The sequence below is a fragment of the Antechinus flavipes genome, chromosome 2 (assembly GCF_016432865.1).
Source record: "Antechinus flavipes isolate AdamAnt ecotype Samford, QLD, Australia chromosome 2, AdamAnt_v2, whole genome shotgun sequence".
Lineage (NCBI taxonomy): Eukaryota > Metazoa > Chordata > Mammalia > Dasyuromorphia > Dasyuridae > Antechinus > Antechinus flavipes.
In genome coordinates this window covers 438,967,738-439,039,826 of record NC_067399.1, presented here as the reverse complement: position 1 = coordinate 439,039,826, position 72,089 = coordinate 438,967,738, and the positions used below count along the sequence as shown (strand labels likewise).

Here is a 72,089-nt window from a genome sequence, read left to right as displayed (position 1 = left end):
ACAGGGGATGCTTGTCATGATCTGCCACCTACTTTCCCCCATGAGCTTCCTTTATAAAACACACAAAGTGCTTGGCAAACCCTAAAGCTCTGCATGAATGTTAGCTATTATTACGATTATTCTCTGGTTCTTCTCTACTTTTATCTTTCCCCTATTCTACCCTTGCACCCCCAACACATTTAAATTGTTTTTAATTTAAATATGGTTAAATTTGGTTAAATTGTTTTCAGGAGCCGAGGAACTCTACTTTAGGGATAACCAGGGCAGCCCTTGGTTCTTGGGATTGGGTGGAGGACATCCATATCTTGCAAGATCTTCTCTCATAAGTTTCTAATAATGCTACAAAAGGCAAGGAAAGAAGTATTGGGGATACTAAGTTTCCTTAGGGAGATACTCTTAAGATCTTGGCTTAGAAACTGGAGGGAGTTAAAAAAAAAAAAAAAAAAAAAAGAAAGAAACTGGAGGGAGGACACACCCCCATCCCTTAGACTGGCAGGTGAGGGGCGGAGAGATCAGAGTTCGGTGCTAGCCACTAGTTGGGTGGATTATGTACGAGGTCTGGCCTTGATTCTTCCTTCAATTGCTCCTTTAACCTATAGAGTAAAAAAAAAAATGTCTAATACTAGTTTATCCAAGGCTTTTCATGATCTTTGTGTCCAGACAGTGTATCCCATGTCCTTCCTGTCTTCTGTGCCCTAGACAGATGAGACTGTTGTCTGATCCCAGGTCATGCCCTGCCTGCCCTCATGTCTATTTGCTGAACTCCTCCTCTTCCTTCAAGACCTTGCTCAAGTGTCACCTCCATGGCCATGTCTTCCCTGATGCTGCTAGCTGAAAATTCTGTCTCCTCAAGTTTTCCTAGAGCATTTTATCTCTCTCCCTCCTCTGCCTCCATCACATACTTCCTTACAGCATTCTTATTTGTGTACATGTTGTATCTTGAACTTGTCACTTGTAAGCTTCTTGGGAGTATGATCTTCATGCTGAGTACCAAGCACAGGGCCTGTGCACTCCAATGTTGGATCAGCTGCATTCACCCCTGTCCTCCCACTCTTGCCTCAGTGTATGCTTGGAAGGGGGAGACGGATGAGGAATATCTCTGGTGCATTGAGCAGACCCTCTATTTCAAGGATGGGCAGCCCCTCAACATGATCCTGGATGATGGAGGGGACCTCACCAACCTCGTTCACAACAAATACCCTGAGCTCCTGAAGGGTAAGAAGAAACATGGGGGAATGGGGATGCACAAGGGTAGAATTTTGGGGTGTGCAGGAGTGGTATGTGGGGTTCTTGTAGGAAGTTGTGGGGGGAAAGGCTGCAAAATTCCTGACTTCTCCAAGGAGGGATGGCTAGATAATGTCAGTTTCTTTGTGAAGCTGATGAGGGGGAAGTTGATAAGAAGGTCTCAGTGGCTGTTTTTGGCACATGGAGGGATTTGGGTGACTTTTTCAGAACTCATAAGGGTAGTATGGTATATATGTATAGTATATTATAAATACAGTGGAAAGAGGCCTGAAAATAGAATTTAGAGCAACGAAATTCGAAATTCAAATCCCACCTCTGTTACTAGTTCTTTAGCTAGGTTTATTCATCTGTAGATTGGGAGATTAGACCATATTATTTTGAAGATCTCTTTCTTCTCCAGTGAAAGGAAACTCTAGGAAACTTTTTCTTTCCTGGAAGATTAGGGATAGCCCCAGGGGTAGTCTTTGCATCTGGTTTTCAGTAGAGTTTAGTATGGCCTGGTTTTGCCGTCCTGGGGAGCAGGTTGGGCCAAGGTGAACTGACTGTTCATAGCTGTGCATTTAGGGGTGTGGGGGAAGTTTGGCTCTCTGCCGGTCTCCCTCCTCCTGCACTGAACCTTTTTCTTGCTAAGCCTCCCCTGAGGCTAGAGTGGGAAGGAAAAAGGGAGGAATCTTCCTAATGACCTTGGAAATTTTCTAGACTTTATTATGTTGTCACTTCAAGTTCTGAGTCTCCAGAGAAGAGAGGGAAGAAGGCCATCCCTTGGGTTCTAGCTTGATTTGAGTTTGGAGTCTGGGTCTCCATTCTGGGATAGGGGCCTCCCTTTTTGCTGGAGTTTGTTCAGGAAAATTTGAAAGGGGAAATAATATAAATCAGTTGGGGATGGGGTGGGATTGTAGGACATTCTATGTGTAGGAAAGCTGGGATCCTAAATTCCTTTTCCCAATTAGCCTTGACCAGGCCCTTTTCCTCAGCCTCAAGCCTGAGCCTATAGAAAATTAAAAAAAAAAATTGTTGCATTGGGAAACAAGGAAGAAAATTCTGGTGACTTGGAGCTGAAGTAGATGTTTTTCCTGTTTGTGTCACCTGGATCATAGATCCAGTTCCAAGTCCAAGAATCTTTCCTCTCTGTAATTCATTCACCACCAACACCTGGAAGTCTACTCTTTGAGCTGCATGGCTTTAGGCTAAGACATTATTATTCTTTGTTAATATGGAGATCAGCTGTGAAAAGGGAAAAAAAAAAACATTAAGCCTTTGATATACCACTGCTGATCCTTGACTAGTGTTGAGATGCAAGTTTTGGGGGCAAGGAGAATGATGCAATGCAAAGAGAAATTGATTTGTAATCAGGATAGTAGGGGTCCAAGTTTTAACTCTGCCAATAATCTGTTTTGTGTGTCTGGGTTTGGGTTTCCTCTTTTTTTAAAACAAGCTTGCTGGACCATATCATTTCAAAGCTTTCTTCTAGCCTCATTTTCAAAATCTAAAAAAAATGGGAGGATATGACTCCAAGCAGTAGGGTCCTGGCAACATAGTGAAAGGGGGTAGTTCAAGGAGAGATAGAAAGGTATAAGGCTTTCTCCACTCATTCTAATACAACACAAAATGACTTCAATTGGGGGAAGAGTTGGGAGAGTGGGAAGCATTGTTGATTTACTTCACTGCTGGTGTTTTCCTTCTCCTTTTCTCAAAGGTGCTATAATGGTGGGAGGATTGAAGGGAATTCATTTCCTACCACCACTCTTCCAAGCTGAACAAGGTGGCACATGTTAAATATTTGTTGAAAAGGAATTAATTAAACATGGCTCCAGAGGGCTGGAATTATAGGGGACTGGTACTAATGGAGTATCTCCTTGGCTCAGGCATCAAAGGTATCTCAGAAGAAACAACCACAGGGGTCCACAATCTATACAAGATGAAGGCCAATGGAGTTTTGAAAGTGCCAGCCATCAATGTGAACGATTCTGTTACCAAGGTATCTCTCTACTGAATTCCAAATCTGTAGGCAGGTCAGATGAGTCCATAGTCCCTAAGGACCAGCATGATGTAGTTGGAGGTTATGAGACTTGAATTTATATTTGGGTTTCCATTCTGTCATATGCTAACTGTGTTACTTTTGATAAGTCATTTAAGTACTCTGGACTGGAGTTCCTTCATTTGTAAAATGAGAGTGTTAGATTAGATGAGGGCTTCTTTAATTTTTTCCACTTGCAATCCTTTTTCCCCAAGAAATTTTTATGTTTCTCCGGGTATATTGGTATGCATATTAAACATTTACTGATAATAAGTCATAATTTCATGATGCCCACATTCAGCTTATAAAACCCCAAATGAGATTGTAAACCACAATTATGAAGAAGCTGGGCACTAGATGACTTCTAAGGTTCTTTTCAGCTTTAAATTTATGATCTTATGAGCGTAGGATTTATTAGCCCTGTGAGCAGAGATGAGACACATGAAAGCTGTGTCTGTTTCCACATTGGTAAGATAAGGATCAAAATGTTTTCACTGTCTGCCTTACAAGATTGTTGAGCTAACAGTGTTCTGAAAATCTTGGAGTGCTTTAGCACATATCTTGTTAGTTGCTGATGTTCCCAATTTACAGATTAGGAAATTAATCCCTTCAAGATTCATAATCATAGAATATTTGAATTGGAAGAGAGGAAGTAAGGAAACTGAGGATTAGAGAGGGAAAGTAACTTACAAAGGCCATTTCTTTTTTTTTTTTTTTTAAATTTAATTTTATTTAATAATAACTTTGTATTGACAGAATCCATGCCAAGATAATTTTTACACAGCATTATCCCTTGCGATCACTTATGTTTCGCTTTTTCCCCTCCCTCCCTCCTCCCCCCCCCCCCAAGATGGCAAGCAGTCCTATATATGTTAAATATGTTGCAGTATATCCTAGATACAATATATGTTTGCAGAACCTAACATTTTTCTTGTTGCACAGGGAGAATTGGATTCAGAAGGTAAAAATAACTCGGGAAGAAAATCAAAAATCAAATAGTTCACATTCATTTCCCAGTATTCCTTCTTTGGGTGTAGCTGTTTCTGTCCATCATTTATCCAATGAAACTCAGTTAAGTCTCTTTGTCAGAGAAATCCACTTCCATCAGAATACATCCTCATACAATATCGTTGTCGAAGTGTATAATGATCTCCTGGTTCTGCTCATCTCACTTAGCATCAGTCCATGTAGGTCTCTCCAAGCCTCTCTATATTCATCCTGCTGGTCATTTCTTACAGAACAATAATATTCCATAACATTCATATACCACAATTTACCCAGCCATTCTCCAATTGATGGGCATCCATTCATTTTCCAGTTTCTAGCCACTACAAACAGGGCTGCTAACATTTTGGCACATACAGGTCCCTTTCCCTTTTTTAGTATCTCTTTGGGGTATAAGCCCAGTAGTAGCACTGCTGGATCAAAGGGTATGCACAGTTTGATAACTTTTTGGGCATAATTCCAGATTGCTCTCCAGAATGGCTGAATTCGTTCACAACTCCACCAACAATGCATCAGTGTCCCACAAAGGCCATTTCTTGTTAGTAGAACTGGAATGAGAGTCTAGGGCTCCTGGATCCAGAGGGCAATAGGGAGTCATTCTGAGTTCTTGAGCGGAGAGGGGACACAATGAAATCTTCCTGGAGTCCAGGGGGGGATTGCATCCTCCTTTCCTTCTTTTCCAAACTCCTCCCTTCCCCTTCCAGAGCAAGTTTGACAACCTCTATGGCTGCCGTGAGTCCCTCATCGACGGCATCAAACGAGCCACAGATGTGATGATCGCTGGCAAAGTGGCTGTGGTGGCAGGCTATGGTGATGTGGGCAAGGGCTGTGCCCAGGCCCTTCGGGGCTTTGGGGCCCGAGTCATCATCACAGAGATAGATCCCATCAATGCACTGCAAGCATCTATGGAGGGTGAGTGTGGACCAGGGCAGGCTGGGCAGGCCACGACTTGGGGTGCTCAGGGGTAGGCCAGGGCTGATGTCTGTGTATGTCTGTGCTCAGGCTATGAGGTGACCACCATGGATGAGGCCTGCAAGGAGGGAAACATCTTTGTCACCACCACAGGATGCATAGACATCATCTTGGGCAGGTGGGCTCGGCTTTGAGGGGACCACCATCTGCCCTCCCATCTCCCTCTACGTGCCCCTGCCTCTTCCTGTCCAACTCTATTTTCCCATGGCTTGTGTCCTTCCCTTATTGCTCCTTCCCTTCCATTTGTCCTTCCCTTAGCCTTGTCGCTCCTCTTCCCTTACAGCCAAAGCTCCTGCCTTTGTTCCCTAGCTCCTGCTCCCCTTCCCCCTCACCCCCGGGGCCACTGTTTCCTACCCCCACCACAGGCACTTTGAGCAGATGAAGGACGACGCCATCGTATGTAACATTGGCCACTTTGACGTGGAGATAGATGTGAAGTGGCTGAATCAGAATTCTGTGGAGAAGGTGACTGTGAAGCCTCAGGTGAGGGCCTGGGGTGTGTGAGGGTGCTCTGGAGCATCTGCAGGGTCCAAGTCTGAGGCAGAAGGGCCATAGGCTCCCGAGTCAGAGCATTGAGTCCCACTTCTGATGCTGCTCCCTGGCGTCTTGGGCAAATCTGTCGCCTCCCACGGGCCTCGGGTTCTTCCTTTGTGAAAGATGGCACTAGATCCACAGTCCTCTGACTGTAGGCTCTGGAGAAAAGAGCTGGAAGGACTTGGCCTTGGGTGGTAAGAGGGTGGGAGTGGGATTGTCCTTAGCTAGCATTAAGGAGATTGGGGGGAGGATGGTCTGCAGCCTCGCCAGGAGATTGTTTGGAGGCTGCAGACCATCCTCTGGTCTCAGGGTGTGCACGTGTATGTGTGGGTGTGGGTGTGCACAGGGAGCTGTTGCTGACACTGATTGGAGAACATTTCTTTAGCTTCCATGAATTGCCACAGCCCCAAGACTCCTTGGATTATTCTTGGGTTGGAGGAAATGGACTAGTGTCTTCTTCCATTCCCCAATTTTGCATATAGTAATATTCATGGGCATGTATGAACAATAGCAAAGGCAAGCTGGTGATTGATTATTGGTGGATGGCAGAAACCCAGGGACCCATAGTGCTTGGATCTGCCCTCAGCCCACCCAACTTCCCTCTGGCCTGGCTCCATCCATTCTGCTACCTCCTTATGTGTTAATTTTAGCCCTGGAGTGACTTGGCCCTGGCCCTTACCACCTCTGCCCATTTCTGGAAGGCTGAGCCAGAGTGAGGGAAGAAGGGAGACTATGGCATTTATGGGAGTAGAGACAGGCCAGAGTAGGAGGTTACTTGGCTAGTCTAGACAAGTGGCTAGATGACCACTTGTTGATTGCTCTGTAAAGGGATTCCTATTTAAGTTTGGTTAGGTTTAGATGTTCTTTGGGCCCTCTTCTAGCTTTTGAGTTTCTGTGATTTTGAAGGGTAGAGGATATAGGGGCCTTATTGAGGAGGGGAAAAAAGAGGGAGGCCCTTTCCTGTTCTCTAGCCCTCACCTTTCTCGCCCACCTGACCAGGTGGACCGATACAAGCTGAAGAATGGGCGGCGGATCATCCTGCTGGCAGAGGGCCGTTTAGTCAACTTGGGTTGTGCTATGGGCCATCCCAGCTTTGTCATGAGCAATTCCTTCAGCAACCAGGTGTTGGCTCAGATTGAGCTGTGGACCTACCCAGACAAGTACCCTGTGGGAGTGCACTTCCTCCCCAAAAAGGTCAGTGATGTTGCTTCTACCTCCCTATTAGCTTACTGCTTAGTGACTGTCAAGGGAGCTAGCTTTGGTGAGTGGATCCAGGAGACACATCAAACTCTCCACTTTGAGCCAATCCCTTCTCTTTCTCAGCTCTTATTCAGTGAGAAGACTTTTCTGAGAGAAACAGATGAGATATCAAATAGGGGAGACTATTGATGAAGGTCATGTTATGTAGATGCTGCTCCTCAAAAGAAATGGACAAGATTATGGCCCAGGCCAGACCCATACTCGGGCTTTCCTGGATGACTATTATGGATCGTTCCTCTGCCCCCAGTCAGACAATTCTACAGTGATGGAGCTGAAAGGGGCCTTTGACCACCTATAGTCACCATCCACTGTCCTCCCCAGCAGGCACTCATGTCCGGTTTTATAGAAGAGGAAACCGGGCACAGACAAAGTGAGGGATTTTCTTTAGGTCATACCAAAAGGATAGGGGTAGATTTAGGAGAAGAATGCAAAGCTTTTATCTATGTCAGGCTTTGGGTTCTTTGCCCCTCAAGTCCTGACTTCAGCATGAATACTGCTAGTAGATTAGGCCTGGGACATTTAATTTGAGTAATTTGGCTTTGGTTCCTGCCCAGCTTTACTCTATATGAGACTGGGATGCCTTCTTGTCTGCAGTTAGCCATCTCTGTCCCTGGTCTGTCTAACTCTCCAGTAGCCTTTTATTTTAAGAGTTGGGAAGACTTATCTTTTCCCTTTAGTTTCCCCTCAGTTCTCTGGGAAACTCCTGTGCTTTAGAAGTAGTTAATTGATTGAGGCCAGCCTTTCTCCATCAGCAAACATTTATCTACTTTGTGCCAGGCAGTCTGCTAGGTGCTGTAGATACATTAAAAAAAAGAAACATTAGTCCGTGGTCTCAAGGAGCTTCCACTGTCCCATGCACATGTAAGAGTATATGAAAAGTACATAAAATGATTTATTTTTTTGGTAGAGAAAAGCAGTTAGGTGGAATAGTGGAGAAAGTGCTGGGCTTGGAGTCAGGAATACCTGAGTCCAAATCCAGCCTCAAATATGATCCTGGGCAAGTCACTTTATCCTCTCTGCCTCATTTCCTCATAAAATAAGCTGGAGAACAAAATAGCAAACCATACTAGTATCTTTGCCAAGAAAGCCCCAAATGGGATGACAAAGAGTCAGATACAACTGACTGACAGCAACAAATATAATAGGATATAATATTATGTTATAATGTAGAAAGGATGGAAATAATACAATAAGGATAATGGGGATGGAAAGGCAGGCAGAGCAGGTTGTGTATGGGATCCTGTGAGCCACTGGAGTTTTTTTGAATGGGCACCGAGGCTTCATCAGAGTTGCATTGGAGGAGAATCCCCTTTGTAGCAGAGGTTGGAAAAGAGAATAGAGAGACTTGAGGCATAGAGTCCCGTTAGAGTGACCTGAATTAGAGTGGTAGCTAGTGGAGAGAAGGGCTCTTCCAGCCTCCTCAAGAAGTCCAAGCTGGAGGCTCGGGGACCCAAGGCTCACCTTCTCTCATTCTTCCTTACAGCTGGATGAGGCGGTGGCTGAGGCCCATCTGGGCAAACTGAATGTGAAGCTCACAAAGCTGACGGAAAAACAGTCCCAGTACCTGGGCCTCCCCAGAGAGGGCCCCTTCAAACCTGACCACTACCGGTACTAGTCCTGCCCATCACAAAGACTCCGAGTGGTCTATCACGTTTTCTTGCCTCTCCAGCCCCTGCACAGAGTAATAAATGGTATCTAGGTTTGGTTGGGCATTCTCTTCTGTGTCATCTCTGTAACTGCCAGCCACTCATGTATTTTTTAGATCATGTTTGTGTCTAGAGTGGTACCAGATGTTGGGGTCGAGGGGAGGAGGAAGCAACCAAAGAAACAAGCTACCTCGAGCCCAACCTGGCATCCTTGTCCTGATCTGTGAAGATATTGTGTCCTACGTTATGCACTATAGCATGGACCCCTTAATCTCCGGCTTTAGACCTCTAGACATAGTTTGCATCATGGAACTATAAAGGATGTTAGCTATGAAAAGAAGGAGAAGATATGTTCTAACTTTGTCCTAACTTTGTGAATGGGGAAACAGACTTGGAGAAGGGATGACATGTTCAGCTCATGCCCCATTGATGGCAAAACTCGGGTCTCTCTACTTTTAGGTCAGTGTTTTCCATTGCCCATACCGAATCACTGTACTTGGTTATCCCAGCTCCTGAAGTCAGCCTGTTAATCATTTAATCAATTCACAAACATGCATTAAATGCCTGGGTCTGCCAGGCTGTTTGCTAAGTACTGTAGATCCAAAAAGAGACAAAAGAAAAACTCTGATCTCAAGGATTTCAATTTAACGGGAGAGACAACCTGCAAACAAATATACATAAAACAAGTTACATACAGGATAAATAAGAAATAATTGCGCTGCCTTCCCTGTTACTTATTTTCCTCTGCTTCCATCTTGTATTCCATAAGGTTTGTGCTGTGGCAGTTTAGGCTTGGGCCATTGAGAAAAGAGGCTGAGAGGTCAGTGCTGGACTCAGCCAGAGGCCCTCATATTGCAATTGAGCGATTAGGATAGCTTTTGTTTACAAGGGAAGGTAAAGTTAGGCTCATTGTCCATTGTGATAGGTGGGGAGTGATGTGAGGGAAACAGATTTCCTCTGCCTCTGGTAAAAGCAAACAGGGCTTAGTTTCTAGTTATCTGAGAAGTTCACTTTATTCTGACAATAGTTAACACTTCTGTTTCAAGATTTGGAAGGATTCTTTCTCTGAGTCCTGGTGCCTCCCTTATTTAATGTTCTGTGTTTAAGAGCCCTCCTGTCTCTGACCTCCTGTGATCAGGATGTCCGATTCAGATTAGATTCCTTTCTAATCCCACCTCTGAAATCACACTTAAGCAGGTCACAAATGACAGCAATATTTGTGTACGTGAAAGGGAAGAAAGGGCAAGTACTTGTGTTTTGGGGGGCAGACCCTTTCCCTCCTCTTTAGTTTTCCCATCGGTTCCATAAGTGGGTAGAGGTAAAGGTCTATTACTGCCTTGCTCTTGGACCCTTAGTTGCATCATCAGTAAGATGAAGGTCAGTCTGGAAGCCCTGCCAGCTCTCCCATTCGGCAGGCTGTCACTGAAGCCATCTCCAAGGCTGTTCTGGCCTGTGGAGGGGAGTTAGCCAGGGGTTCTCATGTACCTTCAGGTTAGGAGGAAAGTATTTTTTCAGCACTCAGTTCCTGAAGGTCTGGGGAAAGGCAGCTCAATGTAAAGGGGAGAGCATTAATTTGGAGTCTTAGGATTTGAATCCTGGCTTTGATACTTAAGGGCAGCTAGTTGGCCAGAGGAAGAGTGCTGAGCCTGGAGTCAGGAAGACCTGGCTTCAAACACTAGCTGTGTGAATCTGGCAAGTCATTTAATCCTGGTTACCTCAGTTTCCTCATCTGTAAAATGAGAGGACTTGGCAAACTACTGCTGTATCTCTGCCAAAGAAAACTCCAAAAAGGGGTCTTGAAGAGCCAGACATTACTGAGAATGAAACCAATTTGATGTTTAATGCCTCATAACCTTCAGCAAGACTTTTATATTTTCATCCTCAGATTACTCATCTGCAGAATGGGTGCAGGGGGTCCTGCCAGCTCTAAGTCCTGTAATCCTATATAGTTTTATGTTGCCTAAAAATTGAGATCTCAGACCCATCTCTGCTACTTTTAATTAGTTAAATGGCTAAACTAGTTAAATGAGGAATTCTGCCTCAGCTCTAGAGCCTATGATGTTTCCCCACTCTGGACTTCACAGAATCTCAAAGCTAGAAAGGCCTTTGTTGATCATCTGTCCAACCTGTCCATGACCAGGAACATTCTGCAGACGATTATCCAGCTCCATTTGAAGAATTTTTTCTAACAGCAGAAAACATTCCACCTTGCAAAAAAATAACTGATACTTTCCACTTTTGGCCAGCTCCTATCATTAGCAGATTTTTCTTTTGTTGCAAGCTGAGTTGTTTCTTGTACTTTCCGCCCACCAGTGGCTCCTCGTTCTGCCCTGGAGGCCTAGTCAAGCCCTGTTTCACCAAGACAGCTCTTCACATTGCTCAGAGCCAGCAGACATCCTCTTGGCCTGTGTACCTTCACTGCAGGCAGCTCATTGTCCATTTAAGTGATGTCCATGGACTCGACCTCTGATCATCCCCAGGTGCCATCTTCTTGGGCTTCAATTTGCCATATTATTACTTGTTATTAGATACTCTTTAAAGTTCATTTCAATGATAAATCTTTGATCCTGAGATATTCCTAAAATTAACCATCATATCTCCCTCCCAGGTCTGTTTTGTGAGAGCTATCCAAGAGGAGAGAATTGTACCATATGCCTGTTGTTAATTGTTGGTGGGGAGGGATGTTGCCAAATCAAGTAAGGTGGTGAAAGAATTTTGCCTTCACCATCCCATGGGGTCCCAGTCTCTTTACACTAAGAAGGTCTAAGTAGTTGCCCACCCTTTGCCAGCCTGAATGATGGGAATCCTGTGGGTAGTATCAGTGTTGTGGCAATTCCAGTGAAAACATTGTCCATGTGTGGCCCCACAGCTAGGCCCAAAGCCCAGAATACCTCAAGGTTCTTGGGAATTTTTTTATTGGCTTTAGGTATAAAGTGAGCAAGCTTAGTCTTTAGGTAGACAGTGCCAACCTGGCACTGCAGTGCCAGCCTGCTGGGTGGCCCAGCCCCTCCCACTCATCTTCCTTTAGCATTTAGGCTAAGGTTTTGGGGATTCTAGATGTACAGGAAGGTTCATGGTTCACATAGGCTTGCTCTTATCCCAGGGAGAGGATTTTGAAAAACAATTGTCATTTCTCCAATGTTGTAATATCACTGGATTTAAAACAAAAACAAATTTTAGAGGTCATCTAATATAGCTACCCTTAGAACAGATCTTGAGGTGGGAGGGAAACTAGAGGGTGTTATGGGCCAGAACTCTGAACTTGAAACAAGAATGCTTACAAGGTACTAAGTGGAATTGATCAGACAATGGTTATCTAGTTTAGCATGGTTCAGTATGATTGATTTACAACAAATAATGCTTTCCTAGAGATACAATGATTGGTGTGGAGCATATAAGCAGGGACTGAGAGCCACAGAGAACAAGCACATTAGAAGTTCTGGGAGCCAAGGAGACAAATTCATTTCACTTTCAGTCAGGCTCCTGGTGGCTAACCTGGTCTCCTGCACTTTCCCCACTAAGACCAAGGCCAGATTGAAAGGCTCTCCAGAAAGCTGCCCAGCATCAGGCAAGGAGACAGTAAAGACTTTTGGACTTTAACACCTGGCTGTCCTTGTGATTACTGAACTGAAAGAAGGGCTGCTTCCAGAGACCCCAAGAAAACCGAACCAGAGAACATTACAAGAGACGTCATTTAATTCAATCTTTTTCCTTCTATTGCCCTTTCTCTTTTTTTTAAATAGAAGAAACAGGTAACAGGCCAGCTCCATGTTACCCTTACATTGGCCTAAAGCAGTGGTTCATAAACTTTCAGTAATGTCTTATTTTTTGCCATGAAGAATGGGAGATTCAGATAATTCTCATACGTGCATGGGCTTTGCAAATTTAATTTTCATACAATTCTTAAAGGCCGCCTTTGAGAACCACTGACCCAAAAGCAACAAGAAATTTAGTGCTCTGTCCATTTTGCTTACCCCCTGTGCTTTTACCTGCTCTGGCTAGAACCTGGAGGTCTTGGCCCTGGCTAATACAAGTCAAGATCATGGATAAATCCCTGACTTGGGAATCAATAACGTGGCATAGGCTCCCGATCCTTCTGTAGCCTTGCATGGTTGAATTAGGCAGATAATCATATCTGTTGTCATGTTTCCCAGCTCTCCCTACAGGTCTTATTCGAATAATTACATGGTAATATAGGAAGAGCCTTTCCACAACAACCCTGTGTGGCTGTTATCTCCATTTTCTGTGAGGCTGTGATGGCTATGATATCCCTAGCCTCAGCCAAGTGGCTGGCACTTGCCATTCTCATTCCATGTTCCCCAGTGCCCTCTGCAGTCAGGCTATTGCTATTTACTATGTGCTGAAACGGAACGTGGGCTCAAGAGTTCCTAATCCCTAAGTCAGGACTCTATCAATTTAGTTCTCTTCAGAAATTGTGCTTATTATGTGCCAGGCACTGACCTTGAGAATTACATGGGGAGGGGGGGGATTGGTTTTTTTCCCTTCAGAAAATTCTTTTGAGTTTCACATCAACCCTGAGAAGGAGATGCTCCAGGTGTTAGCCCATTTTACAGACGAGGGAACTGAGATAGGTTACCAACTCATTTGGTCTGAAGCAGACTGAAACAAATAGCTTACTTTGCTAAAGTAAAGGAAACATTTGAAGGAGGCGCCTCTTATCTAGGTTTCACATCAGTAGGCATTATGTTCTTCACTAGTGGACAACACTTAGGAACAGGGACTTGGGTTTGAATTTGTGGCTTCCAAAGTCTCAGTACTCTTCCTTCCCTTTAGGGAGCAGAGTTAGATATAGCATTAATATTCTCAATCCTAATGACATTTCCTCAGTAATGGTCCCCAGAACACAGTTCCAACCCTGCAGGCTAAGCAGTCTAAATGAGAACACTACAGGAAGTTCTGTCCTTTGTCTTGTTTTTGTACTGTGTGGGCATAGTATATCTTGCATCTGGAAAATGTAAAGCAGATACTTTTTATTGTTTATAAAAGAAGATAGTGATCTGGGGTGGGAGAGGAGGAGAAAGGGACTTGACCAGATTTGCAGTGTGTGAAGATTACTGTCAGAGTGGGCATTCTAATTCAGGGTTCCTCATCCCCACCCAGATCAGGCTCTCCAATCTTTTTTTTTTTTTTCTCCTCTGAATTACTGGATTTTAGATTTGGAAGGAGCTTCATCAGCCATCTAATCCAGGTTCTTTAAATTCTAGGTGCTTGTTTTTTGTGTCCTTTATCTGTTTGCTGAGATTTATAGCCTCTTCTCAGAGCAGTCTAGGCTTCATATAAACTAAACTAAACATATAAACTATGAAACACTGCAAAGAAATTTAAAAGCTACTGAAATGCAATCCAACCAATATTTGAAAGAATTGCTATTATCACAGGTCACATGGTCATCCATATTGTTTGAAGATCTCCCATGAGGGTGGAACTCATTGCCTCTTGAGTTAGTTTCTTCCACTTTTTAATAACTAATGAAGAAATTTTCTTATTACAATAGTCTAACATTGCTTCCCTATAACTTTTATACATTGATCCTAATTCTGCCTATTGGAACCAAACAAAACAGATTAATCCGTTTTCTATGTAACAGTCCTCCTGATACTTGAAGATGAACCTGACCCTTTTCTTCAGGTCAAACATTAGTTCCTTCCATAGATCCTCAGATGACATGGACTTGAACTGCCTGCCATCTTGCCTACCCACTTCTAGATACTCATTTATCAATGGTTTAAAAAAAAACTTTTAAAAACAATTATAAATTGTACTCCAAATGTTTGCTGAGTAATGCAGAGAAAGCAGTGTGATTATTACTTTATTTCGGCTGCGGTCTCCATCTCCCCTTCCCCCCCCCCCCCCCTCCCAGTTTATTCATTGTAAGTGGGAGCTATGTTGTCATTGATAAGCTATGAGTCTGCAGGGATTTGAAGAAGGAAAGGCAACAGTAGAAAGGTGGACAGGAAAACTGATGACGTTATGACTCGAATACAGACAATTCATAAAACTGCCAGAAATGAAAGGGAACTCACATGTTCAGTTCATAGTTCAAAGATTTTGAGCTGAAAAAGGGATTTAAAAATATCTAATCCAACTTCCTACAGAGAGGGAAAGTGAAGACAAAAAAGAAAAAATGGTCTATAGTTATATAGGTTGTAGGTGGCAGAACTGGGGTTTAAACTCAGTTATCCTAATCTATAGCTAGAATTTTTTTCCTACTTCATGTGATGGTTGTAGGTTTTAAATGGCAGAGTCAGAATTTGAATCCAGATCTAAACCTAGATCCAGTGCCTTGCCCTGATCAGAAATCCCATGTAAGCAATCCTAACATGATCATCCAGTCTTCATCTATGAACTCACCACCTTATGAGTCAGTCTGTTTCACCTGTGAGCTGCTTGAATAGCTGAGAAATTTCTCCCAGGGCAGTGCTGTGGGAATTTTACCATAACTGGCTGCCCTGGCTCTTAGATTAACCAACATTGTCTCCTTTCCTGACCTGACAGATTTCATGGAACCATAGATTATCAGAGCTGGGAAGAACCTTAAGAAATTATCTCTTCCCACTATGCTTTTTTTTTTTTTTTTTTTTAATTTATTTGTTTGTTTATTTGCTGTTAGGGTTAAAGTGACTTGCCCAGGGTCACATAGTTAGGAAGTGTTAAGTGTTTGAGGTCAGATTTGAACTCGGGTCCTCCTGACTTCAGGTCTGGTGCTGTAGCCACTGCGCCACCTATAGCTGCCCCTCCTCCGTGCTTTTAAAGACAGGCAATATCAGTCTGCCGTTGATTTTGAATTCCAGTGGATGTCTCTAAACTCTACAATTAGAGAGTCATTACATTGTTGATTCAATATAACATTTATTGAAGGGATGCTATGTGTTGGGAATTATGGAAAATGTAGTTGAATAAAATGTAATTCTTGCCCATAAGGAGCTCACAGTCTACTGAGGAGATAAACTATATTATACAAATAGAACAAGACAGGACAAGATGTGATCCAGGTTAAAGGAAAAATACATTTCTGGGGACAATAGACCACTTCCAGCTTGGGAGGGTATTACTGAGGGAAATCAAGAAAGGTTTCCTGGAAGGGATGGCACCTCAGATGGGACCGGAAGGAGGAAGAGGCTTTCTAGAGGAGGAGAGATGGGGTTTAAGAAAACATAGGGTGAGTAGGAAATTAGGTTGTATAGTTTGACTAGAGGACTGGGAAAATATTGGGGAGCTAGAGCCTGGAGGACAGGTGGGATAAGAACTGCTCAGACAGCCTGAGGAGTTTGGACCTCGGCCTGTGGGCAGTAGGGAGTGTTCAGGATTTCTCAGTAAGGGAGTGAAATAAGAGTAAAGTAGGAATGTCTCGCTGCCAGTAGCTCTTGAAGTACCAGCCACATCTACCTTAGTGTGAGTGATAAAATGCCCAATCCTAAATAACAAGAATTTGCGGGGAGGGAAATGGGGTGAAGGGAATGAAGGGCACAGACATCTGGCCTGAAATCAGACATCTCTCCTGTCACAATCTGGGGCAGGATTACCTCTAATTTCCCTGCCATCTTGGGGACTTCTCGGTTTGAATTCCAGGGCCCCAGAGGGAACATAGCCAGCAGCTATGTCGGGGAAAGCCACTTAGAAAAGAGCAGAGGGAGGCATATTTGGGTTTCTGGCACTAAGTAATCCTACTTGAGCAGGTCGGGTGGAACCCCGGGCAAAGCCTTGGAGGTGACGGGAGGAGGGCTCCCCAGGCTCCCCCCTCCTGGAGCACTCAGAGGCTGGCGTTCAGCATTTCCGCATGAACGGGCGGCAGAAGCAGACGCTCCCGAAGAAGCGGCAGTGGCACGTGTCACACTTGTCGCAGCAGGAAATGGTCTGAGGTTGGCAGAAGGCCCCTGTGGCTGCACAGGTGGATGCAGATGAGGACTTCTTCACCACAGCTTTTTTCTGAGAAAAAGGAGGTAACCAATCACTTCAGAGTCCCCCCTTCTCTACCACAGTAAGCCTTGGGCTTACCTGCTCTTGGTTCCCTCAGTAGATATCCTCCCCACCACTTACTCCCACCATCCACCCCCTGTACCCCAACATCTCTGACTCAGCCTGGCCCCCACGGTGGTTTTTCCCAGGTAGCAGCCTCGGTCTTTGTTTTTATCTATCTATCTATTTATTTGTTTGTTTGTTTATTATATATTATTATCATTACTCATATCTCCATAATGGGACTTTAAGATTTAGAGTGCTTCCCTTACAATGTCCAAATGAAGGAGTTATTTTGAAAAATGATTACACCCATTCTTGAACAGAGAGGCTAGGTAATTTGCTCAAGGTCAAACAGCTAAAAACAGTAGTCAGGAACATCTGTATGATTGTAATAGAATGTTATTGTGCTGTAAGAAATGACAAGTAGGATGATTTCAGAAAAACCTGATGCATAGTGAAGAGAACAGAACCAGGAGAACCTGATACTTAGTAATAGCAAAATCATTCAAGGAAATTGTGAATGATTTAGCTATTTTCAGAAATACAGTTATCCAAAACAATCCCCAAAACAATGATGAGGCATGTTTTCTGACTCCAGAGAAAGAACAGATACAGTTCTTTGTTTGAATACAGACTGAAGCATGCTATTTTTCTTTCATTTTTTTCCAAGTCTTCTTTTACAAAATAATTAATATGTAAAAGCTTTATATAATTGCATTTGCATAATCTATATCTGATTGCTTACTCTCTCAGGGAGGGAAGAGGGTAGATGTAGAATTTATAACTCAGAACTTTAAAATATTTTTTAAAATTGGGGGGGAGTTGGGAAGAATCATAGGCCATCAATTCTGAAAGTACCCTCTTATATTATAGATTTGGAAAGTGAGGCCCCCTTAAATGGAACTCACACAAGGAAGGGAGCAGAACCCAGGTTTTTTAATCCCAGCCTGAGGCAATTTACACTGTGCTAAACTACCCTTGGATTTTAATAGGAATCTCAAAGTCTTCCAAGGGAATGACTCATGGTGGACTAAGAGATTTATTAAGAGATAGAGATATTTTGGGGAGAAGAAGATATTTTGGTGTGCCTTGGTGTGCCTGGATCTCTGAGGGTCTTGGAGCTGTTCTCCTCAGGACCTGTGGTCTAAAGAAGTCATTAATAATAGGAGGATTCTGGACTTGATGACAAAGGACCAAGGTTTTCATCCTGCTTATATTATTCATTAGCTGTTTGACCTTGGACAAGCTTTATAAATTCTCTAGGCCTTAATTTCCACATATATAAAGTGAAGGGTTCAAATAAGGTGACCCCTGTCATAAGAGGTTTTAACTTCCTTTTCCTCCATTACTATTTTGGGCCCAACATGGCTACTTTAATTGTGAGGAAAGTCATAGTTGTGAAGTCAGAATCAGTAGCCAACTGAAATTTTCCCTAAGACTCCTATTTAGTTCAATCATGATAAGAAACTCAAAGAGGATAAAAGAATTTATGATACCCATTCTGTGTTGTAAATCCCAGAAGACTTGTTAATGATTTTTTTGGGTAAATTAGATATGACTGATTTTCATCTTTAGTTATCCTTGGAATATAAGTCCCACAAGCATATCTTTGTGCTGTAAATCTTTACTTTCTTCTGTCAGGATCTACTTTATGTCTCTGATATAATTAGAACTATATAGATTCAGAAATCTTTGGGTCAGATTTTTATTTCTGGTCCTATGTTAAAACATATAATAAACCTTGGTTTTGCTGTTTAGGTCTGTATATATTGATAAGTATGATTGGCAGCAATATTTTTTCAGTGAATCAAGATATTTTTATAATACTCTGTGACATATAAAAAGTTCAAGAGAAATAATTTCTGGGTAACTAATCATTTTATTAATCATATTAGCAGTAATTAATAAGAGGTCAATGGCACTCTCAAATGCCAAAGACATCTTGTTGAATCCGTTTAATGCCCTTGGGACAGTAGGGGGTATCCTGAGGATAACCAATCTGATTGGTTAACAGGTAATGAGAGAATGAATATTATGAGAGGTGGACTTATTCAAAGGAAGGTGTAGGGGGGCATGATTCTGATTCCTCAGTCTTTGTCAAAGAGATTTATCTATTTCCATGTTACCCTGGCTAGAGTAATATAGACAAAAAGGAGTATTCATTTTTTCCTAGATGGAAAGTTTGAGTAAAATACAATGGGCAAATTGCTTAAACTATAATGACTTTTATAATGACTTTTGAATAGATCTGAGTTTTCTATCATATTATCAGCCCTTTGCTTCAAAGGCTGCCTGAAAAACCCAAAGAAGGCTGATTTCTGAATGGGGAAGTAGAAAACGGGAAAAACCTTAGTCCTAATTCAGTAGTTAGTTATTAATATAAGATAATCATTTCTCTCAATTCCTACTATCCTTTCCACCAATAAAGCAATGATATGTTTCCTGAGGGAGTGGAGAGCTGTTACCACAGAAAGAATTCTGGACAGAGCAAATCATAAAAATTGGATAGGAGTCTTGCCTAATGGCATCATAATTGTAAGCAAGTTAATCTTTCCAAGTCTCAGTTATTTTCACCTGAAAAAATGTTGGTATTAATATTCCTACTCAATCTTCCCCGTCCCATACTTCACCAGACACTATGAGAGGGAGTACAAACTACATACACACACACACACACACACACACACACACATACATATATATATACATGTCAGTCCATCATGTTATACACATACATAAACACACACATCAGTCCATCATGCTATTTTGAAGCAGGGGTGGACTCTTACCTCTCCCGCTCCCATCCCTCTTTCTTCTCTACTGAAGTCCCACCTACCTCGGAGGATTTCTTGGTTTCTATCTCTTTCCTGATGCTCTTCTTGGATTTTTTGTTCAGTGCTTCAAAGAAAACAAAATGAAGAGAAGATATGTCTGACTGGCAGGGCCAGGGATAGGCTGAATTGGGAAGAGGGAGGCCTCTGGGAAGGGAGTCTCCCGGAGGGAGGGGTGGAGAGACTTTTTTTCAAAGGGAGTTTCTTTAATTGCCCCCTTTTTTTCCTTGGGTTCTTGGAACAGTTGAGACCAAGAGGTTTGTGGAAACCTCAAAACTAGTCTTGGAGACCACCTTTCCTAATCCCTTAGTCTCCAGCACTATCTAGATAGGCTCTTAACTTTTTTTGCCATGGGGCCCTTTGGGACTCTGGGGGGAAACCTATAAACCCTTTCCAGCATAATGTTTTTCAACTCATGAAAAAAAAAGATTTGCAAAGGAAGCCAATTGTATCTAAATAAAATTGCTTTCCACCTTGCTTCTCCCTCATCTTTGTTGCTTGCTTGCTTTTTTCTTTCTTATTTCTCCCCCCCTTTTTGATCTGATTTTTCTTGTGTAAAATGATAAATGTGGAAATACGTTTAGAAGAATTTCACATTTAATCTATATTAGATGCACTGAAATCTCATTGATCTAGACCCTGTTTTTCAGGTAGAATCAAAAGTCTCATTAAAGCCCACCTCTCATATACTGAACATTGGCTATTGAAAGGAGTTACATTCATCTGACTTTTCTCCAGATTTGATTAATAAGGCTGTGACTCCATAGGGACTTCAGGCTGATAAGCGGTTGAAGAAAAGGCAGGGGAGGTAGCCATTTAGTAGAAGGAACCATAACATTTTTAGATCTGGAAGGGACTTTAGAGAGCATTTAAATCCCCCCTCCCCATTTTAATAAAGAAGGAACCTGAAATGCTGAGAGTGGGTTTCAGAAGTGATTTTCTCAGGTATTGGAACCCAGTTCTTGTAGTTCCTAATCTACAGACTAAATGGGAAGTGAGTGCCACTATCAAGAACAGCTAGAACTTGAGAGAGGTAGCTGCATTTGAGGGAGGCCACCGAGAATCTCCCAGAAGGGGGAAATGAAGCCCAAGCCCTCTAGGCTAAGGGAGCAGGAGGAAGATCATAGGCCCCCCCTGCACTCTAGTCCTGTGTTAGAGATGGTGGCTGGTCAGGCTACTCACCCACGATGGACACAGAAGGAAAGTCAGGCAGGTTCATGGAGCTTCTTCCCAGACTCCTATCCTTACTCCATTTCTCTTCCTCAGCCAGGTGGCAGTAGGCAGCCAGGAACCACAGGCAGGCCAGAAGGAAGGGAAGGAACAGATGCTTAGCTGTCATCCTGGAACTTCTAAGCAGAAGAGAAAACCAGAAGTCAAGATGGGATTGGGATGTGTGAGGGCTGGGGAGAAGGGGAAGTGGGGGAGATCTGCCTTGGATGGTGACCCCATGAGCCACAGAGTGGTCTAGCCCTAAAGCAGGAGAGGGGAGACAAGTGCAGTGGGAGGAAAGGAAAAAGACAAAAATTGTGGGGAGAAGAGAAGATGTTGGGAGGACTGGAGGAAAACAGAAGGATGGCCTCTGCTTAGCAGCATTTACTGCTATGGCCTGGCAATGTCAAAGCAACAAATACAATGAACATTTATTAAATACCTCCTGAATCCCATCTGTAGGGAGCACATATTCTAGAAGGTAGATGTGGTACCCACAACTATCACACAATATGAGCATTAAGAAGAACGAAAATAAATAAACCCCTGTGGAAGGTGTGAGGAGGGGCAGTCAGTCATGGGCATTAAGCATTGATGAATTGCTTGCTCTAATAGACACAATAAATGTTTATTGATTGATTGATACTATGTGCCAGCCACTGCCCTTATCCCTGGGAATTTAAGGAAACGAAAAAGCCTAATTTCCTACTCTCAAGGAATTCATGTTCTAATAGAGGAGGCAACTTGCAGATAATTATGAAAATACAAGATATGAACAGTGTAAAGGGAGACTGTTTCAAAGAAGGCTTTCTAGAGGATTCAGTATTTAATATTCATTAAAAGATGGGTAAGAATGCAACAGTCCCAGAGAAAGAGATAGGCTAGTCTAGGCACAGGAAAAAGTGAGCAAAGGAACAGAGTTTGGAGAATGCAGAATGTTTTCAGGACCTCAGATTAGTCTATAATTTGCTTGAAGTATAGAATTATAGTTAAAGAAACATGATGAAGATGGGATTTAAATATGTGTGTAAAACAATGGATTCCATCACCTTAAGCACTCAGCTAAGGTGTTGCATGTCAGGGAGTATGGGGTGTTCAGGAAGGACTAGCACATCTGGTGTGAGGGCTTGTCAAGCCCTTTTCTGGGCTCCTCATCCACCTTTGGGGTCCACCTTTTATCCAGTTCTCACCTGTGACTCTAAGAAGCTCTGGCATAATGGCCACACTCCTGGGAAACTGTCTTGGCAGATAGACTAAACAAGGTTGAGAGTAATCAACAGGCCTCAAACCCATCAGTGAGTTAGGGGATGTCTATCTCAAACATGTAAAGACTTCCTTTTCCAAACAATTTGCTCCAGTGGTCAAAAGGTGACTGAAGCAGGAGATGTGCGTTGCTTAGAGCTTAGTCAGCTATCAAAGGTATCAAAGCAGCCAAGGTCATCCACTGCATTCCAAGCCATTGCCAGTGTCCTGACTTCTATCTTGCCATTGACTCAGGAAGAAAGAGAGGCTGATTAGTTTGTACAACTCTACCTTCCTTAAATCCCATTTACAAGCAAATCAGGACATCACCTGTGATGTGATTGATCCTCAAAAAATGAAGAATAAACACTAGAATGCTGTGGGATGGTGGTGGAGGAAGACATTGGTAACATATGGAAGAAGAATGAAAGGGTAACGTGGTGGCAGATTGTGGAGGGCCTTGAATGCCAGTCAGAGAACTTGGAGGGTGTTTTTTAAAATAACAATAGCTTTTTATTTTTCAAAATACAAAGATAGTTTTCAACATTCATCCTTGCAAAACCTTGTGTTCCAAATTTTTCTCTCTTCCTTCTTTTCTCCCCGATCCCCTAGACAGCAAGTAATCCAAAAGAGGTTAAACACGTGCAATTCTTCCAAACATGTTTCCACATTTATTATTCTGAACAAGAAAAATCAGATCAAAAAGAAAAAAAAATGAGAAAGAAAAAAGCCAGCCAGCAAACAACAGCAACAAAGGTGAAAATACTATGTTGTGATCCACATTGAGTCCCCATAATTCTCTCTCTGGATGAAGATGGCTCTCTCCATTACAAGTCTATTGGAATTAGCCAGAATCACCTCATTGTTGGAAAGAGCCAAGGACTTTGAGTTTTATTTACTACCTGATAAGTAATAGGGAGCCATGGAAGATTTTTGTGGGAAGGTAAGGGAGGAAAGGTGAATCTGTGATCTATTTGGCACAAAGAATTCTGTCTTGGGAAATTCCCTCTACCAAAGCAGACCCAGCAATTTCTCTACAATATAGTGAGTTGCCTGGGGTGAAAGAGAAAAATTAAGCCACTTGCCTAGAGATCACTGCTAGGATGTATCTATCAGTCACAGCATTTTAAGCCAGGTTTTCTTGACTATAACAATTGTTATTTTCTACTTCTGCCACTAACAAATTTTGAGTCAGAAGAAGGGATAGAACTGTTTCTGTGATTAGGAATGTTGCAGAGCTCAGGACAACCAGGAGGTAAAAGGAAGAAGTGGAGTGGTTGTTAAAATGTCATAGTTCTCTTAGCGTGAAGAAAAGAAGGAGCCTGAGAAGAGAGAGAACGAAGAAGAGAAGAAGAGAGACTTGGAAAGGAATCTGAGCAGAGCTGGGTACCTTCACCCAGGCAAAGAATGGATCTACAGAACGGGCAAAAGTCTTCATCAAGGGATTAGGGAGAAATGGACTCAGCATTCATTCTCTGTACTTGTGATTGCCTGATTTTTAAATAATCTAACCCTACAGCCTCCTTATTGTGGATACTAAAGACTGTATTCCTTGTGAGTCCCGTTAGTAAATTATGATAAGTTTGCTGCCAGAAAATTATCTCCAGAGGAGAGGAATGGGAAACATAAGGGGAGAAGCTGAGTTTCCAAGGCAGGAGCTAACAGGAAGAAGCCTTCCTCCATGTTTGAACTGATTTTGGTAAGGGGATGATAGAATGAGAGTCCCTGATAACAAAGGTAAATCCCATTCATTTCTCTCTTCCAGAATCCCTATCTTCTTTCAAATTATAGTTCAAAGCAAATCATTTTCCAGTTACTAGCATATTCTCTTTCTTTAGATTATTTTGTATATACCTTGTATTTACTAACTTATGTACATGTCTAGCCTCCCTAGGAGAATGAAAGTTTCTTTCTCCACAACATACAGAATAATATTTTGTTTTCCTAGTACATATAAAGATAGTTGTCAAGATTCATTTTCATAAGATTTTGATTTCTAAATTTTTTTCTACTTGCTTCCCTTCTCTCCTCCCCAAGACAGCAATCTGATATAAGCTATATATGTACAATTATAGTAAACATATTTCTACATTAGTCATGTTGAGAAAGAAGAATCAGAACAAAAGGGAAAAAAATCACAAGAAAGAAAAAAAAAAAGCAAAAGTAAAAATAGTATGCTTTGATTTGCATTCAGATTCCAAAGTTCTTTCTCTGAATGTGAATGGTATTTTCTTTTGTCATTTGAAATTGTCTTGGATCATCGTATTGTTGAGAAGAGTTAAATCTATCATAATTGATTATTACACAATGTTGTTGATGTGTTATGTTGTTCCAGTTCTGCTTACTTCATTTAGCTTCAGTTCATCTAAGTCCAGGTTTTTCTGAAATCTGCCTGCTCAACATTTCTTACTGTACAATAATATTCCATTACATTCATATACCACAACTTGTTCAGCCATTTCCCAATTGATGGAATCCTTTTAATTTTTACTTCTTCGCCACTACAAAAAGAGCTCTTATAAATATTTTCTTACATGTGCAAATCTTTCCCTTTTTTATGATTTTTTTGGGATACAGATCTAATAGTGGTATTGCTGGATAAAAGTTTGATTGCCCTTTGGGCATAGCTCCATATTGTTTTCCAGAATGACTGGATCAGTTCACAACTCCATCAACCATGGTCTAGGGTTCCAATTTCCCCATATCTTCTTCAACATTTATCATTTTCCTTTTCTGTCATATTAGTCAATCTAATAAGTATGAGGTGATACCTTAAAGTTGTTTTATTTTCAAGCAACTATCAATAACTAATTTCTTCATCTGAAAACTGCCTGTTCATATCCTTTGACCATCTGGGGAATGACTTGGGAGAATGAGAGTTTCTTTGAAGCAGAAGCTGATTTCATTTTTGTGACTGTATCTTTAGCACTTGTTGCAATATCTGGGTTTTTAATAATTACTTGTTGAATTGAGTACTAGGAACCCATGTTGCAAACATGGGCCCATTTAAGCTCCAAGGTTGTAGACACAATACACATTTTGTTTACCAGGCTATGTAGATGGGAGTACATGAAGAAGACTTGAATATTGTCTCTAGTCCTGAATTCACGGATGAAACCAAATTGGATTTCTAAGTAAGGTTGAGAGACCCAGGTTGCCTTTATCCTTGAATCTAGTTTCTAGACTTCAGTCCCTTGGCTGTAAAGAGATAGATACAATTTTTGTTGACTCCACCACATCTCTCTCCCGACTCTTGCTCCTAATAATCAGGGATTCCCCTGGCTCCTGGGTGAGACCCCCAGCTGTGAAGCATCAGTGATCAGGTTGGGGAAGAGGAGCACTGGAGTGGGCCCAGCTATTTCCTCACCAGGCTCCCTGGCCTAAGGCTGGCATCTCACCACCCAGGCCCAGGTCTTCCATCTCTCTTGGCTTTGATGGAGAGACTCACTTCATGGGTCAGCAGCTCTCCTACGGTTGGGGACATACAGCCCTCGCAGGAACTAGTACTTTTCTGAGCCACAGACAAACAGCTGTTACTCCTCTGTGAAGTCTTTGGGCTTTCCCCACCTCCCCTCCTCTTGTTTCCACCATGCTCTTCTACTATTTCACCATTTCCTTTCATCATTGGGAATGTTCCACTAGCCTGTCATTAACTCTTCTCTACCAACTCTCATGGAAGAGATGGGGAGAGAGGAAGAAAGAAGGAAAATACCCTGGATAGTAGTCCCAACTTTGCTGCTGATAGCTGTGTCACTCGGGGCTAGTCTTTTCTGCTTTTGTTTTCTGCTTCGAGTTCTTAATATCCCTCACTTACCCCTTCTTAGGGCAATGAATCCTTGCCTGAGAAGTCAGAACCAGTGACCTGTCTAGGGCACTAGGATCTGTCCAGGGGTAGCTAGGGCAGCAAGAGGCAAATAAATAGCTCAATACCTAGAGTATTGGGCCTGGAGTTAGGAAAACCTGAGTTCAAATCTAGCTTTATACATTTACTAGCTGTTTGAACTTGGGCAAGTCTCTTTACCTTCACCTTAATCCACCAGAAAAGAAAATAGGAGACCACTCCAGTATCTTTGCCAAGAAAACCCCATGTTCAGTATTGGTGTGCTTTGGTCTTCATGGTCATGAAGAGTTGGGCACACTGACCACCAACAGGGCAGTGGCTCAGTAAATGTAGTGACTGACTTGGAATTATGGAGACTTAACTTGAATTCTGTCCTATCATTTACTAGCTATACAATCTGGGCCAAAGTGTTTTCCCTTTCTTAGCCTTTCCTTACCTGTAAAATGGGAATAATAATAGTAATCATCTTATAGACAATTAGGTGGTGTAGTAAATAGAGTATGGGGCTCCCAGTCAGAAAGTTGTCCCATTGTTTCAGTTCTATCTGATTTTTCATGATCCCATTCAGGGTTTTTGGAGATACTAGAGTGGTTTGTCATTTCCTTCTCCAGCTCATTTTACAGATGAGGAAACTGAGGCAAATAGGATTAAGTGACTTGTCCAGGATCACATAGCTACTACGTGTCTGAGACCAGATTTTGAACTCAGAAAGATGAGACTTCCTGATTCCAGTCACTTAGCAGCCCCAGCAAGAATTTTCAAATCCAGCCTCAGACACTTACTAGCTGTGTGACTCTGGGCAAGTCACTTATCCTTGTTTGCTTCAGTTTCTTCAACTGTAAAATGGAGATAATAATAGCATCTCCTTCCCAGGGTTGTTGTGAAAAAAAATAATATATGTAAAATGTTTTGTAAGCCTTAAGGCTTCTAATAATTGTTAACTATTATTATTCTATACCTTGAAAGACAAAGCTTGGGTCAAGCAGCTGTCTTAAAGAATCTCTTAAAATCTATTTCCCTTGAATGTCTACATTTTGAAGGATGAATTGGCTATCAACTTCCATAAGCATGTAGGCTCTGGTCAGAGTATCATAGATTTATAACTAAGAGGGAACCTTATATGTCATCATCATCCCACCTTCTTATTTTACAAATGAAGAAGCTGAGGTTTAGGGAGTAAAATTATTTGCCCATAGTCACAAAGATGTTGAACTGGGAAAGTTATGTGTGAGAAGGAGAAGACTGTTTCATTGGCTTATTTCCCTAATATATAGCAGTAGTGACCTCAGAATAATTCAATATAATAGCTTCTGGACTTGTACTTAACAAATAGTAAGCACCTTTTGTGTACAAAGTACTATTCTAAGTGTTGAGGAAGATACTAAATTTATTTTTTTCCAAGAAAACAAAAAAAAATTCTCACTCTTTTTCTTTTGATAACAGCTTTCTATTTTCAAAATACATGCAAAGATAGTTTTCTTTTTTTTAAATAACTTTTTATTAACAAAGATATTTCCAACATTCACTCTTGCAAAACCTTGTGCTTCAAAATTTTCTCCCTCCCTTCTCCCCACTCTCTCCCCTAGACAGCAAGTAATCCAAAAGAGGTTAAACATGTGCAGTTCTTCTAAATATGTTTTCACATTTATCATTTTGCACAAGAAAAATCAGATGAAAAAGGAAAAGAAAATGAGAAAGAAAACAAAAAGGAAGCAAACAACGACAGAGGTGAAAATACTGTTGTGATCCACATTCAGTCTCCCCAGTCCTCTTTCTGGTTGCTGATGGCTCTCTAAGATACTAAGTTTAGATAAGATAATACTTTCCCAAACTGGAAAGCATTATGAGAAAAGTTAGGCATGGACCAACATTTCATACCTTATATAAAGATGAGATACAGATGGTATATGATAAAGTATAAAAAGTTACACAATAAACAAATTAGAGGAACAAGGAACCTTTTACAACTCTGGTGAGGGAAAGTCTTCATAATCAAATAAGGAATAGAAAGGATCACAGGGGACAATTTTAGTTACATAAAATTAGAAAGTTTTTTCACAAATAAAACCAATACAATTTAAGATAGAAGGAAAAAATCTTTGCAGAGTTTCTTTGATTAAAATTCTCATACAAACACATATGTGTATGTATATATAGGCACCCATATGTACACATATGTAAATAGATACATATGTGATATATGGATATATGATATTTAAGGAACTGAGATTCAATTTCATAGGAATAAAGGTCATTTCTTAATGGATAAATGGTCAAAGGAGATGAAGAGGCAGGTCTCAAAGGACAATATCTAAGCCATCAACAATTATATGAAGAAAATGCTCCAAAATACTGATAGAGATACACGAAGTAAAAGAATTCTGAATTACTACCTCACATCCATAAAATCGACAAAGATGACAAAAATGAAAAATAGCAATTGCTGGAGGGTCTGCAGGATGGACTGTTGATGGACATGTAAATTTAGTTAGGCCAGTCTGGAAAGTAATTTGGAAAATCACTCATCTGACCTGGAAATACCACTACTAAGTTTAACTCTAGGGAGATCAAGAAAAGAAAAAAGAAACTATGTATAAATAAATTATTTATGGCAGCTCTTTTTGTTACAGAAAATTAGAAACAAAGGAAGGTGCCTATCAAATTGGGAAATGACTGAACAAATTATGATATATGAATATAACAATATTATGCCATAAGAAATAATAAAAAGCAGACTTCAGAAAAACATAGGAAAACATGAGTTGATAAAGAGTTAAGTGAACATTGATTGCACAGGTACTGTGCCAAGTGTTTTTACAAGCATTGTTTTAGTTGATCTTTGTTAACAATCCTGGAGGTAAGTGGTATTATTATCTCCACTTTATCGTTTAAGAAGCTGAGTTCTATCGGGGCTAAGTGATTTGACGTGGTTCATACAGACATTCTAAGGCTGGATTTGAACTCAGGTTTTTCCTGACTCCAGTCTAACTGCTGGACTAGCTACCTGTCTCTATAGAGAGACAAAATGAGGTACCCAGATGTCTCCACAGCTGCCTACATGGAGAGATAGATGACATCCTTATCACATTATCAGATGCCATAAAGCTGGGAAAGACAGTTAATCCAGTGATGAATAGAGCCAGGATACAAAAATATGAGAAATCAAAAATTTTTATTGTTCAGTCATGTCTGACTGTTCATGAACTCATCTGGGTTTTCTTGGAAGAGATACTGGAGTGGTTTATCATTTTCTTCTCTAATTCATCTTACAGAGGAGGAAACTGAGACAGAAGAGATCAAATGACTTGCCCAGGGTCACACAGCTAGTAAGTGTCTGAGACTGGATTTGAACTCAGCTTTCCCAGACTCCAAACCCAGTGCTCTATCCATCTACCAGCAGCTTTCCCATTAGAAAAACTGGACTAATCTAATAAGATAAAATTTACCAGGGATAATCTTAGAAAACCTGGATTCAAGAAATCAGTTTCATAAATATAAATGAGGGAGGTACAACTAGGGAGAAGTCTGAAAAGACTTGGAGATTTTAATGGATTACCAGCACAACAATGTCATTTGGCAGCCCCCCCCAAAGGTTGAAAAAAGAAACTAAGCTACAGCAAGGGGCCTAGTCAAACCCCAGCTGGAGTATTGTGTTAAGTTCCAGTCACCAATTTTAGTTTCTGCCATAATATTTTCTAATTTTCCCAGTGATTTTTGTCAAATAGTGATTTCTTATCCCAGAAACTGGAATCTTTGGGCTTGTCAAACACTAGATTACTATAGTCATTGACTATTGTGTCTCGCAGTCACCAATTTTAGAAAGGAGATTACATTGGAGAGCATCTTCTTAAACTTTTTCCTCTTGTGACCCATTTTCGCCTGAGAAATTTTTATGTGACCCTGGGTATATAGTTATATAAAATAGGTATACAAATGAAACATTTACAGATAAATTATAATTTCATGCTCCCCATATTGAGTTACAGGACCCCATATGGGGTCATGAGCCACAGTTTAAGAGCTTTGATCAAGAGAAAAGTGACCAGAAAGGTAAAGAGTCTTGAGTTCTGGACTTTGAAATCATCAGATACAACCCCAGACATGTTAGCTGTGTTATTTTGGGTAAGTCCTTTAAATCTGCCTCAGTTTCCTCAGTTGTAAAGTAGGGATTATAATAGCATGTGAAAATTAAATGAAATAAAACTTGTAAAATGCATACTAAGCTTTGGTTCCTGGCACACAGAAGGCATTTAATAAATGCTTGTTCCTTTCTTCCTTGGTTAAAAGAGATAGGAGTGTTTTGCCTAGAGAAGAGATGGCTCAGGGTGGCTATTATACCTATCTTCAAATGTTTGAAAGATTGTTATGTGGAAGAGTTGTTTGCTTGACTACAGAGGGCAGAACATGGAGCAATCTATGGAAATTACCAGACAAATTTAGGTTTGATGTAAGGAAAAACTTCCTAACAATTATAATTCTTTAAAAATGAAATGAGCCACCTCAGGGAATAGGTTCCTGTTTATTGGGAAGTCTTTAAGCAAAAGCTGTATGACACTTGTGAAGATTGTTTTGGAGGTATGGCTCATACAAGATTCTCTGAGCTTGCTTTTAACGTTGAAATTCTGTAGTTTTCAGATTGTGGACAATAGATGCCACTGGAAGACTGAAAATGTCAATGGAACAAGCCAACCGACGAACTATTTAGTCAGAGAAGGAAATAGTTTTTAGTCCTCAGGTTAGGATATCTTGTGGATTTGTACTCACAGCTGGCACGAATGAGTAAATGAGTAGTACCCTAAGGAATTGGAGATGTATGGAATAAACAGTAAGAAATCTAAGAAAAGAGAAGAGAGTTCAGGAGGAGGCAGCCTGGCAGGTTGATTTAAATTTTACTTGAAATCAATCAATCAAACAAACATATATCGAGCACCTACTCAGTTTCCTCTTCTGGAAAAGAAGGATGATCTCTACAATTCCTAATAATTCTAAAACTATCTGATCCTATATGTTAGGGCACACGATCAGGCATATAGGGAATTAAATATAATCAGTCAATAAACTTTTACTGAGTGCTGGTCTCTTCTTTTGGAGCCTGCAGCCTAGTTAGGGAGACAAAACAAATACACAAAAAACATTAAAAAAAATACAAGACACTGTAATTAGAGTTAAATTTCAGGTTCTCATCACCTCTTATTTGGACTTTTGTTAACAGCTTTCTAATTAGTGTCCTGGCTTCTAATCTTTGGGCAGCTACTGTTGGGGTGGTTAGAACACTATACCTTGGAGTCAGAAAGATCTGAAACCAAGTTCGGCCTCAGCCATTTACTAATTGTATGACCCTGGGCAACTCACTTAACCCTATTTGCCTTAGTTTTCTTGTCTGTAAAATGAGCTGGAGAAGAAAATGGAAATTCACTCCAATATTTCTGACAAGAAGGCCCCAAATGGACACAACTAAACAATAGCAACAACATTCTCCCCTCTCTTTGATTCATCTTCAATGTAGATTAGCCTTTATGTAGCCTATGGAAATTAAGATAATCTTCACAAAGAATAAATCATCTCATCTATCCAAGAAATTTCAATGACTTCTTATTGCCTTTATGTATACAATCTTTGAATTGGCACTTAAAGCCCTTCACAACCTGACAACAGCCAATCTTTTCAGGCTTTTAGAATATTATTCCCCTTCCCTTTCTCTTAAATTCCAGCCAAGTCTAGTTACCAATCTCAGCACTTCACCTGTACCACCATGCCTCATTTCTAGAATACATTCCCAGCTCATTTCTGTCTCTTAGAAACTCCAGCTTCTGTCAAGACTTTGTACACAGTCCATACCTTATTGGAATCCTTTCCTAATCTCCTAAGTTGCCAGTTTTTGCTCTCACCTCCTCCTTATACCTATAAGTATATAGATAAAATATATATGTACTTAACTGTTTACATGGTGTGCCTCTTATTTTGAATAAAATTTTACTAAAATTTTTACTTTTTCTCTCAATTATATTTAAGAACAATTTTTAATATTCAGTTCTTAAAGTTTTGAGTTCCAAATTCTCTTTTTTCTTTCTTCTCTTTCCCCTTTCTGAGATGCTAAGTAATTTGACATAGATTATATATATGCAATCATGCAAATATATATACATATATTAGTCATGTTGTGAAAGAAAATATAGAAAAAAAAACCCACAAAAAATAAAGTGAAAAAAAGTATGCTTTGTTTTGCCTTCAGACTCCATTAGTTCTTTCTTTGGGTATGAATAGCATTTTTCATTATGAATCCTTTAGAAATGTGTCTTAGCTCATTGTTTGCTGAGAATAGCTAAGTCATTCACAGTTGGTCATCATGCAATATTGCTGTTTCAGTGTTATTCTGGTTCTGCTCACTTCACTTTACATCATGTAAGTCATTTCAGGTTTTTTTGAAATCAGTCTGTTTGAGGGGCAGCTAAGTGGCACAGTGGATAGAGCACCAGCCCTGAAGTCAGGAGGACCTGAGTTCAAATCTGATCTCAGACACTTGACACTTCCTGGCTGTGTGACCCTGGGTAAGTCACTTAACCCCAATTGCCTCAGCCAAAAAAAGAAAAAAGAAAAAAAGAAATCAACTTGGTTGTAATTGCTTCTAGCACAGTAATATTCCGTTACAGTTATATATCACAACTTGGCTTTTCTCAACAATGCAATGATTCAAGACAATTCCAATAAACTTGGGATAGAAAATGCCACCTTCATTCAGAGAGAGAATTGTAGAGACTAAATGTGGATCAAAGCATGGTATTTTCACTTTTTTTTTGTTTGTTTGCTTTTTCTTTCTCATGGATTTTTCCTTTTGCTCTGATTTTTCTTGTACAAGATGTCAAATGTAGAAATATATTTAAAAGTAGATACCCATCAATTGGAGAATGGCTAAGCAATTTGTGGAACATGAGCATGATGGAATATTACTGCCTTATAAGAAACAATGAATCTGAAGAGTACAGCTAAATGTGGAAAGAACAAATGCAAAAGAGAACTAAGCAAGACCAGGAAAACAATACACTATACAAAAATTGACTACAAGATGGTAAAAGGAAAGAGCAAAAAAGACAGAATTGAACACTATGTAATTTTACTGACCAAGTTTGTCCCTAGTAAAGAGATGAAAAAATGTATCACCCTTCCTTCTTTGTAGAAGTGGGGAATTTACTAAATGCTTTTTTTCATCCATTCATTCAAGGGTTGAGAACACCGCATATCTTGTCAAATAGTGTATAAAATTGATAGTTTTGCTAAACCACTTTTTTTTTTCTCCTCTTTTTCTATTCTTTGTTGAAGGAATGGGTCTCTGGGTAGAGGAGTGATATAAATAAATAGTGATGTAAAAACTATGATCTCATAATATCAATTAAAAAAAAAAAGAAAACTCTTCAGGAGAAAAGAATGTAAGCCCCTGGAAGTCAGAAACTAGTTTTTTTTTCCCCTGAGGCAATTGGCGTTAAGTGACTTGCCCAGATCACACAGCTACAGAAACTAGTTTTTACTTTTGTTTTTTGTATCTAAGGTGCCTAGCAAAGTGTCTTGTCAATGGTAGATGCTTAATAATGGCTTGTTGGAACAGGGTGTATTAGATTAGATATTGCTGTAGAGCACTGTAGGAATTCAAAGTAGGGGGAGATCAAAGAGAATTGTAATATTCAAGAAAGACATCATGGAGGCAGTAGAACTTGTGCAGCCTGGATCCTGAAGGATGAGGAAAGTTTCAATAAGAAAGGGATGGGGGAAGGACATTTCAGAAGGTTATTTAAGTCAGCAATGTCTAATTCAAATAGAAAATTCCAAAAAAAGGTATCATTAAACTATACATAAGGATTTCTGTGTGTAGCATGTTGATTAAGAAAACGGCAAATTAACTTTATCTGTGTTCTATTATATTTTTAAATGATGTTTTGGTTCCATCCCTAACCTTTTGAGGTTGACACCATGCCCTCCTAAAAATTCATTCATTAAGTGCCTACTATGGGCACTTTGCCCCTCCAGAGTCTTTAATGACCTAGACTGAGCTTGAAGTTGGATGGGCTAATAGTCTCACCCATGTCAATTTTAATGTCATATTTATACCATTAGCTCTGCCATTCCATTCCAGTTCTTTTGCTCTGTTCCCCAAATTCTGTTTCCTCCAGGCTTTTTTCTTTTATGTGTCTTTTCTCATTTCTTCTTATTCCTTTAATGTTCCAAGCTACTTTTTCCTCAGGGTCCTTAGATTGTTTGTATGTACTTTGAAGGATGCTCCTTGCTCCTTAACATACTGACAAAACTAATTACTTTTACATCTGGGCAGTTGTGGCAAGATGTAAACAGTTGGAACAAATTACCAGAGTTTCTATGTAATTTTCATTACTTCAATCAACTCCACTTAGCTCATTTTGAGGAGCATAATCTTTTCTTTGGGAAGTCAAGTTTGTCCTGTGGGCAACATTTGATAGGGCTGGACTCTATGGGCCTCAACTTCTTTCCAGTTCTGGATTTTGAACCCAAAAGACCCATAGAAAGTGGGGCAATGGATGAATTAGGAAGGCCTGAATTAAAATCTAGCTGCAGACTTTTATTGGCTCTCTGATCTTAGGCAACTCATTTATCCTCTATTTCCCCCAGATTTTTCAAATGTAAAATGGGGATTATGAGGGTCAAATGAGGTGATATTTGTGAAGTGCTTAACACAGTGCATGGTATGTAGTAAGTAGTTTATAAATGTTTCCTTCTTTTTTAAAAAAATACTTTTTTTCTTTCTTCCTATGAGCCTGAGTCAAGCAAGGCAGCTGTAGGTCTCAGGGTTGGGGGAGAGTTGGTGCATCATTGTGGCAGGGGAAAGGAGGCCAAATAGATCTACATTTTTATAGTTCTTCAAGGCTTACAAAAACTTCCTCACCAGAGGTAAGAAGTATAAATATTATTATCCCATTTATAGCAGAGGAAATTGAGAATGGGAAAGTGACTTACTTGCCCAAGGTTACCCAGTCAGCATTTAGAACTCATCTCTTTTTTTTTTTTTTTTTTTTTTTTACTGAGAATATCATTGCTTCCTTTCACAAAAGTGGAGAGAGGATTCTCTTCCTGGTCTCTTTTCTGGGCAGACTTAAGAGGCTACTTTTAGTGCTTCTGAGTGTGATGAGTAGAAAGACTAAGCTGGTGTTCTTAGGAAGCAGGCATCTCTTAGGTGAAAGAAGAAAAAAGTACCCAGGCTTTGGGAACGTGGCCACGGATGAAAGGTTCCAACTTGGGGGAGGATACTCCCTCCCCTGGGAGATTTCCCAAGTTCCAACCCAGAGTACAGCTTGATAAGCTTGCTTCTTTAGTGTAGCGTAATGAAGTGGTATGACCTTGGGATCGCATGATAGAGGGGCATTTCCTCCAACTTCAGAGTAGGCAGTTATCTTCTGACTGCTTCCTTTCTGCTATGAAAATACTTTTAATTGGCTGCTGAGCTGAAAATCTATGAATAGAATAAAGGGGCAAGAAGAATCCTAAGGACATCTGCTGCTCAGAAGTCAGAGGGAACTTCCATCATGCAATCCCAAGGGATTGCTATAGTGGTAAGAGTAGTGGACTTGAAGCCAGGAGACTTGGATCAAAGGCCTGACTCTTATTCTTTGTATGATCTTGTACAAGATCCTTTGCCTCTTAAGTCTTAGTTTCTCCATTTGTAAAATGGAAACAATTTGTGCTTAACTCACAAGGTTCGTGTTATCATAAATGGAGAACTAGAAGGTAGAGACCTTAGTCATCTAATTCCCTCACTGGCTCCAGAGTCAGTGGATCTGGGTTCAAATCTCTCTTCAGACAAATAATATTCTATTTCTGTTTTTCTTTCATGATAGCTTTTTCCCTTGCTGCTTCCCATACCTAGAATGCTCTCAAGGCAGCTCAAATCCTACCTTCCACAGGAGGCCTTTCCTGGTCCCATGAGCTATAAGTACCTTCTCCTTTGAGATTTATCTTTAGTTTGCATTATTTACCACATAGGAATATAGTCACTTTCATGTTTATCTCCTTCTGGCAGGTGATGTAGTAGATTGAATTCTGCAGTCAGGAAAATCTACGTTCAAATGCCACCTCAGATACCTACTGGTTGTGTGACCCTGGGCAAGTAATTTAATCTGCATCTACCTCATTTTCCTCAAATGTAAAATGGGGATAATAATAGCACCTACTTTCTAGGGTTTTTGTAAGGATCAAATGAGATAATGATTGTAAGGTGCTTTGCTTAGTACCTGGCACATAGTTGGTCCTTTATAAGTGCTTACTAATCATATTGTTGTGGATGATGATGATGACATTGTCCCATGTGACTACTCTGGTCAGGTGTCACCTGCTGCTCTGGATTCTAATACAATTTTAATTCAATTTTAGTGATGTATTTTCTTATCCATATGTGAGTGAAGGAGGGACACAGTGGAGTGATGTCTGGAGAACTGACCTCAGAGCCAGGAAACCTGGGGGCAAGCCCCATCTCTGACACATGCTGTCTTGATGATCTTAGACAAGCCACTGGCCTCTCAGTACTCTAGCCAGCTCGCTAAGACTATCCATTGCAGATGTGCTAAATTGTTTGGATAAAGGGAGTTAACCACTGGGAACTTTCAGCTTCAATGGAATCATAAATTTGGTCTCTATCCCTATAAGAGCGAGTAATCCTTTGGGATACAAGGAGTTGGGAAAGAGGCTAGAAGCTCATTGGAGTGAGAGTTCAAACCATGAGAAATTTCTGTGTCATTATAATTATTCATGTGAGAATGACATATGTGTGTAAATGTCCACACATGATGTAGCATGTCATAGTGCATAAAGAGCAAAACTTAAAGCCAGAAAGACCAGAATTCAAGTCCTACCTTAGACATATATGACCCTGGTTAAATCAATCAACCTCTCAGTGTGCATCTTTTTTTTTTTTTCCCATGATCATCAAATAAATTTTTTAAGGACAAAACTGTTTTACAACCTTCAAATTCAAGCTTACCCAGCACCTACAGGAAATCTTGCTATCAAGTGAACCCTGAGATCTGATTGAACCTGTAAGTTAGTTTACTTATTGTATTACTAAGGCTACTAGACTAGAAATGAAGAAAATTACTCTGGAAGATTAGGAAACAGGCAGTTTCATTCATATACTTTGGAATATTGAAAGTATCTTGAATCTCTATTATGGTCTTGCATTGGTAGAGGGAGTTTTCTTACTTGGAATTTCCCATAGCAATGAAATTACACATATAGGCCCTATTTCTATAATTGTTCATATCTGTATAAAGAATCTTAGGTTTAAATATTAAAAGGAAAGGCTGGGGGACCATGGCACTCAGGCAGGGAGAAAGTAGGATTGAATGGTGAAAAAAGGAATGACCAAAACTAGATATAGAATATCCTCAGAGAGAGAGAATAGTGACAATGTGTCTTCTGCCTTGTTCAGTACATAAGCAGATATGATACTGTGCTCTGAACAGCACATTTTAGGAAGAATATTAATAACTGGAGAGCCCCACAAATAGAGAATCACAAAATGTCAGAACTGGAATGGTTCCTAAAAAAAATCTATTCTGACCCTATTCTCATTCTTATTTTACAAGAGGAGAAAATGAAGCCAAGAGTAAGGGGAAATACTAGTAAGAAAGTCAATCCTTGATTCTTGGTCCTCTGATTTCCAGGTCAGGGCTCTTTTTACTATATTGCCTCATCTGTGTAACCTTTCTCTTTCCACCTATTCCCCAATCTAGTATCTCTCACAAGAACTACCAGTTTGTAACTCCAGAGTCTGGATTTGTAACTCTTCAGGGTGTTAGAGGTGCCCTCAAAATGTCTAGTACTGTTACTCCTGTATGCTTCCCCATTGATTATCAGCTGTTAGGAAAAGGTATTTCCTAAGATGGCAGAGTAAGAACACTGATATAAAGGACAAGCCCCATAGACATCTGGGGCACACTTTCCCATTAATTTATACAGAATCCGTGGGGAGAATGGGAACAAAGTTAGAAAACAAAAACCATGGATGCTACCACTAGTCACTGCTGCTTTGGGGGCCACTGCTTCTGATTTCAAATGCCAGTAGAACCTCTGATGACTCTCCCAAATTCACACAAATGCCAACAGGAGCAGGGATTGGGACTAGGGTGAGAGGTGAAAGACAAACTCATCACTCACACCTCAAATGACTCTCTCTGGCCTTGGCTGAAGTTACTCCATTACTAGACTGGTCTGCTGTTGAAGTATATGATTTCAAACTGATTGCTGTTATACAAAGGTTAAGAGGTTATTCTAATCTTTTTTTAGCCAACCACTGTCTGTCTTTGGTTAATGATTAAAACACTTCACTCTCAAACTAATTAAGGACTTGTTTGAACCTAGTTTATAATTTTGATTAATTGACTCAACCAGCCTTCTGTGTTCTATAAGCAAAGCAGAATCATAGTAGCACAAAGGAAACATGAGGTGTGCAAATCTAGAAATTCCTCCATCCTAAATGTTCAAATGGACCATTTGTGCCTGACCTGTGGTAAAGCCTTTTGGGCTCATATTGGACTGAATAGCCACATTTGACCCCAACTGAACCCCAACATCATGATGTTGTTGGTCTTCTTTGAATATGAAGCATTTACAGTAAGTGGGATGGGGGTTAAATCTCATCCTTTATACCTGATGATAATGTTGATGATCTGAGGCCAGATTTGAACTCATGATGAGTTTTCCTGACTCCAGTCCTGGCACACTATATCACCTAAGTGTACAGGATTGTTGTCAGGGGAGGATTTGATAAACATTAAGGTGTTATAGAAAGGCAATACTATTATTGTCGTCGTCATCATCATCATCATCATCATCATCATCATCAATATAACTAGAGTTGGTAGGTACCTCTGAAGACATCTAATGATAATTTCTTCCTTTTGAAACTTGAAGGACCAGACAAGGTGAAGTGACTTGCCCATGGTCAAACAGATAGTAACTGACAATTCTTGGATTTGAACCCAAATTCTCTGAACCCAAATGCTCTTATCAGCTGGAGAGATAGCCTGATCTAGTATATAGAGCTCAGATCTTGGAGAAAGGGAGATGTGGGTTCAATTCCCCAATTCCTACCACCACTTGAGTGATCCCAGGGAAGAGTCTTGGGGTCACATAGCTGGGAAGTGTTTGTTGTGTCTGAGTCTGGATTTGAACTCAGGCCCTCCTGACCCCAGACTCTATCCACTACGCCATCTAGCTAGCCCTCAGTTTCTTTAAAATGCAGAGGTTGGAATTCGTAGATTCTGAGATTCCTTCCAGTTTTAAATCTAAAATTCCATGATTCACCCTGGGGAAAACAACCTCAACAAATACAAAGGAAATTGAATTTGTAATGACCGTTGTTTTCACAACAACAGACATTTGTGCCAGGAATCCTCCTTTTGCTAGAGCCAAAGCTGGAAACCTCATTCCACAGGAATCCCTGTAAATTGGAAACCAAAAGTGACATTCCCCAGACCTCTTAAAAGGAAAAAAATCGGACCGACTAATCAGAGAGCAATTGCTACTTGGGAGGCAGCCTTCTTTAGTGAAGGTGCCTCTTGAGGAATTAGAAGTGTCTGTAATGCTTGGGGATAGGCTGATACATCTAGACAGAAGATAGTAGAAAAGTACCCTTCCATCACATGCTTTAACTTGAATGAAACTAAAGACAGCGTGGCACTACCCTGAGCCTGGGACAGGAGTGAGGAAGAAGAGGACTCTTGAAAGTGGGGAAAGAAAGACGCAACTTCATTCATTCTTGAGGCAAAGTCAGGTCCCTGACGCTGAAGCCCCCAGCCTCACTAGCAGCTCTGAGGACCTCAATCCCTCTATTGGTTGGAGGAAGGCTACTTAGAGGCTCAGCAGCAAGTTAGAAGAGAAAGAGCAACAAGAAGAGGAGAAAGTTTTTTCAAACATCTTTTGATCCATGGGACTGGAGAAATCCCTGCAGGTCTATGCTAGGGAACGGAACCCATTCTAGCAGTATATCAGCAGGACACTGGGCTAAGTAAGTTCTCTGTTCCCTATATTGGATCCAGCTTCCTAGAGAGCTGCTCAAGGAGGCAGAATCCCCCCCCCCTCTCCCCACATCTGTTTCTATCCTCTGTCTGTTTCTGTGATTGTCTCTAACTTTGCCTTTGCCTTTTTCTGTGTATTTCTATGTTTATGTTTTTGTCTATTTCTGTCTTTCTCTGTTTTTGTTACTGTTTCCTTCTCTTTCTTACTTCTTTTCCTTCTTTCTTTTTTTTCTCTCTCCTATTTTTCCTCTCTCCCTCCCTCCCTTTTTCTTCCTTCTTTCTTTCTCTCCCTCCTTCCTTCCCTCCCTCCCTTCTTCCTTTCCCTTCTTCCTTCCCTTCATTTCCTTCCTTTTTCCTTTCCTTCCTCTTCCTTCCTCCCTTTCTTCCTTTCATCCTTCCCTCCCTCTCTCTTTTTCTTCCTCCCTTCCTTCCTCCTTCCTTTCTTACTTTCCTCTTTCCTTCTTTCCCTCCTTTCCTCTCCTCCTTCTTTTCTTCACTCCTTCCTTCCCTTCTTCCCATCATCCTTCCTTTCTCCCTACTTTGCTCCTTTCCTTCCTGTTTCCCTTCCTTCCTGCCTCCCCTCTTTCCTTCCTTCCTTCCTTCCTTCCTTCCTTCCTTCCTTCCTTCCTTCCTTCCTTCCTTCCTTCCTTCCTTCCTTCCTTCCTTCCTTTTTCTCTCTGTTTCTGTCTCTCTCTCATCACAAGTCAAAACTAGATGGGAACCTCTGAAGAGCAAAGAAGACAGGAGACAGAGATAAAGGTCAGGGAACAGGGTCTTCCCTGAAAGCAGATAAAACAAAAGAAGGGAATAGTTTCCCTCCTACTTACAGTACCAAGGACTATATCACTCTCTGGACCTCCGGCCAGCAGGAACTTTGCTTCTTCTTCCCTGTCTCTGTGGCTGTGATCCAAGCTACAGTTTGGGGCTAGAGCTGGGAACTTTCTCAGAGACCCCCCAGCTTGTTGCAAGCTATCTTCCCCTCCCTCTTTTTCCTCTATTTCTCTCCCTCCTCCCCTCCCTCCCCAGCAAAACTCTGCTCTCCCATAGTTAGCCTGATGGCCACAAGTCGTGTGGTTTAGCCAGGCTTTGGAGCTGAATTGGTGTTGACCAATTGGGGACACTGGTGGGTTTTGAGGGAAGTGGTTACAATGGGTCCTCCCCTACCCCAATGTCGTTATTGTGGGTTTTTTGGAATCAAGTCTGACACAGAATGGATGCAATCTTCATTCTCCTGACAAATTAGCCTAGAAAAACCAAGGCTGTAGAGCCCAGCCCTGTTGGGGAATACAGACTAGGCATCAGGCAGCAAATTTGCTGAAATTGGCCGTGGCTGATTTGTAAAATTTCTTTGGGGATTTTCAGTAGTAGCTCATAATGTATATATTTCAGCTACAAACTTTGCTAGTGGGCAAACCAGCAGACAGACAGAAGGGCATTTCTGAATAAGGTATTTTTTTTTTTGCTTAGAGTTTCATAGTTAGTAAGTGTCTAAGGGTATATTTGAACTCAGGTCCTCCTGACTTCAAGCCCAGAGCTCTACCCACTGCACAACCTATGTGCTCCATAAGGTATACTTTTTTTTTTGCTAAGGCATTTGGGGTTAAATGACTTGCCCCGGGTCACACAGCTAGGAAGTGTCTGAAGCTAGATTTGAACTTAAGTCCTCCTGACTTCAGGGCTGGTGCCCTAATCTACTGTATCACCTAGCTGCCCCCATAACATATATTTTTTTAAGAAATCATAGCCCAGTCATGGGTCCCTTGGCATCATGTGTAATATTTCACATATGTATGTGTATATATAGTTCAACTTGTTTGTGTAACCCTTGTTTCAAATGAATCATCTTCCCCAGCTTCCTATGCTTGGTACACATACTTTGTATATTTGGGTACTTCATAATCCTCAGTTATGGTTTCTATATCATTTCTTAGAAACTTGCATTATCCATGACTTTTATGGAAATGTTTTGCATAACTTCACTGATTTCTTTTTTTCTAAGTAATAGCTTTTTATTTTAAAAACACATGTAATGATAGTTTTCAACATTCAGCCTTGTAAAACCTTGTGTTCCAAATTTTTCTCTTTCCCTTTCACTTCCTCTAGACAACAAATAATGCCATATATGTTAAACATGTGCAATTCTTCAACATTTATTACATGTGATTTCTTAATAGGGGATGGAGGTGGGGATAAGGAGAGAATCTGGAATTCAAAAGTTTTAAATAAAAAAAAAAGGAAACTTGTGTTATTCTCAGTTTCCCTTTCCTTATAGATACATCCAGTTGCCAAATTTTGTTTCTATCTTTAACAACGTCCAACCCTTTCACTTCCCTCACAAAGTAACCACTTTACCATGTGGTGGCCACCATATATTATGACACAGTATCTGGTACATAGAAGGCGCTTAAGAAATATTTATTGAGGGGCAGCTAGGTGGTGCAGTGGATAGAGCACCAGCCCTGAAGTCAGAAGCACCTGAGTTCAAGTCTAATCTCAGACACTTAATACTTCCTAGCTGTGTGACCCTGGACAAGTCACTTAACCCCAATTGCCTCAGCAAAAAACAAACAAAAACATATATCCGTTGATTATTAGTTATTTTTTCCTTGAAAACCTGTTCTACTGCCTAAAATCTCTCTGTCTCAATCTCTCTGTCAGACACATATATTGTCAAATCCAGATCTTGATCAAATTCCACCCAACAGTGCCCTGGCAGGCCTTCCTGAGCTATACTTCTTGAGGAAGAGAGCACAGATGATAAAATTTTTTCTACTCCATATAAAGCTAAATAATAAGAAAAACTCAAACAGCAATAAGGAAGTCTGGAACTGGCTGAGTTTGCCAGTTTCCATGCTTGAGAGAGCATTTAAGGCAGCATGACGGTATGACTATTAACTCTCAAGATTATCAATGAGAATTAAGACTTCCTTTTAAAAAATACTTCTGGCTAAACTGGCTGCTTAAGGAGAAGTAGATCACTTAACTGCTACATATCTACTCCAGTAAAATCTTGAAGCAGAAGCAAAATTTTTGGATCTGGAGGCATCAAGCACAGAGGGCTTCCCTGAGAAGACCTCCAGGATAGTCAGAAAACTCCGGAATTCGGACCTTCTTTAAAAGCAGCATCAGACAATGACTAGTGCAATGCCACAGTGTTGCCAGACAAGGACAATCCAGACTTATCAGCTTTGAGCACTATAATACTCAGGTACTTTGTCAAGAAACATCAGAAAGATCCAGAGATTGAAACCTCAAAGATACAGTTTAAGAACTACGGGGACTCAGGTTGAGAACAAGAAGTTTCAGTTTCCCTCTCCAAAAACTATAACAGAATCTGGCATAAAGTCCCAATTCAGATCCTAAAGCAAGAAAAAAAAATCAATGAAAACACCAACCAGCATAAGAAATTACTGCAATTTAATTTCACAATAATTGTAAACAGAAACTCAAAGGAAAAAAAATTGGATTTTCCATAAGAGCTAGATGGATACCTAGAAGGAATGAAGCAAGAAATTAAAAAATGAAATATGTGGTAAGCTTTTTCTTCTCAAGACACAGCCAGGTGATAAAAGTTCAGATCTTTTATTATCTCCAATATAGTCCGGTTAGCTTAGAGGCCTATCTCTCTGCTTGGTTCCAAGAGCTCTCTCCAAATGTCTTGAAATCCAAAGGTCTGGTCCTTCAGCCTCTGCCTCTGCTTTCTTCAGCCTCCAGCCAGCTCCAGTCTTCATGTCATTCCGGTGAAATCCCCCAAAGTGCTCTGTGTCTGTTTCTTTTATACAAGAGTGAGGAATTGTGGGATACGAGAGAGAGGGATTATGGGTTTTCTCCCATAGTGCTCTCTGGCCCAAAGAGCTTCAAGGGAGGTGTGAACTCATTGAACTCCAATGAGTAAAGGTGTGAACACAAGCCTTGTATTAATTAGTTCTACTTAGTACCTTGTTTCAGGTTCTGCCCAAAATATCTTCTTGTAAGATTAGATCAACTCTAATTAGTTAGCAGTTAGTAAGGATTCCAACATCTCCCCCTTTCTTTTGTTAGATGAAAACACCAAAGGAAATAGGAAATCTAATCAGATTAGTGGGTTTCTGAAGGGGTACACATAAATCCATCAATATGATATACATGGTATACATCCATTGTCCATTAGTTCATGTGCCAGGAATCTAATAATTCCTGTAAGCTCTGAAGTACTGCAAAAAGTCTCATCAACAATTTTTCATCAAAGGGAACCCAATGTTGTGATCTAGTTCAGATGGATCTGAATCGGTCCCTGTTTCTTGCTGGTTTTTCAAGAACTAAAACAGTTTCATCCTTGTCAGCCATTTGATTCTTTCTCCATCTGTGGAAATATAAGCAGATCCTCTTCCCCAAGCAGTTAATCTAATTCCCTTCTATTTACCAAATTTTGGATTTCTCCTCATCATCTGGTAATTACGTTGGAGTTGTTTGCATTGGATATTGTCTTGTTGTCTTAAAAGACCTGTATTCTTCCCAACTGTAATCCTGATTGCTTTTCTGTTGATTGATGACATCAGAGTCCTGAATTTCTAAAGTCTCTCTGGGTGTAACTTCAGCTGCTATCATGCCCCACCTGTCCTTTGATTGATACTTTGGAGCTGGGCCTTGCCTCTCCTTCCTCTGGGTCAATATACATTTAGAGGCCCAATGAAAGCCTCGGTTACATTTTGGACATGGGGTTTTGGGTTTTCTCTCACCCTGTCTTCTCACTTTATCTCTGTATCTACAATGAGCTCTCAAATGTCCAATTTTTCCGCACTGAAAACATCGACGAGTTTCTCTAGAATTCCTCTGCCAAGAAGGACCTTGTCTTTCCATGTTCATCATAGTCTGGGCATAATAAGCATTTGTGCCCACTGTGGCACAGCGTCTTATGATTTCCTCTAAAGGAGCATCTTTGTCTAGCCCCCATATAATTCTTTTGCAAACCTCATTGGCATTTTCCTTAGCCAAATGTTTAGTCATTATTTCTGTTGCTGCATTGTCTCCAATGGTTCTTATTACAGCTGTTTGTAAACGTCCCACAAAATCTGCAAAAGGTTCATTGGGACCTTGCTCTATTTTTGTGAAAGCATTATTTCCATCTTTCTGTCCAGGGAGAGAATTCCAAGCTTTTATTGCAGCCTTAGAAACTTGCTCATACACTGTTATGGGATAATAAATCTGTTCTGAACTCTCTGCATACTGACCTTCTCCAGTTAGTTGGTCAAAAGCAACTTGTACAATAGCTCCTGTTTGCCTATTGCGTTGGGCTTGAATCCTACATAATTCATGAAACTCCGAAAGCCACAATAAATTTTGTCCTGGCTCAAGACATGTTTTAGCGATGGATTTCCAATCATTCGGGATTAGGATTTCATAAGACAAATTATCCAGTAACATCTTCACATAAGATGATGTAGCCCCATAAAGAGTGCAACCCTTTTTCAAATCTTTAATTTTTCCCAAATTAAAAGGAGTGTATTTTCTCTCTTTTTGACCTGAGGAGTTGAGCTCTTCAATCACAGGATATGCATTTATAAAATCAGATATATCTTCTCCTTCATTTTTTGCTTTAATTAATGCTTTTTCTAATCTTGTCAAATTCTGCTTTACAGGAGAAGCTGACTGTGTTTCTGTCTCTCTCCCTCCCCCTTGTTCCACCCATGAAGGGTTAATTGCGAGGGGAGGGTCATGAGATGTGGAATCACCTAATTCCTCCTGCTGTGAAGTATCATACTCAGAATTGTAATTAACTCCATTCTCATCTGATCCGTCCTCCTTTTCACCTAGTAAAGTTGGCACTTCTTCCTCCTGTACTTTCCTTTTCATCATTCTATCACTTAAATAACTTCTTATAGCCAATTGTATTACATTATATGTATTAATTATTGAGTTAGGCCCATTTTTATCATAGAATTGACAAAGATCCTCTCCAACCAATTTCCATTCATTTAGATCTAATTCCTTATCAAGAGAGAAACAAGGACATATGTCCTTTACAGTTTGTAAAAGTTCAGTGATTTGCTGTAAACTTATAATTAAACCTTGGCTTTCCATAACTTTGACAATGCTCTCTAAACATTTTCCTTGAACAGAAACAGGCTGTTTTCTAAATATCTGTCCCATCTTAGCTGAAATTCTACTTTAACTCTTTTAGCAAAATTTCTTTGTTGCACTCACCCTAATTTCTGGGTTGAAGAGTCTTTTCCACTGGATCAGGATCAGAGACTTTTCCACTTGAATCAGGATCGGAGCTTTTCCACTGAAATCCACGGAGGAGTCTGTTTGCCCCACGTTGGGCGCCAAAATGTGGTGAGCTTTTTCTTCTCAAGACACAGCCAGGTGATAAAAGTTCAGATCTTTTATTATCTCCAATATAGTCCGGTTAGCTTAGAGGCCTATCTCTCTGCTTGGTTCCAAGAGCTCTCTCCAAATGTCTTGAAATCCAAAGGTCTGGTCCTTCAGCCTCTGCCTCTGCTTTCTTCAGCCTCCAGCCAGCTCCAGTCTTCATGTCATTCCGGTGAAATCCCCCAAAGTGCTCTGTGTCTGTTTCTTTTATACAAGAGTGAGGAATTGTGGGATACGAGAGAGAGGGATTATGGGTTTTCTCCCATAGTGCTCTCTGGCCCAAAGAGCTTCAAGGGAGGTGTGAACTCATTGAACTCCAATGAGTAAAGGTGTGAACACAAGCCTTGTATTAATTAGTTCTACTTAGTACCTTGTTTCAGGTTCTGCCCAAAACATCTTCTTGTAAGATTAGATCAACTCTAATTAGTTAGCAGTTAGTAAGGATTCCAACAGAAATAGACTCTGGAAGTCAAAATTGGAAGAAGAATTAGCTTAGAAGAGATAAGTGGTAAATCTTGCTCAAAAAATAAATTCTTGAAAACTAAAATAGACCAAATGGAATTGAATATGCTAGACAGCAAGAAATATTAGAACAAAATCAAAAGATTAAAAAAAGATGAAAATATAAGATTTTGATATTAAAAACAACTGACCTAGAAAACAAGTTATGGAGAAATCATTTTTAAGAATCACTGGACTACTTCAAAACCACAATTAAAAAAAAAGGCTGAACACTATATTTCAAGAAATCATAAATAGAAACTTCTCATATCAGAAGGAAAAGTAGAATTCATTGATACATCAAAAGGCAAAGTCCCAGGAATGTCACAGCCAAAATGTAGAATTCCCATGTCAAAGAAAAAATTGCACCACTGTCCAGGAAGAAACAATTCAAGTACCAAGGAACCACAGTCAGAACACAAAAGACCTGACAGTTTCTCTTAAAAGTGAGAAGACATCTTGGAATACAGTATTCTAAAAGGCAAAAAATAAATGGTTACAACAAAGAATAACTTACCCTAGAATACTATGGGGGAGGTATAAGTGGACCTTAATGAAATAGAGAATTCTCAAAAATTTCTGATGAAAAAACTAGAGGTAAATAGGAAATTTGAAATAGATCCAAAATAATCTAGATAAACTTAGAAAAGTTAATTTATTTAAGTGGAAGGAGCTATATAACGATGTAATGCTAATATTCTAATAAGCTAGGGAGAAGAAACTAATGTCCCTTGAGAACCTTAATATCAGGAGGCAAAGCCAATTTGGCAGAGTGAGAGCATTTTTGCTTTATTCTTTCAACACATCTCCTCACAGTAATCTAGAAAATGTGCCAGATCAAATTTTGATCAGAAAAGCCAAGAAAAAGTCACAGTAAGCTGTTTTTCTAGCCCAGGGAATCTTAAGAAAATAGACAAAGAGGTCCATGGACACTGAAATGGGAGCTGGTCAAGAGTACATCATGGTAGTAGTGGCAATAGCTGTGGGGATGAGATTGTTCCAGTGGCCAGGAATGGAAAGGGAAATGAAATAGGGAATCATGATAGGAAAAACTGAGGCAGAAGATCTGAGGAAGAGGTACTCTCTGGTAGCTCCCATCTAGTTCTAGGTCATAGATCCAGGATAGAAAGGAGTGACTGTGACTAAGCATGAGACCTCTATTAAGTATTAAACCCAAAAACAATTCCAAAAACTGAACCATGTGACTCTGAGTATAAGAGAAGAGTGGTGACTTAGTTTCAACCTTTAGCATAGCCCATAAGCCCACAGTGGAAAATCAGGGCAAGAGAGTAAGAACAAAGGGGAGTCAATAGTTCAGTCTCTCTGAAACTTTAAAACCTCACAGCAGGTTAATAGTGACTTAGCCCAGTAATAATCTACTGAAATTTAATTGCACACAAACTAACAGATCTAAATTCAGGTCAGGAACTTGCAGAGTTCAGATCAGAAGGACTATGAACAGACTTCTCCCCAGATCATACCACTTCAAAAACTTGCAGGCTTCTAGACTGAGCTTTGAAAGCAAATAGAAACCCAACCCATATATCCCTCCTCTCGCTGGAAATAAGCACAGCCCAATACTAATTTAAAAACTAAAATTAAGAAGTATGTGGAAAGAATAAACAAAACAAACAAAAAAGGAATTCAACCATTAAAAAACTATGATAGTAATAGAAGAGTTCAAACACAAAGACAGAAGTCAATGCCCCAAAACAAGCTCAACGATAATTGCTATAATAGTTAAAGCAAGAACTAAAGCAATTTTTTTTAAAGAGCAAAAACTGGGTTTTAAAAATAATATAAGTGGTAGAAAGAAAAATGGGAGAAGAAATGAGTTATTTAAGAAAGTTAAGGAAAGAGGATTAACAACTTCATAAAAGAGGGACAAAACCTTACTGAAGAGTTACTTTCTTCTTAAAAATTAGAATTGGCCAAAGGGATACTAATGATGCAGTGAGATATCAAGAAATAAAACAGGGGAGGCTAGGTGGAGCAGTGGATAGAGCATCAGCCCTGAAGTCAGGAGGATAGGAGTTCAAATCTGACTTCAGACACTTAACACTTCCTAGATGTGTAACTCTGGGCAAGTCACTTAATCCCAATTGCCTCAGCAAAAAAAATGATAAAACAAATACAAAAGACTGAAAAAAATGAGAAAATATAAAACATCTGATTGGAAAAACAACTGACCTAGAAAATAGATCAAGGAAAGATAACTTAAGAATATTCATGTAATGATCCAAGACGATTCCAAAGGATTCATGATGAAAAATGCCATCCACTTTCAGAGAAAGAATCGACAAAAGTCTGAATACAAATGAAAGAATACTATTTTCCACTTTCTGTAGTTTTATGTGTGTGTTTTTCCCTCTTGGTCTGTGTCTTCTTTCACAAAATGACTAATATGGTAATATGTTTTATATTATTGAACATGTATAACCTATGTTAAATTGCTTACTAGCTCAGGTAGGGAAAGTTGAGAGAGGGAGAGAGAAAATTTGGAGCTCAAAATTTTAAAAATTGAATGTTAAATATCATTTTTACATGTAACAGGGGGGAAATAATCTCTCTCTCTCTCTCTCTCTCTCTCTCTCTCTCTTTCTCTCTCTCTCTCTCTCTCTCTCTCTCTCTTTAAAGAATAATTTGTATACCTGAAAGTCAGGAACAAGAAAAGAAACTTGACATAGTTCAAGAAATTATAAAGGAAAATATCTAAATCTTAAATATCTTCAAACCAAAGGGCAAAGAATTTAAAAGAATCCACTAGTCATTTCCTGAAAAAATCCCAAAACAAAAACTCCCAGGAATATTGTAGCCAAAATCTAGAATTCCCAAATCAAGGAGAAAGTACTGAAAGCAGTCAAAGAGAAATAATCAAATACCAAGGAATCACAGTCATTCACATAAGACTTAATAGCAACGACTATAAATTAATGGAGGGTTTGCAATATAACATTCAAGAAGGCAAAGAATCTAGATTACAACTAAGAACAACCTATTCAGCAAAACAAAGTATAATTCTACAGGAGAAAAAATGGATATTTAATGAAAGGAAGGACTTATAAGCATTCTTAATGAAGAGATTAAAGTTGAATAGATAATTTAAAATTCACACACAGAACTCAAGAGAAGTCTAAGAAGTTAATATGATTGAGAAATTATAAGGAAGAAAAAGAGGTTTATATTATTTTATGGAGAAATGATATATGTAACTCCTTAGAACTTTATTATCATCAGGGTCTTAGAGGTAATTAGACAGAGAACCTGAGTGTGATTCTATTATGTTTAGATGGTTTTAAAAGGTGAATGGATGGGGAAGAGAAATTCCTTAGGAGAGGAACGAAGGGAGAGGAAGAATGGGAAAAATTATTTCACATAAATGGAACATGCAAAGAAGAGTTTATACAATGGAGAGGGAGGTGAGGAAATGGGCAACACTTATGCCTCACATTTACCTGACTCAAGGAAAGAAAAATATACATGCAAAGAAATTTATGTTTAGTAACAAAGAGGAGGAAAGGGTTTAGAAAAACAGGGAAGGATAAAAAAGGGAGTAGACTAAGGAAGGCAGTGGTCAGAAATAAAACAGACTCTTAAAGAGAGAACAGAATTAAAAAGAAAAGGCTTTAAATGGGATAATGTTAATGTGGATTAGATAAACCCATCCATGAAATAAAAGAGGATATCAGAATGGATTAAAAACCAGAATCCAACAACATATTATTTACTAGAAACATATTTGTAATAGAAAGATTTGGGACAGGAGGAACTGAGTTCAAATCCGAATTCAGGCATTTACTAGCTATGTGACCCTGGGCAAGTCACTTTGATTCCAAAAAAAAAAAAAAAAAAAAAAAAAAAAAAAAAGAAAGAAAGAAAGAAAAAAAAGAAAAGAAATTCATTTAAAATAACTACAAATAGTTTAAAATACTTGGAAGTTTCTTTTTCCACAAATAAAGACAGATCTAAATAATTGGAATAATATTAATTGCTCATGAGTAAGCTACAGTAATGTAATAAAAATGATAATACTACCTAAATTAATTTACTTATTGAGTATCATACCAATAAAATTATCAAACAATTATTTTATAGATATGGAAGAAATCATAACAAAATTCTTCTGGAGGAATAAATGGTTAAGCATATCAAGAGAGTTAATGGAAAAAAAGGGAAGAAAGGTATTCTAGCAATCCCATCTCAACTTATATTACAAAGCAAAAATTGCCAAAACAATTTGGTACCAGATAAGAAATAGAGAGATTTATTGGTGGAACAGATTAAGTACATAATAAAATCTGGGAGAAAATAGATAAACCAACATATCATACGTATAACCAAGATAAGATCAAAATGGGTACATAATTTAGATATGATAAATGATAAGATAAGTAGATTAAGAAAGCATGGAAGAAATTGCCTGTTAGATATATGTCTCTGGGAAGAGTTCATGATTAAACAAGAGTTATGGTCACAAGAAATAAAATATATAATTGTGATTAATAAAATTTAAAGGTTTATATAACAAAATCAGTGTAGCCAAAATTAAAATAAAAGCAAGAAAATGCAGTGGTGGTGGGAATATTTGCAACAACTTTCTCTGATGAAGGTCCCTTATTTATAAAATACATAAGGAACTGAGTCAACTTTAGTACCATAAGAGCCCTTCCCCAATTGATAAATGGTCAATGCATTGAAGAACAATTAGTTTTTGAAGGAAGAATTCCATAGCCATGTGAAAAAAAAATCTATAAATCACTAATAATTGGAGAAATGCAAATTGAAATTATTCTGAGATAACACCTCATACCCCTCAGATTGGCTAAGATAAAAAAAATAGGAAATTGATAAATTCTGGAGGGGATGTGGGCAAATAGGTACACCAATGCACAGTTGGTAGAATTGTAAACTATTCCAACCATTCTAGAAAGTAATTTGGAACTATGCTCAAAATACTACTAAAAGGTCCATACCCTTTTTCTCAATGACACTGCTACTAGACCTACCCACTAAATATATCAAACAAAAGAAAAAAGAAAAAGGACCCATATGAACAAAAATATTTATAGTAGTTCTTTTTTAAAAAAATAGTAACAGGAAGTCATAAATAGAGGGAATGCCCATCAACTGAAGAAATGATTAAACAAATTATGGTATATGAATGTGATGGAATACCATTGTACTATAAGAAATTATGAAGGTGATAGTTTCAAAAAACTTGGGAAAACTTATATGAACTGATGCAAAGTAAAGTGAGCAGAATTAGGAGAACAATTTTATACAGTAACAGCAATCCTATAAAAATAATCATCTGTGAAAGACTTAGTAATTGATCTACTGTAGTACTAACTACAATCCCAAAGGACTCATGATAAAACATGAGGTCCACCTCCAAAAATGAGAACTGAGAGATCTAGAGGGCAGATTGAAACATAATTCTTTTGCTTTTTTCTTTTTCTTACCTCCCCTCTCCTTGTAATATATAACTAAATCAGAATTTTGTATCTCTATACACATTTGTAATGAGTTTTATTTTTCTTTTCTTTTCAAAGGGTATGGTAGGAAGAGAAGAAGGGAGATAATTTGTAGTTGAAAATAAAGTAAAATATGAGTAATGAGAGACTAAAAAATATAAAAAGAAAGAAGGCTTGGGGGAGGGACAAAAAAATCAAAGACAGGAAAGAGGCTGGTGAAATTTAGGAAATCTATTTGGCTTTCCCCCAGATTTTCCTGGAGGCATGACTAAGAACTTTCCTGGAGGTCTGCCTGGTATAGGAGGAGCCATGCTTCAGATGACAAGATCTGAAGGAATGCCAAGGCTCAATGAACTTCATGGTGCTTGCAAACACCAAAATTCAGAAGTTATGGCAGAATTCTAGGATATGGTCAAGAAGCCAGCAAACTTATCAACATATCAGAGCAATCTAAAAGGACAACCCAATGAAAAATCAGAGCTAATGAAGAGTTAATCATCCTGGGCTTAAATAACTAAGTGATGGGTTTGATGAAGTTCCTCATGAAGATCATTTGGAGGTCCTGGATGAATCTACCAAAGACAAGCTTTGGATCGAGCCTTAATAGGTTGATTCTCTACCTGAAAGATAGTTATCTACCTGAGAGAGTCAGTGTAGCTTCAGAAGGGGCCAAGGAATAGTTAATATAATGTTTGCTTCCTGACAACTTCAGGAGAAATGCCAGGAGTGGAATAGAGTTCTGTGCACAATGTTTGTAGATCTGATCAAGGTCTTTGATTCTGTCAGTCATGAGGGCTTATGGAAAATTATGTCAACATTTGTTTGCCCAGAAAAATTCATCAGTATTTCATGATGGAATGCTTGTGTGGGTTCTGGAAGGATACTCTCACGCTTTCCTAGGCACAAATGGAGTGAAACAAGGTTGTGTACTTGCTCCAATGCTTTTTAGTATGATGTTTTCAGTCAAATGCCTTCAATGAAGAGAAATATATCGCAAGGTTAGCTATCTCACTTATGGTAAAATTTTCAACTTGAAAAGATTACAAACCAAGACTAAAGTGGAGGGAGTGCTGGTACATGATTTTTTGTTTATAAATGATTGTGCACTCAATGAAGCTTCTGAAGCTGAGATGCAACAAGCTATGGATCAATTCTCTGCTGCTTGTGCTAATTTTGGCCTAACAATCAACACCAACAAAGCATAGGTACTCCATCAACCCACACCACATCATCCATATGTGGAACCATTGGTTATAACAAGTGGAGAAGTTTGAATGCTGTGGATAAGTTACCTCTGCAGTATACTTTTCAGGGAAGAACACAATAATAAGGAAGTTGACACATGCATTGCCAGAGCTAGGTGAGTATTTGGTAGGCTTGGAAGGAAAATGTGGGAGGAAAGAAGTATTAGAATTCCTACCAATAGATCCTGAAGATCTATGAAACCATTGTACTGACCTCATTACTGTATGCCGGTGAAACCTGGACAGTACATTAATGTCAAGTGGAGAAACTGAATTGCTTCCATTTGAATTATCTTAGGAAGATTCTGAAGATCACCTGGTATAAGATATTAGACACTGAGGTCCTTTCTCTAACTAAACTGTCCAACATTCAAACTCTGCTGCAGAGAATGAAACACTGATGGGCTAGACATATTGTTCGAACGCCAAGCTTGCCAAAAAGACAAATGTGTATGTTATATTTAGAAAAAATGATACAAGTATACTTTCCAGGTCTCTCTTAAGAACTTTAGAATTGATTGCTAAACATGGGAGACACTGGCACAGTAGCATCCAGCCCATGTCAGAGAAGGTGCTGTACTCTACGAGCAAAGCAGAATTGAAGTAGCTCAAAAAAAAATGCAAAATGCGCAAAATTAGAGAATCTACCCCAAATGTTTCTATGGATTATTTGTGCCTCATCTGTTGTAGAGCATTTCGAGTTCATATTACTCTGGTTGGCCACAGTTGGACATTAACATAGGGATGTCACTTTGATCCTCTTCAAGAACAAAGGAAAACAATAAACCAACCATTGGATAATGAGGATAAACTTTAGATCACAGGACAGCATCTTTATTTTGAGGATCTGATCACTAAGAGCAGGAACTTTCTAGTAAATAGGGACCATATGAGGGAGAAAAGAAAGACAAAACTGATGGCCACCGTCATCAACTCTGTTTAAATGAGTAAGTACTACATCTCTGTTATGTTAGTCATTAACAGCAAAGGATGTCAAATTACTGTAACATCTCAGTAGAGACTTTCTTTCAATGGGACATTGACCCATTATTTGCTACATTCTTCATTCAACAAAGTTTTGCGTAAGAAGCCCTGTGATAGGCCTAAGGAGAGATAGGAAGCTCAGAGAAGACATATTGCCTGCCATTAAAAAGCTTGGGGATGGGTGCAAAAGAGGGAGGATAAAACCCAAATAATTATAATTGTGTGATATGTAGATTTAAAATTGAAGGCTACGTGAGAGGTATGCTCATTGTGGAAAAGGGAACAATTGGCAAAAACTACTTGAGGAGGGGGCATTAGACTTGGACTTTAAGTGATGGGTAACAATTCAGCAGGCAAATAAGAGGAAGAAGGGCATGATGGGCAGTCATTCCAGACTTTTTGGCCTCATTCATGTGGGCTGAATCCACCAGCTATGGAAAGCCTGCAGGACCTTTTCTGAACAGACATATTAATTTAGTCATTGTCTATAAGTGGTAATACCCCCTTTTTGGTGGGCTTGAATTAACTTTCTTTTTTTGTGTTTTTTGTTATTATATCACCTTTATTTGCAAATATATTCCCATTCCCACTGAGCTCTCTTATAATCAAATCTAAATCTAATCTAAACTAATCTAAACTAAATCAAATCTAAATCAAAACTAAATAAAAACTAAAAACAAACAAATCTGCAAAATTAAGCAACATAGCAGCCAAGACTAAGATTATATGAAATATTCTGCTTGGTCTTCACTATGGCAAGGTAGTCTTTTCCACCAAATTAATCACTTCATTATTTCACTTACCACAGTGAATTTTCCCAAAGCTTTTCAAATGTCTTCAAATTTCCTGTGGTTTCCCCTCTCCCTATCCTCAGCTGAGAATCTTGCCTCATATTTATGTCACTGAAAAATTTGAGGCCATTGAAAGCTCCTTCTTCTCCCATATTTTTTATTTTATACCACCCAGATGCCTCTGTCACTATTTCCTCCCTCATTCCATTTCCCCTTACTAAGGCAAACCCAACTATAAGCACAAGTGATAGCATTCCAGCTCATCTTTTCCACCTCCACTCTCACACTTATTTTCAATCTCTTCCTCTCTTCTGATTGTTTCCCTGCTATGTAAAAACCATACCTGTCTCTCCCCAATCTTCAAAAACATTCATGTGATTTGTTCTTCCCCAATACTCATCATCATCCCTCCCTTTTATGGCTATACTCCATGAGAAGGCCATCTCTAATAAATACCTCTAATTCCTTTCTTCTCACTCTCTTCTTAAATCTCTATAATCTGTTTTCTAATCTCATCATTCAACTGAAATGGCTCTCTTCAGAATTACCAGTGATCTCTCTTAATTGCCAAATCTAATAGTCCTTTAAAAACCCTCATTCTTTTTGACTTCTGTAGCCTTTGATATGTCAATCTCCCTGTTCTCTTCTCTTCTCTTTAGTGTCCATGTGCTCTCTCCTGGGTCTTCCCCTATCTGTGTGACCATCCCTTTTCATTCTGTTGAATCTTTATCCGGATCATGGCCATTAACTGTGAGTATCCCACTCTATCCTGGGCTCCTTCCTCTTCTCCATCTAAATTAGTCTACTTGATGATCGCATCAGCTCCCCTCGATTTAATTATTGTCTCTATGCTGATGATTCTCATAGTATTCATCCTGACAATCTTTCTCCTAACTTCTAGATTGTCATCTCTAACATCTCAAACTGGATATATTGTAGATATTTTAAACATATTCAGAAATGGACTAATTATCTTCTCTACCTCCTCCAAATCCTCCTTCCTAATTTCCCTATTACCGTTGAGTGTACCATCATCTTCTCAGTCATTTCAACTTGAAACTTAGGTATCTCCCTGAATCCTTTATATTCACACACACACACACACACACACACACACACACCCCTTCAATCTATTGCCAAGTTCCATCTATTTGACTTTGGTAATATCTTTCTTGTATATGCTTCCTTCTGTTCTCTGATATTGCCTCCATCATAGTACAGAATCTCATCTCCTCACATCTAGACTATTGCAGTAGCTTGCTGTTTGATCTCTATGCATAAATCTTTCTCTATTCTATATCATACTCCACTAAAATCTCAAATTAATCTTACTAGAGCACAGATCTGACCATTACCCCATCCTACCTCATCATTCAATAAACTCCAGTGGTTCCCTAAGTTTAATATCCTTTGTTTGACACTCCAAGCCCTTCTCCACCTGGTCTCCTACTTTTCCAATCTTTTTACTTTCCTCTGCATATCCTACGATCTAGTGATGCTGACACCCTTGCAGTTCCTTGAATAATCTACTACATCTCCCAACTCCAAGCATTTTTACTGACTGTCCCCCATGCCTACAATTCTCTTTTTCTTTTTCCTGGCTCCCCTGGTTTTCTTCATGTACCAACTAAAATTCTACCTTTTAACTAGCTTTTTGTAATCTCTGTTAACTCAGATACCTTGTTTCTAAGATTATCTTTAGTTTTATCTTGCATGTATTTTGTCTGTACATAACGGTTTGCACATTGTCCTCGCTCATTGGCCTGTGAGTTCCTCAAATGCAGGGACTATTTTCAATCAGTTCAGTGCCTGACTTAAATGCTATTGGCAGACCAAGTGACACAATATTCAGTTTTGATTTTTTTCTTTACATAGGTATTATTATAGTCATTGTGATAATCATATTCCTTTCTCTGACTTGATTTTGAATCAATTAATATTTCTTCCCTTGTCTCTCTGTATTTTTCATAGTCATAGGGTCTGATTTCTTTTTTTATTTTTTAACAGCTCAGTAATAGCCTATTACATTCATCTGTCTTTTGTTTAGCTTTTTAGACTGTTGGGCAACTAACTTTGTTATCAATTCTCTTTCTTGAAAAAAAGTAATGTATTGATTCTTGAAGTACTCTGCTTATACCTTATTCCCTCTCTTTTTAAAAATAGCTTTTTATTTTTCAAAATACACACAAAGATAGTTTTCAACATTCACTCTTGCAAAACCTTGAAAATATATGAAAAAACATATTTTCTCCCTCTCTCCCCTAGATAGCAAGTAATCCAATATAGTATATCTGATTTCTCCAATGGATCAATCAATCAATTGACAAGTATTGATTAATAACCCACTATAGACAAGGCATTAAGAATTATATAAGAAGTCTACAAAAGACAAAAAGAAATCCTTGATTTCAGGGAGCTTACATTCCATCAAATACACCTCTTAACTTTTATTTCATATTGTTGTTTTTGATGTTATATTTTATGTAACAGGCATGTATATTTTACATACTTAAAGCTCAGTAAGAACAGAACAGTGGTTTTTGACCATCTTTTCCTCTCCTTAACTGCCAAACAAAAGGAGGACTCTGAAGATGAGTTTACTGAAAGTTTATTGACTTGAATTGGATGGATTGAAAATCTTCCTGTCTTTCTCCAGGTCCCCTCATCTTATTAAAAAAAATTTGCATCTTGCCTCCCATGTTGCTCTTTCCTCAACTTATACAGACCAATAAGTCTCCATTGTATCCTTCTGATGTATCCTTGTTCAGTTGTTTTTCAGTTGTGTCCAACTCTTAGTGACCCCATTTGGGATAGATAAAAGAGTAATTTGCCATTTCTGTCTCTAGTTCATTTTACAGATAAGGAAACTGAGACAAACAGGATTAAGTGACTTGCCAAGGGTCACTCAACTAGCAAGTGCCTGAGGCCAGATTTGAACTCAGCAAGATGAGTCTTTCTGAATCCAGGCCCTACACACTTTCCACTCCCTCATTTAGCTGTCTAACCCTTAGCTAAACCCTTTGGGGAAAAGAAGAAAAGGACAAGACATGGTCTCTGACCTCAAAGAACTCCTGTCACAAAATCTTGGGTTGAGAGAAGAGGATATTTTCCCTTGAAGAAATAAAAGCAGAGAGTTAGCATAATATGTAGGAGGTTATAAATCTATTCCAATGGTAGGACTGAAATGCTGGTCTGTCAGTATCTAGCCTAGTCTTACTCTCTCTCTCACTTCTTCTGAGATCCTTGAAATTCTCATTCTTTCTGTTGGTTCTTCTTGGAATCCTTTTCATGCATTTCTTTCTCCATCTCCAGTTTGAATTCTTTCTTTATTGGCTTTCTCTTCCCCTACCTCAATGGCTGCAGTTTTTGTATTTACTCTAGAGGTACCGCAGGATGTCTTCACAGGAAGAAACTGTAGGGGTTGACATGTCTGGGTTTCCTCTGAGACTCAGGGTTTCTGTGGGTTCCTAAAGAACGGGAGTGAGAATACCATTTTCCATTAGGGAAATCCTTCGGGGTATGTGGGGTGGCCTGTACTGAAGGGCCATAGATCTGCCATGAAGACCAATTTGACAGGCAGCTCTGCCACAGTCATTTCCTCATTTTCACAGAACTAACCAGCTCCTAAGTTGTTGAAAGATTCAGTACTGCCTAATAAATAATGGGAAGCATTATTGGTACTGTATTTACTGAATGTTTTGAACTTGTGAACCCAAGCATCTAGCTTCTAGGCAAGGTATCAGAATCCAGTAGTCTTGCCTAGGATTGAAATAAGAGCATAATTTTCTACTTCTACAGGACTTGTGGAAGGATTGAAAAAGGTAAGAAGAAATCAAGTTATGAACAACTTTAAATACCAAGCATAACATTTTATATTTGATCCTAGAGCAATAGGGAGAAGGTAGTCACATGATCAGACCTATGTCTTAGAAAAATCACTGTGGCAGCTGAATGAGAGATAGACTAGAGGCAGGACTGACTTCAGGTAGGTAGATCAGCTAGAACACTGTTGCCACCATCTGCACCAGGTGGTAGCTGGAAAAGTGGAAAGAAGGTGATGTGTCCAAGAGATCTTGGAGTAAAGGAGAAAAGGACGAGATTTGGCAAAAGATTAGATGGGGGGAGGGTGATTTAGCAGGAAGAATTGTGATAGGTAGCAAAACTCTGACTCTTAGTCATTGGAAGAATATTGTTGACCTCAATAGAAATAAAAGTTTGGAAGATGGGAAGGTTTGGGGGAAAGATTCTATTTTGGTCATATTGAGTTTCAGATGTCTATAGGATGTACAGTTAGAGAGATACAAAGGACAGTTGGTGTTTCTGGACAGAAGTTGGTGCTTGTCCTTCGTTCTGGTAGAGGAGTATGATCTCAGGGAAGTGATGCCATGACATGCAAGTGAGTTGGATAAGTGAAGAGAGGGAGGGTTGTGCAGTCACCAGCCCCATTTCCTCTTTCAGAGGCATTTGTGTCCAGTGGCAAGAGATAGATCAGGATGACTGGAGATGGTCCTGGAAGCTGGACATAAATTCAAGGAAGACTGGGGCTTCATGAATAGACTTGAGAATTATCTGCATAGAGATGCATAGAACTCCCAGAAGTCAATAAGATTGATGAATAAAACAGCACTGAATAAAAAAAAAAGGTTAATAGGAGTTACATGGATGAAGATCCAGCAAAGAACAATAAAAAGAAGTGTCAGACATGAGAAAACCATGAGAGAGTAATATCATGGAAACCCAGAGAGGAGAGAAGCAAGCAGAGAAGATAGTAGTTAGCAGGGTCAAATGTTACGAAAGATCAAAAAGGGTCCTTGGATCAAGAAAGATCCTAGGATTGAGAAAAAGGATTTAGTAAGTCAACAAAGAGATCACTGGTAACTTTGGAGAGAGAAATTTGAGTGAAGCGACCATTAGGAAGTATTTTTTGAATGCCTACCTAAGTGCTTAAAATTTTCAGATGAGGATGACCTGACAGAATATTTGTGCTTTAAACTAGCTGGGAAAATAAGACTCAGATATGAAAGAGTAAGAGAATTTTGGAAAATGAGGAAGTCATTTTGTTTGGTTCAGTTTTCATTCAGCAGGCGCCTCTCTCTCTCTCTCTCTCTCTCTCTCTCTCTCTCTCTCTCTCTCTCTCTCTCTCTCTCTCTCTCTCTCCTCTCTCTCTCTCTCTCTTTCTCTTCCTTCTCTCTTCCCTCTCTCTTCTCCCCTCTCCTTTATCTCTCTCTCTCTCTCTCTCTCTCTCTCTCTCTCTTTCTTCGTACTATCCTCTTCTCTTTTTTCCCCTCTCTTTTCTCCTTTTCCCCTCTCCTTTCTCCCCTCTTTCTCCCCTCTCCCTTCTTCCCTCTCCCTTTTCCCTTTCCCCCCCTCTCCATTTCTTCTCCCCCTCCCTTTTCCTCATCCCAAAGCTCTGCCACTCTGTGGAGAACTGAGTTTATTCCTCTTTAGAGGAAGAAACAGAAGTGGAAAGGCTAGTTTTACATCTGCTTTACAATGATTAAAGTATTGGACTTGATGGGAGCTGATTAGAATAATCAGAATCCTTTACTCTTGGAAGAATTGTCTTTGGAAGACTTCCTGATTCTATTGCTATCTACAGGTTAAGAGGGAGAAATTTCTTAGAGCCCCAGAACAGATCCAAGGAATTTGCCAGTTGTCTGATTTAAGGCAATTGCTTCTAATTGAAAGACCATAACACTTATTCAGTTTACTGGCAAAGATGTTAAAGATTTCCTCACTGCTTCACTGGCCCAAGAGTATTAAAGAAGTTGCTTTTTCTCTGTGAGGAACAGAAGGGGAACAGATAACAGAAAAGTAGTCTTGCTTAGCAGGTAATGCATGGTGCAGACTATTCTCTTTTATTTAAAATTTTTTTTCTTTTTTTTTTATAGCTTTTTATTTACAAAGCATATGCATGGGTAATTTTTCAACATTGATTTTTGCAAAACCTTCTGTTCCAAATTTTCCCCTCCTTCCCCCCACCCCCTCTCTTAGATGGCAGGTAGCCTAATACATATTAAATATGTTAAAATGTATGTTAAATCCAATATGTGTATACATATTTATACAGTTATCTTGCTGTGCAGACTATTCTCTCAAGAAACCAAGAACCATCTAATGTTGTGAGCTGCTCAAAGAACATGGGTTGCTCCTCATATTTAGTTTCTGTTAATATATGCCCATTATCCCCCATAGGAATTATGCATTGTTGGAAGAGTGTGATCTAGATTTTTGGGAGGACTGTTATATTTTGATTATTTTTGATTTTTCTTCCGAGTATTATAATTATTCTTGTTCTTGCCTTCTACTGAATAAAGTACTGAATATAGTTTAGTATTTGGAAATTAATCTGAGTGCCAAAAGAAACTCCACGGCAGAGTGAGGTCTTAACAGATTTTGTCCTTGGTGACTAAGAAGTTGGGATTAAAGAGAATATAGGTAAGTCTAAAGGCCCTAGTACTGTATCTCAAGTGCTTGTTTCTTGGGTGAATGGCTACTTCTGGAGAGGAAGTATCTATTATAACCAAGACTTAGAAACAGAGACCCTTCTATGGAAAAAAAAATTGTAAAGTTTTCTTCATTTTCACCTCCACCCCCCCATACATACAGAATAATCAAATGTTAGACATTTGATTTTTTAAAATACCTGTAGCAAAAGATCTTTCTGTTTTAAATGAAAAGGTGATAAATCTATAAGGAATTAGGTTGTCAAAACAAACCCCTCATTTTATATATGAAGAAACTTGAGGCTTAAGTGATTAGAAGTAGAAGTGAATTTCCTATGTAGTAAGCTCCAGGGGTGGGATCTGAATGGACCCTCTGAGTCCATGGTCAAATCTTTTTTCCATTATATCTTGCTTCTAGAAAGAGCCTAATCTTATGAAGGGCCAAAGATTTTAGCTAAAATCAGATGCTGAGAAGTTCTACAACCTCATACCCAGTGGAGTCATAGTCATAACTGGCAGTGACCCCAACACCAGTAGAGTATTAGCAAGGAAGTTCCCAAATACTATTTCACATTTGATCCTCACATCAGTCCTATGAAATAGGTGATATAAATATTATTTCTTCTTTACAAATTTGAGAACTAAGACTTAAAGAAATGAAATGACTTGTCCAGAGTCACTCAGTTAATCAGAGATTAAATGACTTGCTAGATCTTGAAGGGACTTTAGAAATTATCTCATTTACTTACTTTACAGAAGAGCGACACTGAGGCCCAGAGAAATCAAATGAATTGTCTAACATATCAGAGCTAGTATTTAAGCCCAGGTCTACTAAGTCCAATTTCTGAGGGCTTAACAGAAACATACAGAACAGTCCTGGGATTTACACTGTTCGAAATTTCAGGTAAAGCCCAGGACTCCTAGTTTCTCTGGGAAGAAACTGCTTGGAAATTTTCTTGGAACTCTGCCCTTTTTGCTGACCTCTAGGTTCTGAGCTCTTCTCCATGATGTAAAAACTGAGAGACCCTCCCTTGTTGGGAAATTTCATTGGGAAATAATCTAGCGTACAGACCAAACTAACAGAGGCTCACATAGCTCTTGGAAGCCTTTCATTAGAGCCTTCTCAGAGAGAGGGTAGTCTCTGGGGCTTGCATAGCTGCTTGACTGTCTCCACTAATTTTCTGGAACATGCCTACTTTGCTAGACTTAGGGGCTGGGTTCCCACTGTCCTTTGCTTCTCTATTCCCCAGCATCCTTTAGGGTAATGGAAGTCTTTACTTCATTCCCATGCCTCAGTGATCATTCTTAAAAGAATTCTTTTAACATTTAAACCTTCAGAATCCATTAATGAGCTTCATCTGAATCATTAATCAGGACAAAAACATCTCCTCCATGGCTATTAAAGTGGGATGATCCTCCCCACACTGGGAAACTTCTTGTGGAATTGCAAGTGGGGCAGAGCTGTAGGCTTGGTCGGCTTCCCACAAGTTGAGCAGCTAGACCTCCTGAATCAGGCTCACAGAATGTTTATCCAGCCAACTCAGGATTCTGTCTCTAATAAAGGCACCAGAGGGTCATGGGATTGAGAGAGGCACAGATTCTCCTCCAAGAGGTTGTTTGCCAGTGTTCTGGCTGGGATATGGACTTGTTGTTCTCCAGGGAGTCTCTGGGGCCCATCTGTGAGCCAGGCTCAGAAAGCAGGCAGGCTAAGGCTTATGGGACTGAGACTTCTCAACCTTAGACATTCATCCCTACCCTCCTATAAACCATTGACAGATGTCTCTCATTTCCCTTCCAGTTCCTCCTCCCCCTCCCTAGTTTTATCCCTCTAACTCCAGACCTTTCTTCTAACTCAGGAGATTCTCTTTACCTGTAATTAGATACTTAATTACTTCAATATGCAAAGAATTCATGATTCTATCAATGTGAGTCTTTCCTTTCTCATTCAGCTCACCCCTCCAATTTCCCCACATATAATCTAGTAGATGCTTGTTAGTGTTTTCATGTTCCCCAATTTTCTTCATGTTATGCTTATTTCTATACAGTTGCATCCCTTTTTCTCAAGTAGAATGTAAAACCCCATTTGATCCAGAAATACTACTGCTGGGTGACTATTCAAGAAGGTTAAAAAATAAAAAGAAAGGTATCATATAAACCAAAATCTTTATAGTAGCACTTTTTCCTAGAATCATTAGCTTGTAGGTTTAGACCTAGAAGAGAACTCAGAGGCTATCTAATCTAAAATTTTCTATTTTATAGATAAGGAAATTTATAACTGACATATTCAAGAAGACATAACAGTAAGAATTAAATATAAGATGTTTGTAGTAGCAAAACACTGGAAACAAAATAGATGCTCAGCAACTAAGGACTGTAATGAAATGTTACTCTAATGTAAGAAACAATGAATATGAACAATGCAGAGAAACATGGGGAAATTTGTATACAATGTGAAAAACAAAATGGGAGCAGGGAAAATATAAGCAATGATTAACAATGTAACTGTAAAAAGAGAGAAAGAGAGAGAGATAAAAATAAAACAATACTGTTTAAATAAAATAATGCTCATTCCCGAGGAAGAGTTGAGAAAAATACACTCTTACATTCTTTGTAATATAGGGGCAGTTAGGTGGTGCAGTAGCTAGAGCACTGGGCTTAGAATCAGGAAGATTCATCAAATATTTACTGGTTGTGTGACCCTGGGCAAGTCACTTCCCACTTTTTGCCTCAGTTCCTCATCTATAAAAGGATCTGAATGAGAAAATGACAAATCATTCCAGTATTTTTGCCCCCAAAATCCCATGGACCTCTGTCCATAGGGTCATGAAGAGTTGGATATAACAGAAACACAATGACAATCATTAAAAGATGCTCCTAGAGGTGGTGAAACTTGTTTTTTTTTTTTTTTTTTTTAGGGGTGATTGTATTGGCCTAGTGAATAGAATGCTGGAACTGTAGTAAAGAAGACCTGAGTTCAAATTCAGTTCCCAACTATTACTAGCTATGTGACCTGAGCAAGTTATTTAATCCATTTACCTTAGTCCATTGGAGAGGAAAATGGCAAATCATTCCAATATCTTTGACAAGATTATGACAATATGATCCACAGGATCATAAAGAGTCAGACAGTGACGAAAGACTGAACAACTATCAGCAGGGGAGATAGATTTGGAAAGGAAAGTGACAAAAAGCAAAAGATAAATATTTTAAGCAGTCTCCGTCTGCAAGTTAGGACTTGAAACCAGGTATTCCAGACTTTTATCCATAATGCCCATGACCCCTTCACTTATAATTGTTAGGAAATATTTCATTGCATTGAGTCAAGATCTACTTTTTTATAGTTACCCCTACCGTAACTGGACTGAATTCTGCCCTCTGGGGTCAAATAAGAAAAATCCCATCCTTTTTCCAAGTTACAACCTTCAAAATCCTTAAAGAGAGTTGTCATGTCCCCCTAAAATGTTCTTTTCTCAAGCCTAAACATTTTTTTTTGTTTCTTCAATCAACAAGCAATTATTGATGCTTTAGTAATTACTATGTGCCAAATACTAAAGTAAATTTCAATCATTTCTCATATGATCTAATTTCTAGTGCATTCAACCTAGTGATTTTCCTCCTCTGGAGCATCCATTCAAAAATATTGCCACCAAAACTGAGCACAACACTCTCAAAGGAGGTCTCCTGTATTGGAGATTATAATGAAGGGCCACCACTCCTTTGGCAATGCACCTGGAAGACACCGGGGCCTTTTGGTTACCATGTCATACCATGGATTCATCGGGAATTTGCAGCACCTCTTGTGTTCCTCTTTCTTTTCATACTTTCCCCATATTCCTCCACTCTTTCCGGGCCCCTTTCCTTATTTTTGCATAAGGACTGAAAGGATAGCTAGTACTTTATCCCTTATATCCAGAGACAATGAAGAGAGGGATTTTTCCTAGTATTGGCTTAACTTGGCTGCTCTTTCCCAGGAAGTTCTGAATGTTCATGTGTGCATTTTGTGAGGGTTTGTGTCCATAAGCACATATGTCTGCCAGTCCTAAGAGCTTTTGGTCACACACATCTGGCTTGAGAAACTTTCGGAAATTTTAGCTTAAAATTAGCTTAAAAGTCACTAATGGGTTGAATCCTCCTCCCCGATTTCTCCTATTAGGCTGATCACAGAAGGAACTGTGCCTGGGGACCAGGCAAGAGTATCTGACATCTAAAACTTAAAAAAGGGAAGGAAATCAGAAGAATGAAGAGAAGTTCCAGGTGCTACTGGCCTATCTAACCCATATGTGGCAGGAAAAACTCTAGATTCCCTTCCTGGGGTGTAATGAGAAATGAGGAAAGGGGGTCATCTTGTCTAACTAGATAGAGGAAAAGAATGTATTTTGTGTGGCTTTTTCATGCTTTTCTCCAATGGAAAGTTTATAAGCTTTAAACTGTATATTCTGCTTGTGGGCTGCCTTCTTCCCTTTTGGGAATATGAATGGTTACTGTTGTTTTCCCATTTTAATGATGCATAAACCAAATTTCTATGTCAGCAATTCCCATCTCTCCCAGGGATTTCTCCATTTATCTCCAGGGTTGTCAGCAAATACTCAAAATATTTTCCAAAACAAAATTAATTTTAATTTAATTAGTTCATTTGAACTTAGGGGAAAAAACTGAAAATGTGACATAAAACGTTTTTAGAATAATCATATTGCTAGATTACTCTATGGTATACAAAGCATTGTTTCTCACTATGCTCCAGTAAAGTAGTAGTCATTTTCTTCTTCTTAGCCTAAGGTTATACTGGCAGTATTAAAGGCATAATTCAGCTCTAGTCTTATCTCTTGTTACTTGCTAGGTAGCTGATTTTACTCCCACAAAGCCAACGATTCCAGGAATCTACCCCTTTTGCCTCTATAATGATCCTACAAGGTAGGCTAGTGTTCTATTTCCCATTTAACATCTGAGATAGAGTCATTGATTGACTTGCCCAAGAGCACATATTGAATCAATTTTAGAGCTGTGATTTACCAGACCCACTTCTGTAGGATCTATATGCTATTGAAGGCCACTTGTGTTAACCTGAAGTTAACATAGCATCTGGTGGTACAGTGGATAGGGAACTGAGCCTGGAGTCAGAAAGGCTTGAGTTCAAATTCAGACTCAGATACTTACTGGCTGTATAAGTTTGGCCAAATCACTTAACTCTATTAGCTTCAGTTTCCTCAATTGTAAAATTGGGATAATAATACCACTTACCTCCTGGGATTGTTGTGAGGATTAAATGAGATATTTGTAAAAAATGCTTAGCACTGTGCCTGGCACAGAGTAAACACCATATAAATGCTTATTCCTTTCTTCTTCTCCTTAATCATCAATGGCACCATTAAAAGAGCCAGAAACTTTTAAATGAAGCATTCTTAATCTTTTTTATATCCTGGACTCTTGTGGAAGTTCAGTGAAGCTTATACATTTCTTTTTAGAATGTTTTTAAATATATAAATTAAAACACATAGGATTACAATATAAACCAATTCTATTAAAATACAGTTATCAAAATTTTTTTAAAAAAGTTCATGGACCCCATATTAAGGACCACTGGCATGTTTGTTTCCCTAATGAATTAGTTTTAAGTTGATATCTAACCACTCATCACTCTGGAATACTGTAACAAGTGTCAAATGGCAGGATCTTGGAGCATAATCACTTTAAAATAGTCAAGTTTTGCTCTGAACAAAGGAACTAATTATTGTGTATTGAACCGAGACTTGAGAACAGACCAGATTGAGGTTCCTTCTTCATCCCACGGGTTTTTGTTGTTGTTGTTGTTTTAAACAAGTGAAGCAAATTTTCTATTTTTCATGCTTCCAAGCAGTGGGGATTAGAACATGCTGTGCAGTTACTCATTTTAGGGAATATCTTAAGTTTGTTTGCTCCTACTTGATCCTTTTTTAAAAGCATAATTATAAAAAGACAAAACTGTGAGTATGGGTTTAGATGGGCCACAGCTCCAGTCTAACTGCTAAGGAACCATCAGAGCAGAAATTGTGGTCATAATGATTGTAATTTGGGTTGACAGGAGTGAATTGACCACTCCTTAAGGGAAATTGATGGAGTTACAGGAGTCTTAGAATGATGGATAGTGCACCTTGGGGACGGTATCTACCTGCCTCCCTACCATGTCTCCATGTTAGAATTGTTGAAGCTGCTTGTCCTGTGATCACAATGAATTTCTTTCATTTATGAATTATCTGAAAAGCAACATTTACCCAAGAATAATCTTGAGACAACCTTAAAGACTGAGAGATTTCCATCTAGGTCATGCATAAGGATGAGAATAGTAATATTCTAGATTTAGAATTGAAGAGGACCTCATAGGCTATCTGGTTCACCTGCCTCATTACATATATCAGGAAACTGATGGGCAGAGAAATTGAATAAGTTGTTCAAAAATATGTGGATATTAAGTTACAAGGAGTTGGGGGGGAGAAGATTTGAACTCAGGCCCCTGCTGTACTTCCAACACACTATATTGTCTCTCAACACTGAATAGAGTTTTGAAGACAATCTTACTAGTTTCCTTCTATAATCTAGAATCTTCTCAATGCCCAAATAAGGTTTTAAATCCAGCATGAATTTATTTCTCTGAACTTGTAGCTATCTATTTTCCTCGATGAGACAGTGATAAGTAGTAAGAAAACCCTTGGATTAGGAATCAGAAAAACCAAATTCTAGTACTGGCTTTCACTAGGTGTAAGCCATTCTCTCCATTCTTTAAGATTGTGGGATAATTTTTCTCTGACCTGTCTCTCTTATAGGGTCATGTGACAATATGGGATTGTGAGTTATTTGTATTCCTGGTAAATTGGTATTATCTTCCTCTGTCTATTGACTTCCTAACCAAATCTTCTAACTTCTCTAAAAACTTGTGTCCCTTCTGAATTGATCTCATTGTCTTGCCATTTAATCCAGCTTTGGATACCTGGCTTTTTCACTGTCCCTTACTGAGTTAAATCCGTACTTCTCCAAGACAGGTTCAGAAAGAAGTGAGAAAGGCATTGCCTTTATTTTATGGATTTCTCATTATTCCATAAATCCCAGAACTATATCAATTTCCTTTTAGGAAAAAATGATGTCTACCCATGTCATAGTAACTATGATTATTATCAGTGTTCTGGAAGTGGTTCATTACCATTTAGGAAATGCTTTTCTTGCATTTTGTTTAAATAGACAGTTTATTACATTCTCTTATGTAATGGGACCACAACACTACATAGCAAAATAGCTAGTCCAGTCATACTCACAATTTGGATCACTTCTTTATTTTCCCAGAATTGGAAAGTTCCACAAGGGGAGAAATCCTGGTGGTTTGGTTTTTGTATCTCTCGATGGTACACAATAAAGATGAAACTCCAAGACTTTTAAGGTCCCTCCCTCTCTCCACCCTTCTCCCCATCTTGGACGCTGAAATCGCTGAAGCCTTTGCCGACTTCCTACAGAGCTCAGGTTTGGCTGCCTCCGCGGGGTCTCTGTCTTGGATTTGCTTCTGAAGAATGTTGAGTGACCAGGAGAATTAGGTGCTGGCCCCAAAGTTCCATTAATTACCTTTGTATAGGGTTTCCCCCTTACGAAGAGAAGACATAGCAAATTTCATTAAGGATTCCAGCCAAAGAGACGCTATCAAACGGAACTCCTTTCTTCCAGATCCTGAGACTTTGGAAAGAGTTGACCCAGAAATGTGCTACCTCTGGTAAGAGTCTGATTCTCTTCTATTATTATCCCAGAAGATTTTGTAAGGCAAGTCCCCCACTCTACAGGAGGCTGACTTTTATGGGATTCCAAGTGAGTCTATTTCCATTTTTCCTTTCTTGGAAACCTAACTCACAATGTAACATCAATGACACTACTAGCTCAGTGTATCTAGTAATTGTTCTCTTTTCTTAGAGAGGATCAGCCCTGTGACAAAATTATGCCCAAAGATCCATGAAAAACAGCATTAAACAAAGCTGTTGCAGTGTTCCTTATCTTACCTTATCTATCACATATGAGCCACAGCTGGATTCTCTTACCACAACCTGAGAAGTTATACATTTTAAAAAATTCTTCCTGATTCTGGAAGTCTGTAGTATGAGCCTTTTATTGAATAACAATAAGCTAATTCTCTAGAGATTAAGATACTAACTCCAAGAAATCATAGGAATGTACAGAGCTCAAAGGGACCTGAATAATTATCTACTCCAAAACTTCTTCAACTGTGAGTCACAGCCCCATATGGGGTTCATAATTGAATGTTGTAAGATTATGATTTGTTATCAATAAATGTTTGGTTTGTATATCTATTTTATATACCTTTATATGTGGAGTCATGTAAAAGTTTCTCAGGTGAAAAAGGGTCTTGAATGGAAAAAGTTTAAGGAACTTAAGAAACTTCTAGTCCAAGCCCTTCCTTTAATAGATATGGAAACAGAGGTCGAGAGAAACTAAGTGATTTTTTTTTTTTTTACAAAGTTGTAAAACTGAAACTTTAACTCAGGTCTTCTAGCTCCAAATTCAGTAATCATTTTCAAGGAAGACCCCTAAAACTTTTCATTTGAGAAGAAAGAAATGAAGGCTAGGAAAAAATATCATTAGATAAGGGTCATAAAGCAGCAACAACTAAAGTGGACTCTATAATATTATGTACCCCGATGATTTCCCACTTAGGGCTCACCTCTCCCTTTTCCAAATAGGCCCTGTTCTCCAAACAGTGAATGGATGTCTTCTTGGCTAAATAGGAAGGTATTCAAAGAAAATGAAAGTTCTTTAGAACAAAACATATTCTCCAGATCAGTGGTTCTCAAAGCAAATCTGTAAAAGTCTTTCTGGTGGTCCGTGGTAAGATAGGCAAAATTACATGAGCTTGTGTTTAAGGCTGCTAAAAATCTGGGTTGTTTTTCCCCCATGACAGATTTGCATCAAGATTAAAACCCAACAAAATGTGTTTTTAAAAGGATCCATAGGTCCTCGCAAAAGCCCCACAAGATGTTATCTGTATTTTCTTGAAGAAATGGGTGGTAGTAAAGAGCGAAGCAACTCTCCATTCTCTCCCTTGCCCAACTGATTTTTGAACTAACTTTCTATGAATCATGGTCCAAATGAACAGCTTAATATAATAAAGTTTTTAGATAGAGCATTCAAGTGGATAGAAAAGTAGGATTGTTTTCTTCCCTGGACTCTGTACTATTAGCCTCCTGGCTTCTGGCTGGTAGCTGATTGTTTCCAACTGGCAAATCCCCTCCAACTAGCCCTAGCCCCCGTCCCTGAGGCTTCTGCTGCCCCAGGAGTTTGCTGGAGTGACTGTGGGCATTCTTAAGTTTTCTTCTAGAGAAGCTAGGGTTCAGGTGTGGGCAAGAAGGAACCGACTGGAGGTCAGGATGCAGCTAGGATTCCGGGAGATCTATTTTTCCTCATCTTATCCAGAATTAACTCTAGCAAAGCCTGAGCCCGGCTCTGTGAGTAGACTCAATAACCCTTGTTAGCCACTCAGCCCAAACAAATTGCTAACTGCTGAGTTTCTCACAAGGTGAAGCGAGTGGCGGGGAGAGATCCTCTTTCTAGGAGATCAGGGCAAAAAGTCAAAAGTTGTGGTTTGGTGGCCAACACTAGGTCTCCACAGCTTCCCGGGCAGATTCACAAAGAGCTAGGTTGTCTATATAGCCAGAAAATGACTTAGAAGTACCGATTTTAATATGCCTGCTGGCCTCTAAGCAGATTTCCCTAAATCTTGCGTATCTTCACTTAACCTAGCTAGATTCCTGTAGTTGCCCTAGGGGATAGATGATGTATGTGCCTCATGATCCTTACAAGGCAGAGGTTACCTAAAGGAATCAGGCATTGGCCTCCAACATTTGACCCTGTACCGTGTAGATCTATGCCCCAAAAAGAGGAAGGAGGTCTCCCCATCTTGCTGAATAAGGTGAAAATCACTTTGCTCTTTGATTAGGACAAAGGGCAAGGGTGAAGGAGGGGAGGATGAACAGTTTAGGAAGAAAACCCAACATCTGGATGGCATTTGCTACATACCTTTCAGGGAATCCCTGGTTCCTGAACTTCGTTTCTAATCAGCCTCCCTTCCTGGTCTGCAGAGGCTCAGTGTCTCCAGCTGGCCAAGGAATGACACTTTGCTGCCAGGCTCGGTGAGCTGACTTATATGGGTTGGCGGGAGCTCTGGCTGGACCTCTGGAGGGGCGGCGCACATTTTTATACACACACACACACACACACACACACACACACACACACACACATTTCTGAAAATGTGCGCACACATGCTTAAATTAGGTCATATGTTTAAAGGACTTGTTATTGGAAAGTGCTCTATAGATCTGGTTCTTGCAGATCCTTTCAGACATCCCTGAGATGTGAACAGCACAGGCTCTTGATTAGGTAGGAATGAACCTTGATAATTACCATCTTTAGATGGCAGAGGCTGTCTGTTTCTGAGGGTTTCTCCAAGGCCCTGAAG

General features: G+C 39.4%; 2 protein-coding genes across 3 annotated transcripts in view; one reads left to right on the top strand and one right to left on the bottom strand.

Moving 5' to 3' along the window:
• The window catches only part of AHCY (adenosylhomocysteinase), a 16,156-nt gene extending 7,408 nt beyond the window's left edge, over positions 1-8,748 (top strand). Inside the window, exons 4-10 of the mRNA XM_051979150.1 lie at positions 1,063-1,215; positions 3,111-3,223; positions 4,972-5,179; positions 5,270-5,357; positions 5,605-5,722; positions 6,773-6,967; positions 8,517-8,748. Of these exons, the coding sequence (XP_051835110.1) occupies positions 1,063-1,215; positions 3,111-3,223; positions 4,972-5,179; positions 5,270-5,357; positions 5,605-5,722; positions 6,773-6,967; positions 8,517-8,648 (1,007 nt within the window). The 3' untranslated portion in view covers positions 8,649-8,748. The remainder of the gene's footprint in view (positions 1-1,062; positions 1,216-3,110; positions 3,224-4,971; positions 5,180-5,269; positions 5,358-5,604; positions 5,723-6,772; positions 6,968-8,516) is intronic.
• Positions 8,749-13,422: 4,674 nt separating this feature from the next.
• On the bottom strand, positions 13,423-71,735 carry ASIP (agouti signaling protein). Of its 2 annotated transcripts, none has more exons than XM_051979149.1 (4): positions 71,648-71,735; positions 20,673-20,839; positions 19,496-19,557; positions 13,423-16,626 (listed from the first exon to the last, which is right to left on the bottom strand). In XM_051979149.1, exons 2-4 carry the CDS (start codon positions 20,827-20,829, stop codon positions 16,465-16,467), a joined length of 381 nt encoding a protein of 126 aa, XP_051835109.1. In that variant the 5' UTR covers positions 20,830-20,839; positions 71,648-71,735; the 3' UTR covers positions 13,423-16,464. The 2 variants fall into 2 exon arrangements, with proteins under 2 accessions (XP_051835109.1, XP_051835108.1); XM_051979148.1 differs by lacking the exon at positions 71,648-71,735 and adding an exon at positions 68,890-69,328.
• Between the last annotated feature and the right edge of the window lie 354 nt (positions 71,736-72,089).

What these genes read in the sequence shown, in the direction of transcription:
- ASIP (XM_051979149.1), bottom strand. Translation starts at nt 20,829, where the DNA reads ATGACAGCTAAGCATCTGTTCCTTCCCTTCCTTCTGGCCTGCCTGTGG. An exon ending in TCCTTCTGTGTCCATCGTGG is followed by an intron (nt 19,558 to 20,672) that starts GTGAGTAGCCTG and finishes TTTTCTTTGAAG; the next exon opens with CACTGAACAAAAAATCCAAG. An exon ending in AAACCAAGAAATCCTCCGAG is followed by an intron (nt 16,627 to 19,495) that starts GTAGGTGGGACT and finishes CCTTTTTCTCAG; the next exon opens with AAAAAAGCTGTGGTGAAGAA.